We start from the raw sequence: 69346 nt of genomic DNA, 5'->3' as shown, positions 1-69346 counted from the left end.
AAAGTCCACTGCCCGGTCGCAAGTGCTGTGGTGTTGGTGTCCTCGATTGTTTCGGCAACAATCGATACATCCTTTCACGCGGAACGCCGTGGGTTTCCCGAACTATGCATTAATTGCTCATTTTCATCCGCGGTTGGGACATTCCGTCGAGGTTCGTTTGCATTCGTGGCGTCCGGTAATTTATCGTAGTATGGATATGTGCGCGTGGGTCGTTAATTTCACCATTTATTGTTTCATATTTGAAACAAATGGCTCTATTACAGGGCACACCGGAGTCGGGGCCTCCCGAGCCGCCGGGCCATTAATTCAAATTGCCATCGGTCGTGTGCCGTTCGAGTATCCTTTTATGTGTGTGTGTGTGAGTTAAAACCATTACTTATGACCCGCAAGGAGCGCCAACGTTGACACGCCATTCGCCATTCCGTCCACAATCACGCATAATAAACCCATTCGGCGAGGCGTCTTCGAAGGATTAAAAATCGGTCCCCTTCCGTATCCGTTCGCTTCTTGGACGAAAAACCGGGGAATGGTTTTTCCTTGTTTGGTTTTAGGCGAGCGTTTTTCCTTTCGCACCGGAGTGCTCAATCATTTGTCGGAGCTAAATCCGGACGTCATCGCAGGACAGAAAGGACCTCCTTTGGGGCGAAGGGAAGGAAATTACTTATGCATTCCATGACCATTCCGAAACCCAACTCCGATGTTGTTTTAGCTGGTGCGTGTGAGCTGGTTTGTGTGCTATAATTAACATGCTTCTGGCAGTACGGAAGAAAAAGGGGTTTGCTAAACTCGGCCCCACGAATGATTTTCTAACCCTCTGGTCTTCATCATTGTCGTCTGGTTTTTCTTCGCCCAAAAGGTGCATCGATATCGTCAACCCGAAGGGAAAGGTCATTGTTTGCACTCACATATGGCAGGACCGGGACTGGGGATATCGCATAACGCTGCACGCCACTTCGTGCGTTCCCGTAACGCAAACGATGACGACGCACGGAAGCGTGGTTTTCTTTGCTTGCTTTTTCCCTCCTGGAGATTCATGTGTTTATTAAAAGAAAAATACCGCCAGGGGTGGGTGGGTAATTTTTACATGCCACAGAAATAACCCGGAATCGCCCGGGTTATTTGAGGGAACCTTCTTGGAAAAGGGACGACAGAGAAAATAAAAAACCAACAAACAAGTAATGAAATCGTCCAACCCATGCGGACAACGCCTACTGCGAATGTCGCATAGGAGTTCGTTTTCTATTCGAGGATCGCAAATCGTCTCGCCACCCCTTTCTATCGGGACAGGAAATAGCATAAGGTGTTTATATGCACGTTATGCTGGCAAACATTTCATTTTAGTAGCTCCCTGCGCGTGTGTTAGTGTGTGTCACCGGCAACTAGTTTCCTTGTATTTTACGAGTTTATTTTTAGTCTACCTCCGGACAGTGGGAGCTGCGTAGGATGAAAAACCAATTTATTTTCTTTTGTCAGTAGAATGAAAGGTATGTATTAAAGATAATGAAAATTGTGTTTTATTTGATCATGTTGTATTCTAGTGACTTAAACATTGAAATCGGTTTCGAAACGTTTTTCCAGTGATTAGTTTATTATTTTAGAAATTTTGTAATTATTTTTTTATTTTTCTTTGTTTCATTAACCCCTCTACAGTTTTGCCCGAGCCTGGCTTGGTCAGTTTTTGTCTCCTGTTTTGCTTCTATTTTCGTTGTGCAACGTTGATTCTAAGTGCACCTGCTTCAAAACAACGTAATTACATGTTTGTACATTTTAACTCGTTTATACTAATCGATTGAATTGAATAAATTTTTTTTATTCAGAGTATTGATCTAAATCACAAAAAATCTCAAAAACACTGAAACTGTGAAGGGGTTAAAATTAACATGAGCAATCTTTGTTTGGACAGTTCACATTTGAATTATTGACAATTGATTGCTGCTATTTGCGGTGATAATTCAAACCAGACCACCCTCGAACATTTAATAATTAAAGGGCATTCGATATTCGGGTCAAGGGCCATCTATGCTTTGTTTATGTTTTGTAATTTGTTAAAAGTTCCCGTTTTTTAAGCTAACAGCTATTATTTTGTTGTGTATAGTTTAAAATACAAAAACTACGCCAAATAATCACAGAATTTCGATAAATTTACGATTAAAGCGCGATGGAATGAATGATTGTTTACGTTCTGATAAGATTACGCATGCGATTATAGAGTAGGAAAGCAAAATTATTTTTGACAGATCGAGCAGCGAATTCACACGATTACGCTAGCGATTTCACTTCGTTTCCCGTGCCCTTAATAAAAATTTGTAATATTGAATAATAGGTAGACTAGGCCTAAAGTTGCGAAACAATGGAATTCTTCTATATTTGTACACTAAACTCACACTGTGCAGTACAACTGTGAACCAAAATAAGCATCGGTTTCAGTTCCTTGCCTGGCTAGTGTTCCAAATTCGGAAAAGGAAATACCTCCGGTGGACGGAAGGTAGGCAAAACAGAACCGACATTAAAATGAGAGAGTAATTTATGTATTTGTTTTCGCTTGCGGCCAACAATCGACGTTTAGATTGCTCAAAACGGAAGAGGACGCCGGAGGCTTCGGTCATGACATTGGCGGACGGTGGTTCCGGTGGGAACGACTCTTGGCTTGGGGTCCCGCGGTGGAAGTAACTCATTTTTAGCTCAACACCGGGCGGGAAAGGGACGCTTTCGTCCCTTTCGGCGAAGGTGTAGCAGGGCTGTCGGGTTTGCGCCCTTCGGTCTCGCCATAAATAACAAATGACCGAGGGGATCGGTAGGTGTGCTGTTGTGTGCGTTTGCGAATGGATTTCTTTGGCCACTCGAAGAAAGTCGCCCGACGAAGGGCTTACTCGCTGTGTGGAGTGGTTTTTATTTATTGTCCCCGACAGGAAGGGCTATGTCGAATGTTCCGCAATGCCCATAATCAGTCCAGACGGCGTCCAGAACGGTGTTTGCGGGGTGATTGTTGGTGCAGGCCGGTGGGTGAGGGGAAAAGAAAAATAATTGGCCAACACTATGCGCCATCGAAAATCGCAAAAGGCAGGTTGCCAATGCTCCAAAGGCCGGTAAACAAACGAAAATAAACTAAGACAAACAACCGCAATGGAGTAAAACACAAAACAAAAGGAAACAGCAGTACCAACATGGAAAAACCCTATTTGCAAAAGCTTATTAATTCCAGCGCCGGTAGGAAACTGAGAGACACGCCAAGCGATAAGCGACAGGGAAAAATCATTAAACGCGACCAAAATTAACTAATGGTGTTTTTCACGAACGAAATTCGGAGCCTTTTCCTTCCATTCTTATGTTTGTTTGCACGAGGGCACGACAGGTTACATGGGATCGCCATTTCGGGCGGAAAAACGTGGTGGTTCGAAAATCGAAAATAAAATCAAACTTTTTATGGTGCGGTGGAATTTCCATTCGCTTTCCAGTGGAGACTTAGAGCCGGACCTGATTTTTCCTTGGCAAACACACTCTCCACCCAGACAGACCGGGGGGGAAAAACCGGCCACCATTAAACTGTTCGATAAGATCGGGGTTTTGTGTGCAAATTTAAGTCCCAAGCTCCAATGAGCCAAACAAAAAGGGACACCGTGCCCCGACAAAGGAGCTGTAAAGTGTGTTAGTTTGTTGTAGAAAAATAGACTACGGCCCGTAATGAAGGGGCTTTCGGTATTCAAATGCAAACGATTTGCAAAACGATTGTCAAAAGCGAAGCGGGTATCGAGGTCCTTAGGAATCCCTTTGCGCGGGATGTTGTCGGGGGCACCGGAAGGGACGCCCACAATGGTCACATAATGGGGCAGTGTATGGGTGTGTTTCGGTGCCGAGGCTGAGTCGAGAGTCCTTTTGCCCGGCTTTTTGAAGAAATGAACGTCGTAAGAACGGTAGAACAATTTCTGTGCGTTCTGGTATTTTTTTGTTTGTTGTTTTGCATGTGAAGGTGAAAAGAAATCTTCTAACTTCACCTCGACCGTTCTAGTGGCCTTCCTATTTCCAAACTAAATATTTACCAACCGTTTCCTTTCTTCACAAAACGGAGGACGCCCGGGTTTGGATCTTTCGAGGAGTGGCTAATGGAAGGAAACCCGTTTGTGTTTGCGACGTTTACGGAAGGAAAGTCAGGGAAATCAGTTACCGCTTGTAGGGATGCTGGAAACGAACCAGGCGGGAGTAGAATTCAGAACAAGTCCCCATCCATTCCGTGTTACAAATTGCTCACAGCATTTATATCCCTTCTCATTTGCCAAAGCCTTCATAGGCTATCCTTTTTTTTCGAATAGAGCTAAAGACACCCACGAGGGTGAATAAAGAAAGGGCGCTTTGCCGGGAAGACGATTTGCTAAATAATTTCTGGCATTCTGTAGGAAAATGTATGTGTTTAAAAATTCAACTGTAAACCATGTTTACAACCGACTTGTGGAAGGATTTTAGTTTCACTGGAATGTCCTTGTACAACTCAGGTTCCATTGAATGTTATTTACCTCGGTTTCCCTGGTTTCATTTCACCATTGGACATTCGTATTTTACTCTCACAAGGCTTTTTTCCACTGTTTTCGTTGGTCCCAAGCTGAAATGGTTCATATTTTCCGTTCCCGCTGACGTAACTTTAGTTTTGACGTTTTGAATTTGTTTACATTTCATCTGACCCAAGGTTAAGGCTGTGCGGAATCGGATGTCTTCTCGGGACAAAGTCTCCATTGAACTGGAAAATATAACGGAGCCTTGGAAAAATCCGTTTTGATAGCAGAGTTTTCATCTCTTGTCGAGTAGTTTTGTTTGTCTAAACTTTTAACGTCACCCACGCGCTAGCACGCTCATTCTCTGTCGGCTTCCGAAGGCGCCTAAACAAATAGATGATGCTGTTAATAATTTGTTGACACACTTGAAAATTATACGCCACTCTCACATATGTCACTCGTTTTCCCTAAGGTTTGTGCGTGAAAATACGTTTTGCCGTCCGGAGTGTGACGTAAACAAAGTGCTTCCAGGTTTGAGTTGTCAAAGTGTTGAGGAATCCTTTCGTCAAAATTATGGTCTGCTCGAGACGGTTTAACAAAGTAAAGGATTCGAGGAGTCTGGTATGTCATAGAACTTAGCCTATTCCAAAGATAGCTTAGTCTGCTTCATGAAGCTGACTGCGTGAATTGAATGGAAACTCTCGGGAAGTTATTTATTCCATGTTATCTTTGAAATTGAAACACAACAAGGATACTCAAATATCCGTTGAAGCTGTGATAAACTCCCTCGAGGTGCTATAAAGAGGTTATGTACAATGAATTCATAATGTCCTCTACGCCACATGGCTGGTTACATCGTGGTTACACAATAAATAACATCGGCACATTGTAAATTTAGCCTCGAAGAGTCATACACAAACATTGTAATTCACTATTTTGACATTCTCATAAGCAATAGTAATAACGAAATATTATTAAAATTAACGAAACTAAACTTACCGAGTAAATTTATATCGATTGGGTAGGAAAAAGAATAGTCCCACCGTTCGTCGTCCGTTTCGCGGAGACTTGAAGAAAGCGAGAAAAAGGCTTAAATCACTTCACCATCATCATCGTCATCGAAGTCATCATCGTCTTCATCGTCGTCGCGTTCGCCGATATCGGCATGCGGCGTCCGGATGCGCAACCGTCTCGACGGGGAAAACTTTCCGTCTGTCTGCCGCGTTGTTTGTGTTTTGTTTTTCATTTCGTAGCCGTTGCCAGCTTCCGGGTTTCTCTCCACCGGAAGGCAGGAAAGCTGGAAGAAGAAAAAATGAAAACCCGATTGAAGGCGATCCGGAAGACTGACTCTCGAAAACCTCGATAACCGGGTGGGGGTGGGATTTTTCACTTGCTCTGGCGAAATTTTCCTCTAAACTTTTCTGTGGTACTCCTATGTTCGGAATGGATGGAAAAGAAAACATTTTCCCTCCATTCTTCATCCGTTCGCTTCCGGTCGACGTGTTTCGATCTCTTGCCTTTCGAGTTTTCTTCCATTTCGCATCTGTTTCGCGTTTGGATAGAACTTTTCTTCGATTGTTTTTCGTTTCCACACTTTATCCTTTCCCATCCTTTTCCGGCCAGCCAGAAAGGTTCGTCGCCGGGTGTATTAAAACTTTTGAGACCTGTCAAAATTGTTCGCTGTAATGAAAAGTATTAGAATTTGTTGGTTTTTATTGTTATTGTTATTATTTGTGATTGGTGAGGTTCTTCCGGAGGGATTTTCTTTCCCGACTCCCGTCCCGAAACGAGGCCATTGAAGCTGAATTTCGTGTTTTATTTCCGCTCCAGATATTCAATCAACGATATTTCTTCTTTTTTCCTCTTGGTTTTCTTCCATATTTACTCGACGAATATGAGAAACTTTGTTATAAGGACATAAATGAAATCTATTTTTATATTTTAAACGTCACTTAGCTCAAAAACATTGTTTCGGCCAAAACGAAAGGGAAAGTTTTAGTTTTTAATGGAGCTTTATATAAATTCAATTTAAAAAAAGATGAAGAAGAGACAAAAGATAGAAATAAAGAAGAAATTCACTTCAAACACTCTTGGGAGGGAATATTCCATAAGGAAGAAGAAATATTTTTTAACTTCAAGCATTCCTCCAGAAAAAATAATGGAAAACAAAAAAAGAAAACTGAGCAAACCAGACCAGATAAAACCCAAAACGTATCTTGCAAGTAGTTTGTTTTCTAACAGGCAGCAAAGCTGACGCAAAGGATGAAAAATAGCCTCCAAACTAATTGTGGAGTGTGGAATGAAAAAAAATTGATAAGCTGGATCCCTAGAGAATTTAAATTTGGTTTAAAGTAAGTAGTTTCACCTTTTTCAATAAGTATACTTTGAAGCAAGGAAAATATAGTTCTCCACGTGATGTGTTTTGCAATTTTCACCTACGAAAGATTATTTCGCACCCCTCGTCGATGGTTTCTGAAATCATAATTTGATTGGACGAAAGAATGAATTATAACCGTCTCCCGGTGTGCGGATTGTAACAATAATTCACAGCATGCAGTTGCAGACAATTTCCCGGCGGAAAACAAACCTCAAACAAATCATCGCAGATTCTGCCACGAGTTTTTGGAGAAAGGCCCAAACCTTCCCTGGACTGGTGCCAAAACGTAGGAGGACGGTGTTTGCGATGGGGATACGAAAACTTGCCATAATGGATCCCCAACAGAGCACAAAACTTTACCCTTCGTTAGCAAAGGCGTTCAATATCGATTTGGCGTCGATTGTCTTCACGAAATGCATGGATTGTTGATGGAGAGTATTGTTGTTTTGGCTTTGGATTATGTTCTACACAAATTATAATGCATTCGGAGATATTAGAAAATACCATTTCTACAAAGAGCATAAGCACTTTGAACTGTGGAATTTAATTTGTTAATGCACTTTACGAGGAAAATTAAATTGCTCCAACGAACTGAAGTGACACGCATTTCCACCTCAGTTTTTCATGTCTATTTGGATTCGGTCGTAAAATTCCGCATTCCACACTGTTTTCCTAGGGTTTGTTTGTGCCGATTTCCGGGATCGTGTCGAACTCGCCCACAAGAAACGCATGAATGAGTAATAATAACATGTTCGGGGCAGCTTCACTTTATGGCCGCTGATGGCACTGAGGGGGTAAGGAATCCTTTATCGTCCTCCGGCACACCTTCCACACAACACATCCGAAAGAGTTCGGCAGCAAACGGGAGGAATGCATTAACCAACGGCGGAGTCAATGCCCGAGGGTTTGTTCGTATCCCCTCTTTTCACTTAGGCCGGATGTTCGGCAATGTGCGTCTTAAAGGGAGTATCGTCATTCGATTGACTGACATGCCCCGAACTTTCTGTTTCCCAAATGTGGTGTGAGAGTTTTCCCCGTTCAGGCATAGGAGTTTCTTTCTACCCTCAACGCAAACAAGAACTCCACCCTTTGCATCGGCGACTTTAAGAAGTTCCGAAGAATGAAAATGGCTTCCTTTTAGGCGCAAGAAAAGGATTCACTGCGAGTCAAGACATGGTGCGAAGGGTGAAAACTTTCTTCCCGGTGCCCGGAAAAACTCCTTCGCCCTCGAAGCCATGCACGCGACGCATACGCAGCCACATTCGAACGCACGCACGCTCTTCGCAGGTGTTTTGCGGCTCTAATGCGATTATGATGAGATTTAATGATGATGATCGAATTTGAAAGGTTTTTGGATCGGTTTCGGGATGCGCACGTGGAGAAGGGAAAAATATAATACCACGATGAAGGTTTGGTTTGGAGGAGAAACTGCAACCGAACGCAGTTTTCCGTTGCGGCCAAAATTGGCTTCTTATGGCAGCTTCCGATAGTCGTAGTCGGAGAGGGATTGAAATTGATTTTTCTTCGTTAAATAACGCTCGGGTTTGGGGGTTCGGTCGGTGATACTTTCCCAGATAAAAAGGAATCCTTTGCAAAGGTGTTGAAAATAGGGGGAATAGCAACCGATTCCTCCCTTTAGTGGTGGGTTGGCAAAATTGATAAGCCTTGAATTTGTGATAAAATTTTGAAAAATGAATTCATCTACCTTTCGTTTTCAGCATATCAGTATCGACAATCTCAAGCCGACGAAGGGTGCCATTGAACGAATTTGTGGAAAACTGACGAAAGCAGTCGTCCAAACCAAAACCCGATGAGGGCTCAGTATTGATGTTGTTCTATTTGTTTCATCCTCGGTTTGTGTAGCTAGAGGTTCGGTCAGGTTCACCGGAACCGGAAGGAAAATTGCCTCCCGAGTGGAAGTACCTGAGATAAGGTGAATCATTTTTCTTCGCCCCAAACGTTGGGAAAATGGGGCCATGTGTTTTGGGTGAGTAAGAGTGCGGAGTGGCGTTGATGAAGTATGCGATGGAAAGGTGAAGAACACGTCATCAATTCGAAAGAAGATTGCGATGGAGAAATTGCAAATTTTCCGATTGCTTATCAGGAAGTGGGAGGCAATTTTCCTTTTCCAGCTTTTTCAAAAATTGGATTCAACATTTTGATTTTCGATATTTAATTTATTTTCCGAATAATTGTTTGATTTCCAGGGTATTTTATAGTTGAACTACATGAAAACCTAATCCAAAGTCGTCACAAAAGATTGAATTTGATCGTTTTCCCCCCCTGCATGGCCCCTTTTCGACTCATTAAAACTTTGTCCTCGAAGCCGGCTTCAATTACTTGGCAAACATGTGCAATCGAGCAAACCATCAAAGTTAATTGGTCACTTCGTAAATCGGCATTCTTTCGGTGTGCAAAGAACCTCTCTTTTACCGAAAGAAAAATTACAATTCCACAACAAACCACCACCACCGTGTCGTGCATACATACACAGCTTAATCCCAGTTCAGCCTTACAATTATGAGTTTCCGGTGACGCGTTGCATCGTGCCAGAAAAGAGGGAAAAGTTTGTCCCTTCTTATCGATCCATGCGACATAGAACTTTTCCTTTTGGAAAAGTTGACGGTTCAGTTCAATGAAGGTAGGAGCAACATTTCTCATGTCCCATTATCGTCACCCTCGCTGTGGAGATGGATGAATGTTCATCAATTTTTCCCACCGGTACGGAAAAAGGGAATGAACTTGGAATGGAAGCAGGGCGGACCTGAAGAATGCGTTACATTTGTCGTTGCTTTATTTGTCTTGCGTACGAACGCATATTCGAGCGATTTTCCGTGACAGATTTGGTTTTTCTTCTACCTTTATTCCGCGCCGGAAAGTAGATGGTTTGAAAGGGGACGCATGGTGATTCATTTTCACCTCATTCGAAGGAAATCCTTTTCGCGGACCAACACCACACCAATTCATCCCCGTTGCGCTTCCGTGAGACAATTTCCACACCCGTGTCGGTCCGTTTTTCCAGCTCCATTTTTCGTTCGCTAATCAACCTTTTCCTACGCAGGATAGGAAAAACAGGGAACGATTCACCCTTCTCGCCGGAACCAACATTGAATCAGGCAACACACATTTTCCAGCCATAACGAACTTTCATTATCCGTAACATGAATTAGCTTTTATGCGGGTTTTGGGCCTGGTGGGTTCTTCTCGCTTCTTGCGGTGGAGTTTTAGAATTTTATGACTTCCATTAGATAAATGGTTCCGTAATAAAGTTTCAATTAAAATCATTCCTCCCGCTTTTCCGGCCAAAATGTGTTGGATTCACCCACGGCCAGTTTTCCCGAGCTAGCGATGGGGTTTTAGTTTTTTTTTTTTTTGGTGTGGTAAGTTTTCCGTGCAAAGCCAAGCCGGACAATGGCCTTGGAAGAGGGTGAAACTATTACGAGTGACTAGTTTCTTCATCCCATCTTCCATTCTCATCGCTTCTTTGTGCTAAAGGTTTCCTCCGTCTTGCTCCAAGAATCCTCTTTTCGAGAGGATGTTCTTAACGAATAGATTTTCCTCAAGATTCATATTGTTTCATTAAAGCGTCCCACCGGACCATAAGAAGGTTTCAGAACTGAATCCTTGCAGTAAATTGCCCGAAAATGCCTCCCGAAGACTTTACCTTTGTCATCTAGCCTTTCGCTTTTGCGGAGAACAAACGGGGCAACAAAGCGAAATTCTTTTGTGACTCCTACAACAATTGGTCGAAAGAAGGAACAAGGTTTTCTTCTCCTCGAGTCGCCCGAGAAACGGTGGATAAGATGTCCCCCCGCCCGCCCGCCACCGGATTGCGGTTTGAATGAACATGAAATCTGACCTTTTCGGAGAAGAATCCCAATAAATTACGTCCCTTCTCGTGTTCTGGTTGCGGATGTTTTGAATATTTCGATGTCCCCGCGAGCGGTTTTCGGGCGGGGGAAATGTAATTTTCAAAAGCTTGACGCCATGGCTTTGCCCGGTGCGTTTCGGTGCTGTCATAAATAGTATCAGATTACGGGGCTTTCGTGCGGATTGCTCCCTTCGGTTCACTCAATAAATCTTTGTAATGGGCATTTGATGAAATATGAGCGAATTCCACCGGATTTCTGTGGACTTTCTCTTTTTTATATTTAAATGATGTTTAACATGACGTTGTGATGTTTCTGCTTATTGGCGAATAATAAGTTTGCTTGTCGCATGAAATGTAACAAATGCCTTAAGCCTGCAACATGAAACGGAAATGGGGAACCGAACTCAAACTCCCAACTGATCCGTTCCATTTTCCTGGGATTTGGCCGGGTTCGGGGACCTGAGTGATCCGGGATGGGAGATAAACAACTCCCCGGGACGTTGGGGCATCATATTCTTTTATGTCCTTTTACTACCCCACCCTAGGGGGAATACCGTCCCCATGGAGGGCCCATTAACTAGGGGATCTCCCCTTCTCTCAGGTTACTCAGGTTCACTGAAGGCCACTACAAAACATTCGCCCATTCCGCCGGACGCAAACATTCGAATGGCTGTTTTATCGCACATACGTATACGTCATAACAATCACTTCCGCGTGATGTCACCCGGGAAGGCACGTGAGTTCCGTCTCATCGGGGGAATCGAAATCCGGGAACGGTGGCTTTTTACGATGGCGGCGGCTCCATTACCCCCCCAAATACGGTATTGAATGTGATGACAAATACGGTGCGGTTTTATCGACTTCTCGGTCACGCTCGGGTTTCCCCGAACGACGAGGAAAAACCTGTAAAACTTCTACTTGCCCACACCACACACTTTCGGGTCGGTTTGGGAGGAAGTTTTAGTTTCGTTTTTGGATATGGCAGTAAATTCAGTGATTCTCAAGCTGAATTCTTCTCGATCTCGAAATTTTCTTCTCGATCTGTCATTGATGTTTCTCAATTTTTATTTTTTTATTTAATATTACAAAGTAAGGATTACCCGGAATTAACAACAATTATAAAAAGGGTCAAACACTACGTTATGAACAGCGTCAACTAAAATATCCAAAATAAATACAAACCAAACAAAAATTAACTGTGAACTAGAGTTGTGTAAATCTGATTCAGATTCATGAATCTGAATGGATCCCTGCCTTATAAGGAAATCATGAATCTTTCGTCGAGAGATTAATGAATCCTGAAGACACACCAGCTGATGAAAAGTCACCTGCCAAAACTGGGTTGAGGGACCCCTTTTTTTGTCGTATTCTCCACGCCTATGAAAGAATCGGGGAGATTCGTGGCAGATCCATGAAAGATTCATGAAGATTCATGAAGGTTTCGAAAGATTCATTAAGCTTTGAAGATTCAAATCCCCAAAGAATCATGAATCCATCTGAATGAATCTTACGTGAAAGATTCATATGAATGAATCTCGCCGAAAGATTCATTAAGCACAACACTACTGTGAACTCATCTTCTTTAAATAATAAATATTTAAAGATTTTACAAAAGTTTGAGAATCCCTGCCCGGGAGCTGGGAGTATTTTTCCTCGAGCAACATCGTTCAACAGGATGTGCAAGAATTCTCCTGGTTCTCGGAATATATTGGGAACACAAAATTGACTAATTTGCCAAAAGTGCTCACCGTTCCCGGGAGGAACGAGGTGGGATGTTGTGAGGCACTGTTACGTGTGTGTGCGTATTTTCCCCTGCCAATTTAAATGAAAGGTGTGCCAAAAGTAGCAAGCAAAAAACAAAATAGGAACACCACCTCACATCCCAACAAACACCAACGAAAAGTCATCCTTCTCCGAGCGACGGACAACAATAAATCTGTAATTGAACTACTTTCGGGTGTTTGTTCGCTGGAAGGTTTCCCGGAAAACCGGATCTTCCCAGCACCAAGTTCCGAGGACTTCCGTTTCCCCACTCCAGGAACCTTGACAAACGCCAAACGGGGAGGAGTTTGACCAAATTTTCTGGCTCATTTTGTGTTCGGAGCGAGAGTATCCCCAAAACGAAAGATGATAAAAGCCGGTTCACCCCTTGGATGGGGAAAAGGGAGCGGTGGGGGGGGGGGGGAGGGAAAAGTGCAAACATAAACATATTAAATTTGAATAAATTTTCGGTTTTCCCATTTCTACCCCTCGTCAGCGGTGAAGAATATTCGATATTCGGTGGAAGCAGACGAGGTCGGAAAATGGAGCAAGCTGCGATTGGGAAAGAATGGCGGGAAAATGGACCCCGTAAGGCCAGTGGGGGTGGGCGGAAAACTTTTAATTCGATTTCGCCCGTACTCATCAACGAATGAACAGGAATTTGATTGTGGATGGAAACCGGAACCCGGCTGGAAGGTGGAAAATGCACCCCCTTCTTCCCTCAAAAACCTCCGAGACGGTTCCAGATCTGAACCGGGAAAGAGATAAGCTTGTGGTAAACAAAGGCGAATTGATGCCGGTGGCGAAAATGAGAATTTATGCTGTTTCTTTGTACATGCCGCTCACCTACTTGCAGTTGAAGGGAATCTCGGAGGAAACGGGAAACTCTTCGGAGGATGGTGAAAATTGTACGTTCTCAATTTTGTGCTTCGCGAGCTTCCGGTTTCGCAACTTTTGCGTTTGCAGAAGGAGAACTTCTCGTCGCGGGAAAATTTCGCCCTTTTCCGAGTGTGTACGTGCTGCCAAGAACCATGCCATCCCGAATCGGGGACCATTCGGTGGAAATGGCGGAGGAAAATCGGGCCGTGGTTGCGATTAATTTGACATCATTTGTTTGCGGTTCGGTGATATATTGTTTATTACATTCAGCTGGTTTTTCAAAATGTCGATGGCTGGGAGGGTGGTGGGCCAAAGCCGAATGCGGGGTTCGGAAGGGTATTTTCTCGCCCGTGGAACTCATTAGAACTTTTCGCCCGAAATGAAACAAAATGGTGTGCAAGTGGTAAATGAGTATGTTTGCAGGCCCGCGTGTATCGCCTCGCGGTTCCACTTCCACGACCATGTTTTTGGTTTTGGGAAAATCCGTTTCCATAGCGTTCCGATTGCTCAGAGCTGCGGAGCTTTTCCGAGAGAACTTGGTAAATTATTTAGCACAACTCGCTGGGGGGAGGGGGAAAATGAGCAGAATGTTGATCCAACTGATTAAGATACTTGTTACTTTTGCCAACGGAAAACTTCTGCCCGGCTGTAAAACAATTCCTTCAACCGATGCCTTTGTCTTTCAGGCGTGATTGGTTTGGATTCTGTTGAATCTACATTCATTGTGTTGACTCAGGCGTAATTTTTCTTTGGGATTTTTAATCTTTTTCGAAATAATTACATTTTCAAAATAATTCAGACACATTTTTTTAATGCTTTGGAATAGTTTTATAAAATTTTGTTTTCCGATGAGTTTTAAAGATACGATAGAAGCACTTATTTTTGTAAACAATAAAATAGTTAAACTGTTTCAAAACTTTCTTAGTTTGGCTACCACGATTTTGTTTGAACTTAAAACAAAAATGCAATATAAATTGGTTAAAATTTTTGGCTGGCTTAAACAACACATTCAAAATAGACCCGGAACAAAATAATCAAATTAAAACCAGGCAAATGAAAATGTCTTGCTTTAAAACAGCCCGGAAGACATGAAATTAGTTGTGTGCTTAATATTTCCCGTGTATTAAAACATAGCTTAACCGAACCGTATTGTCGACAATTTAATATGATTAGCAAAAACGGACCCTCTTATTCCTCCCGGGGGACTTTGTGAGTTTGTCGGAGTGTATGAGGTATCCTTAAAAATTAATGCCATCTTGAGAACCTTTTTGAAGGTCACCGACGGGGGAACACACGGGCCAAACTTCAAAGCCAGTTTTGGTCCCCGACGGCACGGGAGCAATCTGATATTCTGCCAGCTCTCTCACATACACACGCACTCCCATACGTGCAGGCGCAGGTTGGGTCCCGGTGGGTCCCGTCTTAATTATGATCTAATCCGAAAGCGGAAAAGTTTGTTGACCTTTTTTCCACCGCTGCTCCGTTGCTCGTAGAAGCATCCACTCCCGGACGGTCTCGTGGTGTGGAGAAAAGGTTGCTGGGAGGTATGAAAAGCTCATGGGCGACCTTAGGTGACTTACGGTGGCACATTGTCAGCCTAACACCTGAGCGAAAAAGGAACACGAGGGAAACCGAATGGAAAGTTCTCCACCGGGATTGCAATGAGACTTCCAAAAACTTTACGATCCAACCAGCCATGTGTGTGTGTATATATGAGAACAAGATAATGAGATGAGAGTGAAAGGGACGGGATCTGGTGATAAAATCACGGGAAAATTCCGCTCAATAATAATTCGACATGCGAAATGGTATGACACACCGTTCCGCGGGGAAATTCGCGGAGTAGCTTGAACTCCCGTCGAGTGGCAGGGAAAATCGTGCTTTTTCCAAACTCCAAGGTCCCGCATGTGGGACGCGAAAAACGGTGTTCCCGAGCGCTAGACGGGCTTTTTTAATTAAACCAACCGACGCACAAGGTGCACAAAGTTGCTCCTTTGCGCTGGGTTTCCTCTGGAGATGCACAAAACTTCCACGCAGCATTCTCATCATCGTCGTGCGGAGAAATTAGGAATTAAATTTTAATAAACTGCCTTCAACCATAACGATGATGTTTCCGGGAGCTAACGTTCACCCTAGTAGTCTTGGAGCATAAATGCACCAGATGCACGGGTTCTGGCTTGTAGGTCAGGACTAACTGAATTACGATTATTGAAGCTTAGTTCTACTTTAACATGAAAGCGCAAAGTAAAAGCTTCCTCCAAATTTACGTTATATCCTAAACTAACTTTATTATACATTCAAAACAGTACACATGAGCTCTCATTAGGTCCAACAAATACTTTCACGCTAATTTGTTATTTTAAAACCTCTATTAATAAAACAAAAGATAAGTTGTTGCATCATATTTTAGCTAGAAGTTTGAAGTTCAAATCAAAGTATTTCGTTCTTGCTTATGTCACGTAAAGCTTTATGAACCGTTTTTCACAAGACCAATGGTGCCTCGTCCACGAATACTAATGTCTTTAAATTCATGCTTCGTCAGTTTAGTCAGCTCCTGGTCGATTTACGAGCGGCCTTCTTTTTAGAGCATTCATTCCACGCTTAAAGAATCCTGCCCTTGGTGCGTTCTAAAGCGGAGGACATTTCCCATCGATGGTCCGACGAGGTAACACAATTTTCGGGATTTATCCCGAGCCGGTCGTACAATTTATGACCGATAACTATAAAATGTGTGACAAATTTACTCGCTGACTGCGCGAATGATTTAGAACCTCCCGTCGGGAGGGTGTGGGAAGGTACGGGGCATTGTGCCCTCATTTCGGTGTTGGGCGACAGTGTCTTTGGTGCGCAGTTTTTTTTTACCCCCCAAACGGGAAAATCGTTAAAAAGCGACACCAAGGGATTGAAGGAAGGCGAGGTGCTATTGTTCGCACCACACGTCCCGGGAGTTAGTGAAATTGAGAGGAAAATCAGATCCGATGGAACGGGGGCCGGGTTTGGACTTAGTGTCTACTAAAATATTCGATGACCGTTCCAAAGGGAACTTCCTTCCCCGGGACGTGCCCATAAATCGGACGGGAAAACTCGTCCTCGGACCGGATCGGCGTCTTACGAGCGCGTTTACGGCGCCTCTTTTCCGGGGGAGAGGAACCGGAACTGGGACTCTGTCTAAACGATGTAAACGTTAAAATTTATCATCGTGTTACCCATTTCCGAATCTACATTGCACGTCGGACCGGGAAAAAACGTGAGTCTTTTTGGAGGGGGTAAAATATAAAACAAAAGAAACATAAAGCCACCCACGGGCGAAGGGGGTGCAGTTTTGAGGGAAATTTAGGTCCCCACCCGAAATGATCGAGTGCGTTTAATGTGCTGATAAATTTTTGCCTGAAATACTCGTCCGTTCGTCGGTCGGAGAAACGGATAGAATCATTGACCGGGTTTTATGATGCAAACAGTGCATTGGTATATTGACAACCGAGGCGCTCTGGAGGAAATGTACTCGAGCCCACGAAGCACGAACGTGCCTTCTGAGTCGTAAAGAAAGCGGCACTCTTGTGTAAAGGTTCGTTTGGGGTTAATTGAAAAATGTTACCACCGATTCCTTTGCACCGGAGATGTTTAACAAAGTTTATGTTGCTTTGAACGTACGTATTTCCGATGCCCGAAGCATGTCAAACGTGCTATTCAAAGTCATTAGCCTCCGTTTGGTGGTAAAAGTGTAATTTTGCAAGCATGTTTTACGACGGTTCTAACTTACAAATGGTTTATTGAACAATGTAAACAAAAGTAGTGAGATACTCACATCGTAAACAAAGGTTTATATTGGAGAAAACTGATTTCTTCATCACCTTCAGTAAAGAGTTTTATGGGAGAATTATCTTTACATTTGAATGAAGGTCATTGAAAGCCTCTAGCGGAAAATCACCAGTTGATCTTGACTCAAAGTGAATCACAAGTCTGGTTGAAGGCGGTAGAAAATCGCACGATCCAATGCTAATACGAACCAACAAAGAGCTGTTTTGTTACAAACACTCCCTCATCGACTCATTAAAAATGTGTGAATTATTGATCGGCATTTCCGATCCGCTTATCGACATCGGTTTTTACCGTAAATCCGCTTCTTTTCGCCCTTCGCGTGATCGGCTTAATTTATCTCATTAGGTCGCAGCACAAACAGCTTCCAATCCCACGGTGCTTTCTGTTGGAGGAAATTCACACGATTCACTTGTCATTCGTTGGGAAATTTATTAACAAATCACAAATCGCCGCTCAATCACGGTTCGGACACACACACACATAAATACGGAGCACTCGAGCGGATAGGGAAATTACCCATAATTGTTACGTGGAAATTGCACTGCACTAATGAACTGTGCGCTTCCGGCTGAGGGTTTCCAGCTTCCGTTCCTTAGAAAAGACCCGCCTTGTTCTGGAAGTAACATTCGGTCACCTTGTAGGCCGTTTCGCAAGCGTCCGGCTCTTGGAAGTTACAGTTTTTCACCAACGCATCGATGCGGTCTTTCGTCGTGAACAGGGACAGCTGTTCGGTGATAACGTCCTCCTGCAGCTTCCCTTCCTTATCCATGAAGCCCGTTTTCTCGAAGAAACACTTCAACAGGCACTATTGTGGAGGAGGAAAATGGTTTCATTGGTCTGCGAACGGAAGAGTGCTTTGCTCACCTTCAATTGGCTGTTTGGCGTATCCAAATCGCTGCTAGTAGCCAACGACGCAAGCGAATCCAGCTTAATTCCACTCTCGATTAGACACTCCAATGCAAACGTTTCACCGTTGGCAATTTTTCCAACATCTTCCAATGTGGATATAGTCTAGAATTTACACAAAAGTATCGTTTTTATGGGATTAAAAAAAACACACACAAACCTCTGACTTACTGATGTCTCTGCTTTCGGAGTGGAAGCTGCACTCAGCACAACAATCGCAAACACTAAGAACTTCATGACGACTGTGTGTACTCGCCGGTTTGCGATCAGGTGTTGGACTATCGGTCGGTGAAGTTTCTCCCACGGGCTTTTATACTTAAACCTTCGGTAGCAGGGCTTGAGAGAAGGGGGAGATTTCTCACAGCTCTAAGGGCGGGCAAAGACAAACAACGATAAAGGGAGATAAAGTACACCTTGTTCTACAGGTATGTGTGAGACAATCGGAAGATGCAGTCGAGTTCCGAGATTGGTACATTTGCATCGGAACCGCGCAAACTGATCGGGGTGATTCGGAATCGACAGGAGGTCGATTAAAATTATTCAAATATTCTACTTTCAAGTTACCTCCTCAAACAAATGCTCAAATGCTCAATTAAATTGTTTACAGTATTCGGTTTACCTTATCGTTTTCTTAGTTAAGACAACATAGTCGTGTTTTATCTATTCGTTACGTAGTACGGTTTCAATCATTCGACATCAAAGTTCACAAACTGCTGTTATATTCAAACAACCAGACGAAGAAAAAGCGGTTAGATTGAACTTATAGCAAATATCTGGTAACAGCGAATTATTCTTGTAACAGTTCCCCTCCAAGATTCGTAGCGATCGGACGAGAGCACCTCAACTATCGTGTCAATCCGGATGAGGCAAGCCCACTTCCTACACATACGAGTGAAGGACCAGAGCCTTGCTCTTTGAACGACGAGAATAAATTCCTAATTCCGACCTCTATGGTCGACAATTCTATGGTCATCAAAATCCAGGACCTGTCCGAGGATATCAATGACAAGTACATTGTGGAATTCTTCTCGAAATTGTGGAAACTTGTGGCACCGAAAGCGAACATCAGTCGCTCAGAGGCTGTCGTACGCTTCGGCGGTGCAGAACGGCGCCGAAACACCTGCTCCAGCAAGAGTCCCTCGGGTGATCACACCGACCGTCCGCGCACCGATCGTCCCGGCGAGCACAATGATCGTCACGGCGCGCACACCGACCGTCTCGGAGAGCCCACCGACAGTCCCGGTGAGAACCGTCCGGCGCACCGAGTAAAACAATAGACGCACCAGTTCCGAACAATCTGGTGCAGGTCGCTAGGGTTTCTGGTAGTATGCGGCAGGTCCGGTAGCAGCATCCTTCATCCGGGCAAATGTGTTGATTGTAGCGGCCGCATCGACCAGCAACAAAATGGACATCTTTGGACTTCAGGCGGACGCCTATACCTCATCAATGTTTATAGCTCCTCGAGTACCTTCCCCTTTCCCTACACCTTCCCTTTCCCGGCAAACAGTTACAGGTAAGGTAATGAAGAACGATCATACGGACAGTAACGCTACCAGTGGAGGAAGTCAGAGCCTTACTTTGCAAATCGTTGTGGATGGATTAGTTTTGTGTAACAGGTGGGAGGCCTTCAGAGTAAACTATGTTGAGCTCTCTCATATCACACGTGGTTCCAGTTCACATATCACTCGCATTTACATCTCCAGACTATGAACGACCACCTGAAATCCTTAATGCAATTCAAAAATCGAAACATCTGAAGTCACCTGGTCCGGATGGAATCCCAATAGACAGCCTTCAATGGTCATATTCCGAAAAGTTTGGAGGGGAAGAGATCTCTCTAGTTAACACGGATTATATGCTCCACTCGAGGATAATGAAGCTACGACTTGGAAGATTTATGGATAATTAGGGACTTTCTGTTTGAATCGATGGACTTCTTGTATTTGAATCCTGATCATGTTTGCCTTTTGAGCAAAATTGGGGAACAGTCCTCTTCTCGTATCCCTGTGAACGGCTCTTTATCTTCTTCCTTTCCTATCCAACGTTCCGTGTAACAAGGGGATCCCTTATCAAAGCACTTATTTATCATTCACCTTCATCCCGTCATCACTAGAATACATGACCTGTCAAATCAGGAATGACGATGGTAGCGATCGATCTAGCTGTCGTTAAATGTACATTGTCCTTGTGATATTATTGTTAAGATCATGTTTGCAAACCTAAACTAAACTATTAAACAAAACTGTAAACTGTTTGATAATAGACAGCTTCCAATCCAATGGAGCTTTCTGTTCGAGGAAAGTCACACGTTTCACTTATCATTCGTTGGGAAATTTATTTATTTATTTATTGTCGTCAAACAAGTAGACCATGTACAAACTTAGAGATAACTTATTTCTAGTTTAAATTAAAACAGTTAAACAAAAAATAAAAACAAAACTAACAACAAAAATTACCGGTGATTGGATTTAAAATAATTTTTAAGCATTGGCTTTGACATTGTTAGATCAATAGATTCAGAATGTTTGTTATAACTTGCCATCATTTGATTAAGAGGTCCGAATCTAGCATAATCGGTACGGTATTGGTTCGTTGCAAATAGTTCTCTGTTTCGTAATTGTCGGGATGGTACGTATATATTTAGCTTAGACAAAATTTCTGGTGCATCAATGCGTTGAGAGACCAAATCGTTAACAAAAGATACCTTAGCAAATTCGCGGCGTTCTTTTAATGTTTGCATGTCTATTAGCTTGCAACGGGCCTCGTAGGACGGAAGGGGATATTGTGTCCAGCCTAATTTTCGAAGGGCGAATAATAAAAATTGCTTTTGGACCGATTCAATCAAGTTTTGTCGAGAGGAAGCGAACGGTGACCAAACCACACTGCAGTATTCAAGGATGGATCGGACATAGGCATTGTATAACGTTTTTAATGTATATGGATCTTGAAAATTTAGACTAAAACGTTTGATGAACCCTAACATGCTCCTAGCTCTTCCTATTATAAAGTTGTTATGTGGAATAAATGTGAGCTTGGAGTCTATGATGACCCCCAAGTCTCTTACATTCTCGCACCTACCGACTACTTGGGATCCTAAGTATATTGAACTTGTAGGGGTGTTACGCTTCCTGCTTACAGTGAGAGAGTGGCATTTTCCAATATTCAATTGTAACAGGCTTTTGTTACACCAGATGTAGAATTTATTGATTTCTTCCTGAAATAGTTCGATATCGTTAACTTCTTTGATCTCCAGAAAGAGTTTCATATCATCTGCATACATAAGAATTTTTACATTCTGGAGTACAAATGAAATATCATTAACAAACATGATGAAAAGAAGTGGGCCGAGATGCGAGCCTTGGGGGACTCCAGAAGTGACTGATATGGGATCGCCTTGTTTCCCATTGAATCTAACAATTTGTTTACGACCAGTTAGATAAGACTCCAGCCATTTTAGAAAGATAGGTTTAACTCCAAATTTTTGCAATTTAAACAATAACAGAGGTATATCAATGCGATCGAAAGCTTTACTAAAATCTGTGTAAAGAGTTTCTACATAGTTACCATTGTCCATTGCTGTCAAAGAATAATCAACAAACTCGAGAAGATTTGTAGCGGTTGAGCGTCCTTTGAAAAATCCGTGCTGCATAGTGGTTAATTTGTGTTTGGTTTGATCAAAAAGTTTTTTGTTAATGATGGATTCAAAAAGTTTAGGGATGCATGACATTATTGCGATGCCGCGGTAATTACAGATATCAGATTTCTTGCCACTTTTAAAGATTGGAATTAGGAAAGACTTTTTCCACGGTGTTGGGAATACACCAGATGCAAGTGACAAATTAAAAATAAAAAGTAAGGGTATAACAATCTCTTCTTTAACATTAATTAGGAAGATCGGTGGGATCCCATCAGGGCCAGAACTTTTAGAGGCATCCAATTTGTTTATAGCTTCTAGTATATCCTGTTTGTTTACTGCACTCACATTGACGTCTACAGCAAAGTCGGGATAGAAATCAAAATATTCGCGATCGCGATCTATGTCAGAGAATGTTGTATATATTGTTTCGAAGAAAAGAGAGAACAGTTTGCAGATGTCGAACGAGTTTTCACCGATTGATTCGTTAAAGTGCATTTTGGATGGAAAGTTGTTAGATTTAAGTTTGGTTCTGACAAATTTGAAGAATGACTTGGGTCGTGTTCTTATTTCTGACTCTGTTTTTGAGTTGTATTCTTCGTATGCAAATTGAATTGCACGATTGAGTTGGTTGCAAATATTAAGGTAATTTGTAAGGTTCCTATCGTTCATATTTTGTTTATAAAATTTATGTGCTTTTTGCTTCCGATTCTTTAGATGTTTTATATCCTTATTGAACCAAACTGGTTGGCCTATTCTGCAGTTTCGCCTAACAGATTTAGATGGTACATGTTCAACTACAACATCATCAAGTATTTTATAAAATTCTTGAACTGCAGTTTCAACAGATTCTGCGGATGCTGAAAGTATCTGCCAGTTTATCATTTTAAGTTTATGCCTAATTTCTGAGTAGTTTGCGAGATGATATTGGTATACGAGTTCGAATTCACATTCAGAAGGCCGTTGATTGCTATGTATAAATAACGAAAACTCTATGGCAGTGTGAAATGCTTCGTTCTTCCAAAGAGGGGATAAGCATTGAGTAACGTAAAAGTCTTCATAGATGTTAGTGAGGAAAAAATCTAGGTAACAATTTTGCGTATTTTTAACATGATTTATCTGATTTAGACCTAAATTAGCAGTTTTTTCAAAGATATACTGATGTGTTTCATTTTCACCAATCAGTGGAATCAGAATACATTCGTTATCTGAATCTGGAATGAAATCAATGGTGCGCTGGTTAAAGTCACCATATATATGAACTTTGACCGCAGGAAGCAAACTGGACATTATATCGTCTGCGGTGTTGAAGAAAAGTTCATAAGCCTCTTTTCGGGCATTGTGTGGGGGAAAATATACTGAGACGAATACGTGTGTTTCACCCAGGAGATTCACCTTAACCCAAACATGTTCAAATTCAGCAAATTTCCTAGCGGGGATGAGCTCAGAATTGAATTTCATTAATATTGCTATAAGTACTCCTCCACCCGACTTCTTTTCTGAATGCAGACAATCGCGGTCGTCGCGAAATACGTTGTAAATATTTCCAAATACTTCTTCACTTTTGACACTCTCATCCCAACTAGTTTCGTTTGCTAAAATAATGGAGTAAGAAGAACTTTGCACATTGTTATGAATTTCACGAATCTTAGTGGCACTTTTCATACGATTAAAATTTTGACAGTAAATAAGAATTTCAGTGCCTGTGTTGTTTGGTTGTGTATATATACGTTCAACAACCTGGGGAGGTGTCGATTGCTCAAGATCAGCGATTTTCCGTTTACTGGCCTTATCAACTTTTTTTTCCTGCGCAACACGTCGTTGTTTACATATATCAGGCTCAGATCGATTTTCTGGTATCGATTTTAACTCATCGAGTTTGTTTTGACAGAAAAAATCTGTCCAAAGTCAGCTGTTGGGCCGAAGCAGGCCTGTTTGGTATGCGGGAAGATGTATTGTTGGTGACACCAGGGAGAGAGGCCGGGGACACAAGAGTGGCGTTGGCGCTCGCATCGCATGGCGAATCAGCTGAGTTAGGAATGCCGGATTGTTGGTATGGACGGGTATTGGTGTGCGGTAACCGTTGACGGTTATATGGATGATCGATGAAAGGTCTAACACGCAGACCATCGGGCCAAATGTCAGGATTAAAGGCCGCCTCACGAAATGATACCGGTATCCTCACTTTAAATGATAAAGAACGTTGAGAAGAAGCTTCAACTCCTTTCTTCAGAAGGACGAAGGACAACACGTCATCCGTATTTAAACGTCGTTCTATTGATGTAGACACTTGATCGGCTGTTGTTGTGTTTGGAAGGCCTGATAGATGAATCCAGCAGTGACGTACTACAGATGCTAATGTTGGAGATGACGATGTATTTGTACCCGTAATATATTCATGGCGGGCGTGACGACTGGTTGGGTTGTTTTGCATCAGATTGGGCGTCTCGGTATTGGTAACAGCAGGCACGGGCGTTTGAGGTTCAAGGACCTCGGCAAAAGTTCTGCGTCGTTTGGGGACAGGAAACATTGGGCGATCCACACCGGCCGCTCGGCTGCTAACTGGACTGGAGTGTTGGGCCAACAATGCATTGCGAATCTCCGACTTCAATGGCTCAAGAATTACTGCCTTCATGGATTCCACTGTTGACGAAAGAGCCGCTTGAAAGCCGACAAGGAGACCGGCTTCTTTTACCGCCCGTGATCGGGGATTTTTAAGTACAGCAGTACAACCGGCGCAGCTCCAATGCAAGTCAATGCGCTGGTTCACTTCATTTAAGAGCGCATCAGGTAAATGGATGCACTTGAAGTGAAAGGGAGCCTCACAGTAGCAGCAACTGATCATAGCATCACAGGGTTCCATCTCGGACGCACACGACGAGCAGACAGCCACCATTTTGAGTACACTGGCGTTCTGAAGCGCACAACAATCCACTCAGAAAACAGACAACAGCAACCGAAATACAACGATTAGGCAACACACCACAGTTGAGAGTCAGACGCGTGAAGTTAATTATGCCTTTGAACACAAAAAGATACGTAAACAGCACCGAAAACACGGTTAATTTTAAGAAAAAATCAGCACCGATACGGGAATAAACCAGCTCTGTTGACGACCTGTCAATCCAAAATTTATTAACAAATCACAAATCGCCCCTCAATCACGATTCGGCCAATAACATAAACATGGAGCACTAGAGCAGATATGGAAATTGGCACACTGATAACTGTACTCTTCCGGCTGAGGGTTTCCAGCTTACGTTCCTTAGAAAAGACCCGCCTTGTTCTGGAAGTAGCATTGGGTCACCTTGTTGGCCGTATCGCACGCGTCCGGCTCTTGGAAGAAGCAGTTTTGCACCAGCGTATCGATGTGCTCCTGCGTCGTAAACTGCAACAGCTGGTCGATGATAGCGTCCTGCTGCAGATTTCCATCACTATCCATGAAGCCCTTTTTCACGTAGAAACACTTCAACACGCACTGTTGTGGAGGAGGAAAATGGTGGTTGCTTTCATTGGTCTGTGAAAGGAGCAGCGCTTTACTTACCTGCAATTCACTCTCTGGCACATTCCAATCGCTGCTAGTAGCCAACGACGCAACCGAATCCTCGTCGACTCCACCCTCGACTAAACACTCCGCCATAATCATTTCACCGTCGGTGATTTTGAGAAAATCTTCCAATGTTGAGGGAGTCTAAAATTTACACAAAAGTATCGTTTTTATGGGATTAAAGAAAACACACAAACTGACACACGAAAACCTCTGACTTACTGTAAAGTCTGCTCTCAGAGTGGAAGCTGCACTCAGCACAACAATTGCAAACACTAAGAACTTCATGACGACTGTGTGTACTCGCCGGATCGCGATCTGGTGTTGGAGTATCGTTCGGTGAAGTTTCTCTCGCGGGCTTTTATACTTAAGCCTTTCCTAGTTAGCTTTGAGGTAAGGGGCAGATTTTCTTTCTCACAGCTGTAAGGGCGGACAAGAACACACAACGGGTGTTTGTTCAATAAAATTGTTTACAGTATACGATTTACCATAGCGTTTTCTTAGTTAATACAACCTAATCGTGTTTTATCGATTCGTTACGAAAGTATAAATTCAACCATTAAGCATTAAGGCTCTCAAAGTGCTGTTACATTTATCGGACAAGACGAAAAAAAGTTGTTACATTTTTTTTGTAGGGAAAATCAGCTTTCGGCAAGCATGATTTCAATTTCCAGGTAGGTGAAACTTGACAACAATATAGTATAACATAGAACGGAATGAAAGTTCAATCCTTTCATTGGTAAATTACACAATCCTAAAAAGAATATGTTAAATTTGATTTGGTACATATTTAAAGAACTTGTTAACGAAACTTATGAAGCAAAATTGGTGAGCAACATATTCTAATTCGAAGCAAATTTTATGAAATTCGGTTAACCCACCGGCACTTTGGTTGTTGGTAGGGAAATCATTTTCGGAAATGAGGTACATATTGTTATGCCGGTCGAGACTATCTACCCAGATCAAACAAGGGTTCGATTTCCTACACTTTTCCGCCTATCGTTCCAACCTCACGGCATAAACAAATCCTCTTAAAAGGTTCGTTGAGAACATTTAAATATTTAACAAACTCCTGATACCAACCGCGCGGTTAATGTATCTCCCTCTCTGTACATCATCCACACAGCTGACCTCTGGCCATCCAACCCTTCTCTATGTGTCAACACCAAACCTGTAGAGCTCCGAAGCTGAGTGGTGTCAGTTTTGGACAGAAAGGGGACGCACGAGCCGACAAACTTTGTGGACTTTCGAGATGACTCGCATCCTTCACTCACCTTCCAGTTGATGGAAGCCCATTTCGAGATTGTGTTTGACATTTTCCATCCTTCCCAGCCGTCAGCACATTCACTCGTTCGGGTTGATATTCACTCAACATCTGGCGAAGGATCGCGTTCATATATCGTCCTATCGCGTTTCGAGTTAAGCGCTTTTATCTTGATGGAATTATACATGTATCGAGCTCGCTCCATCCGCAAACCGGCTGGGGCGGCCGTTTAATGTGAGTCACTTGGAGGTCTCGTCCGGGAAAAGGTTCACCTCGTCTAGGCCATGGGGAGATAGGCGGGAATCGGGGAAAGAAAATGGCATAATTAATCTATTCAGGCAAAGGTAAATTAAACGAAACACGACAAGTCTAATTCAATCTGGTCTTTCCTGGGTTCGCTTCGGTTCGAGGCTCATCAATCGGTTACTTGTATCTTCATCACAACCATTCCTGGCAACGTCGCTCGGGTCTACCACATCTGCCACCCGGTGAGGACATCGGTCGATGGTTGTAGTAGTCCAAAGTCGAGCCGTCGTTAGCTGCTGTTGCCTCTAAACCGTCCAGAACTTCTGCCTGTAGGAGGAATGGAGGTGCTGGTGGTCGTTGGCCCGTGATGATCGCTCCCGGGTCTCGTGAACGGTGGCGACATCTGATGACAAATGATGTGCCGCTTACAAATTGCCTCGGATGGAATTAATTTTGCAATTTTCCAACGACCACCGAGCGCAAAACCACAGCGCGAGACGTTTCCCCTCGGAGCGGATGTGATCGATGAGGTTTGATTGGAAGGTTATTTAGCTGGCGCATGTGTTTTTGTGTGTGGGTGTTTGTGTCGAGAGAAAGGAAGCTGAGGAACATTACTGATAATAGAGCCAGATGGTTGATGGCCAACGCCCCGGATGTAGGTTGATTTCCGGTCGAGTTTTGCACCGTTTTCCGAAGCAATAGCTTCCCGAACGACTTGTCCGGATGTTACCGGATGTCGGGATTTTGTGGTTGCTTCCGGTTGCTTGGTATTAGTTGCCATTTGTACCTTAAAGAAAAAATTAGGCAGATCCTGACAGTGTTCTAGCGCTTTAAAGATGGTGGATAAAATAGTTTAAATTGCAAATTGTTGCATTAATTACACCGAAATTAGTTTATAATCCCATAATTTTAGTAGTCTCTAATCTTAGTATCTGAATAAAGTCTATGTTTTATAATATTTACGTAGCTAGAACTTGATATAGTATACAGTTAAAATCCATTCAGAATTTCCAAATTCCATAAATTTAATTATATCTTTTTGTTTAACCTTATACCAGAAATCGTCTATTTTTGAAAGCCAGGAAATTCACTGGACTAATATGGAACTGACTTTTTCAAAGAAACAAACAAAAAGGAAATCATGACCAACGCACATCCAGATTCGATGTAAAACCATATGTCCGCTGTTCACTACCGGAACAGTTTTGATTTTTACTTTTCTTTTGCCTCAACCCGAACGAACGTCCAATACTTTGACAATCTGCCGCCTGCCAAACCGGACATGGACATCGACCGTCTGTCAGACGACACACAGAAACATCGAGAGGTCCTGGAAGGGCAACATTCAGATCACCAGATGGAACGAAACACGGATCGGTCGGTCGGTCGGTTGATTAGTTTCTTATCGGGTACCGCGTTGTCACGGCAACATTGTTCAAATGTCCTACCGTTGATTGATGGAATGGTCCACGAAGGAGAAACATCCGGCCGCAAATTGGGGATTTGAGGTTGTGGGGAATGTTTTGTGAATATTCACGTTCCAATGTAACCATTCTCAAACAAAAACGAACCGATGAGGCTGGAGGGGCTGATGATTGAAGGCTGCTCGGTGTGGAATCAAAAGAGACAGAGACGAGTTTTCGGTATTCGATTGGGATGCCCTTTTCGGGTTGGAAGTTAGAATTTTCTTTTTTCGGTAATGCTAATTAAGGACATCGATGTGGAATGATGAGTTTTTGAGGGAAGGAAATCGGTTACCAATTTGCGGTGAACAGGACTGTTCCTGTTCGAACACGAGTTCCTGGAATAGGCGGCTAACCCTTTTTCCCAAATTGGCTTTTGATGAATGTTTTGATTAGTTTTGGCCGTTTCCTGTACTGTCATCATCTTTACCCCAAAGGAAAAACAAAGGAAACTTTGTTAAGATATCACAAAAGGGTGGGGACTGTGTTTTTTTTAATAAATAAATAATCAACAAACAGTTTAGCAACCAATAAGAGTCGAACTAGTTCCTCCGGAGTGGACTTAGGCGACGGCACTATTGGCCGGGTAGATGCACTGGTACGCCTTGAAGGCCGTCTCGCACGGGTTGGCCTCCTTGTGGTTGCACTTCTTGACCAGCGCCTCCACCTTCGACTTGTCGTGGTCGACCGACAGCTTCTCGATGACCGTCTTCTCGTCGATTTCGCCGGCGCTCGTCATGAAGCCGGCCTTCTCCAGGAAGCACTTGGCGAAGCACTTGGTTTTCTCGTCGGCTCCGGCAAAGTCGCCGCCCTTCAGCTTGGCCGCCGTCTCCGGCGGAACTCCCGTCGACTTCACGCACTCGGCCGCGTACCCTTCGGCCTTCTTCTTCTGGTCGACCGTCAGAGCCTGTAACGAAACGAAAAGATGTCAAACATACATCCCTCAGGACCCGGTTCGTTTCTTCGACTTACGAAAGTTCCAGCGATCAGCGCAACGACGGCGATGGCGACGAAAGTCTTCATGATGACGTGGGGAATCGGTTTTTGTTTACCGGTTGACTGATTAGACGACTGCAGGCGATTGACTGATGCTGGATCGAAGACACACGGGCGCTTTATATACAACCCAGGTTCTAGTCCCCTTCCAGTGGCGATTCCAGTGATTAGTGCGCTCTAGAACGATGTTGAAGCTCGTGTTCTAACGCGCTACCCAGCGCGGGTTCGATCTCTAGTAGCCGTCAAGGTGGGCTAGCAGAGTCAATGGCCTCGGTGTCAGTCACCGGAGCTTGACAGCCTGAGTTACGGCGGAAGGTTGATGCATTTGCACTATGCACTTCCTCGGCGCACTCGCTATACCTTGATGACAAACGGAAGCCGGTTGAGACGTCAAACATCTCCACGATAAATTGAGCTAAGATGAAAATAAAAAAAGGGCGAAACAAAAATTACATAACACACACACACATTGTTTAAAACTACATTAAAAAACAAAACCAAAACTAAAACAAGCGGCACAAATCGTGTAGCGAACAAAACATCGCATACGATAAAAGATAATTAACCTATCAAAGTGCAAAACCAGATAAGGCACTCGGACCTTGAACTTGAACTAGTAAAAACAATGTATCGCTCGCCGCCTCGCTTGGCCAGGTCGGTCACGCTGGTCACGCCATTCGCGTGATTGGTGCGGTTAGCCGCGAAATTCACTTTTATCACGCCTTCCTACACCATTTTGTTTCGTGCTCTCCGTCTCGTGTCCCGCGGCAGCTTGCCTGCCTCCGCCGGCGGGTGATTAGTCGGGTGATCGGCGTCTGTGGTGGGTCGGTCGCGGCGATAGCTGGTTCTGGTTAACCTACATCCTGGTTACAAGGTAATGAATCAGGTCGGAGGAGATGAAGCGCGAAATGGAAATGATTAATTCGCCGAGAACAAGTCGTCTTGGAAGACACGGTAGAGTGCACATTTCCGTCAAATGACGCATTAAATCGATTTCTATGTATTTATTTCAAGTTGTCTAAGAATGTTTGAAAATAGAAAAAATTATACTATAAGTAGTTTAGAAACTGTAATGCTTAGTTAATTCTGACATGATCTAGTTCAAATAAAATATTTGAAGGAAAAACCTAAATTCACAAATTAATGAGTAAAAGTTTTAAATTAGATTTATTAATAACACCTTATATTATTTAAATAAATAAAATATGTAAAACGATTTAACTTTACTTCGTGGCTAGTTTTGATTAAAATTCAATTTGGTAACATTTCATTTTGATTACATTTCATTTAAGTGTTATGCGATTCATTTGTCCTCAACTTGTAATTAATTTATGTGTAAATGTAACAAACATTTCATAAAAAAGCTTAACTTCCTCCAAAATGTTTGGGCTGGAATTTATTAGGGAAACTATTCAGAAACTGTTTGAGTTTTTCCAGTAATATTGTCTAGTGGGTTCAACCCCGATGAAGGCAATAACAAACTGGTTTTAATTAGAGAAAACAATTCAAAAAAACAAGCGCAATGAGTGAAAACCCATCCATCTAAACACCAAATAAACAAAGAGGACAACGTATGAATGTTTGGGCGGAAGTTCCGGACTTTATTACCATGGACAGGCATTCGCCCTCCATTGACATTACAAAACTGAAAAAAGCGACGACCGCGAGTGGCGTAACAACACTACACTGATCGGTTTGGGGCATCAATTATTGTCGCGCTGGATAATTGCACAAATTATGCACGACAATAAATGGCACACGGGGTTGTTTCTGCGCTAGCGTTTGGGGGAGGAAGTGCGTGGAAAAGGGGTGGAACCAGTACACACGTGATGCATATGAGCAATGCTTCGTTTGCACACGAAAACCTCAAACCCTCCCGATAGCGATCGATTGTGCGGACTAGCGTGAAAATGAGTTCCAAATTATTTACAGCCCAAATTCCAACCCTCCCAAATAAGTGGAGGAGGGGTGGGGGGTATGTAAGTGGTGGCTGCACCCGCCCCTTCGTTTCTCCTACGTACCGAATATTAATTGCACTAGGTTGCACTGTCAAAAATATCATAACCCACTTTTCAGAGTAATAAAAACTACCCTAAAAGTATTGGACATGATCACGATCACCTACAAAATGACAGAACGTGTATGGGAGCTAATTAACCCTCCCTCCCTCGAGGGTGCATCGAGTTTACGTTTACATTCCGATAGTTATAACGTTTTTCTAGCCTGAAGCATCTACTCGCCGCGAGGTGGAATGTAAATTTTCCATCATCTGGTGCTAAATTAACTCCTTAACTGGACATCCCCCCGCTCTGGGCTGTTTGGATCAGGGATGACAAACTCATGATGAAATTGTTTGGTTTTCTTGATTAAAAGTGAGATTTTATTGTGATCGTTAGTTCACAAGTTAAGCAAAAATATGTTTACGAACTATTTCATTAGAAAAATAATGCTGAAAGGATCATTTTTACTATGTAAAACTATTTTTAAAACCTCAACAAGTCAAGCATTCTTGAGAGAGATTCGATAGCTCTTTTATTGAGCAATAACTTTCAGAAAAAATGTAAACAAAACAGGTATCCAAATATAAACATATTTGTAAACAAAAAAATGCAAACAAAATAGGAATTGAAATATAAACAAATTTCATTGAAAATAGTATGCACCTTAAGATTATAATTCAATAAGTTACAATAAATGTATAACTTGTAAGTATAACTTAATGTAAAGTGTGCAATTTGCCTTCACTGGGCCTTGATAACAATTTAGATTAAAACAGCTGATGAACAGCTGTTCTCTCCAAATGTAAGTTCGATGTATGCCTCACCTCCACGGACATTTCTATTTGTATCAATTCTATGAGTGCCTGTGTGTTAATTACTTAACAACAACTCATCCCAGAAACAGTATTCTAGTTGCACTTTTAACAATTGTGCTTAGTGCCATTTGCCATTTTAATTCGGTTTTAATTATCTTCACCCATCCGGGAGCCAGGGTAAGGTGGATAATTTTCACCGGAAAAGCTCTTTTAATTACGGCATTTGCCGTTCCGCTGTTCTAATCAACTGTCGACACGGGATGGAGAACCTTCTTTCTTCAAAGCCTCACTCAATCCAATCTCCCAAAAGGGATGGTGGAGGGATGCTTTCACTAATCGCGTGGGTGAAAGACGAACTAGATCCGACACATACACACGCTTTTTCCGTTCCCGTGGGTTCTTGGAGTGGGTTCCACCTCCACCACCGCAATGATTGTATTTAATTGCCACACATTTTAATAGCGCCTATTGGTATCATTTAACGGGCAATTTCGTTCGACATTGAATTGAATTGTCGATTGAATTGCGGTTGTCGCGCGGAACAAGAGAATGGTGAAGTTTGGGATGCATGAGAGGTATGTTGTGGGTGAGAGGGAAAGTCTTCCTGTCGTAATTGCAGGACATTTATGATCATAAAATATGTTAGATCGATATTGGTTTATGCGAATCTCTTTACAACTGGCATAAACTGTTACTGTTCAAGCTTTCTTTGGTGTAATAGAACATACTTAATCCCATTTATAACAAAGTAAACATGTTGAGTTTTAAAATAAGAAAAGTTATTCGGGTGATTTAAATAATCCTCTTCAATTTTCCCTTCAAGATCAATAAATACTCAGTAATAAAAACGCCAAACAAACAATTTAAAGAAAATGAAAATTCAATTAAAGCCAGTATAAATTTGCCTGTGAAGAAAGGTGCTAGAAGCAATTCTAATGAGTTTCTTATCTCTATGACTGTCACATTAAGGGCACGGCAGTGCTGACAGGGGTGGTAATAATAAATTTTCATTTAACATTCGTTTAATATCCAACCTCATGCTTTTTGATAAGAAAATGATTGCATGCAACTAATCATGTTGCTTTATGACACTATAAAAGAAGCCTACCCGGAGTCTAGGGAAGTCATAAGTCAGCTAGACAAACCTAACCTCACAATACCAACAATGAAGACCTTCGGTACTCTAGTCATCGCCAGTGCTCTGATTGCCTGCGCCGTTGTGAGTTTGCTTTAGTGATGCATCTTACAATGTCTTGCAGTTCGGATATTTGTTATAACTCTCTCTCTCTCTCTATTTCGTTAGGCCCTCATCACCGACGAACAGCGTGAAGCGGCCCGCCAGCTGGCCGGTAAGTGTATGCAGCAGACCGGCGCCTCGGAGGAGGAGGTGAACCGTCTCCGCTCGGGGGACACCGAGAACACGGACCGTGACACGCGCTGCTTCGTGCAGTGCTTCTTCCACGGAGCCGGTTTCGTCGACGCCGACGGCAACGTGCAGAAGGCGGAGCTGACAGAGAAGCTGGCGTCCGAGTACGGCCAGGAGAAGGCGGAAGAGATGGTCGCCCGGTGCGGTGACAACGCCGGTCCGGATGCCTGCGAACGGTCGTTCCGTCTGCTGGAATGCTACCTGGCGAACCGCGCCACGCTGATGTTCTAAGACCGCCTGGAACCTTCCCTTTTTCCCCATGATGACGGCGAACGCTCCCTACGAAAGTTTCCCCAAACAAACCCTCAGTCAGGCGATGCCCCAGCACCGGAACCGACGTAGACGGTGTGATAAAAACAATAAAAATATGCTCCCCCAAAACGAAGGAGAAAGTTGCCCGTGTCAGTTGTCTTTGGCCCTCCGATCGGAACGTCTAGCTGAAGAAAAGATGCTTTCATTTCGGGTCCGGTTTTGGGCTTTTGACTTTTCGGTGGTAGACCTCCCAAATTCCCCTTTCTCGCATCAGTTTTAATTTGACTATCGGATGGTGAATATGGCGCGGTTCGATCTGCTTTCGGTGCTCGCGATCGCACTGACCACCATTAGCCTATTAGCACCGAGCTGCGTAAGTGATCGCTCCAGAACGCCTGCTTCAGGAGAAACCTGCCTTAGTCGCTCTGCCACCCGCTGACCCAATTCTTAAATCGCGTGTGTCAACAAACAACTTCTTCTCCCTCCCCGCAGCATGGCCAAGACATTCTCGGCTCGTACTTTCGGTGCCGCAACGAGTTCGACATCGAGCCGAGCGTGTTCGATGCCCTGCGTGCGGGCAACTTTTCCGTGCGCAACTCGTTCGTCGAGGTACTGGATAGACACCCCTCATGGTCAAGGGTTTCCTTGCATGCCTCTTTATAACGTTTCCCTCTGCTTGCAGTGCTTCGGAGAGTGCTTCGTCAAACGGGCCGGGTTCATGAATGACGACTTCACCTTCAACCGTGACACGATCACGCGCTTCACCAACCGCTTCGTGTCGAAGGAAAACTCCGAGCTGGTGTACGAGCGGTGCACGGCGGACGTCACGCCGACCTTCTGCGTGACCGCGTTCGATGTGTATCAGTGCATCTACGAGCATATCTACGAGAAGTGGAACACCAGGAAGTAGCGTACGATAAGAGGCTGATACGAAATAAAAAGAACGGTCCTTCTTGGGAAATGAACAAACCTGTTCGGTGGTGTGTTATGCAGATTGCATCTTTGTTTTTGGGAGCAATCCGAAAGACTTCAAACGGTTTGTGGCGCCACCTTAGAGATCTAACCTGGGGTGGAATATTGAATTCCAGTCCCGTCCGGAGTTATCGATCGATTGGGAGCATCGCGATCGGGGCAACCAGAACCGTTATGTTCCCTACATTTCGCTTCCGTCGGAGCGTCGGACTACGAGAAAGCGGCCTGTGAGGGGAGGGAGTCTAAGTGCCAAACAGAGAGCGAATGTAAACCGGTAGCGGACTGCTTGGACTGCTTGGACTGGACAGACGCAGAACGTTGTGTGCATACACCGAAATAACATGCGGCCTCTCCTTTCGACGCCTCACGTATCGCAACTCTTGGGTGGCGAAAGAAAGCAGGAAGACAAGACACGCGAGTCATCTTGGTCGAACTCCCAAGGTTCGACGGCCAGCAGGTGTCTGGACCGGCAGCGCAAGACGCAGTCGGCCTCGGACCATCGATCGATGCTGGACGGCAAATTGCGTGCGTGAGTGAGTGAAGTCTTTCAACAACAACCTAAAGCAGGTCAAGTGCGCGCTTCCGTCGGTGACAATCGCTGTTTTCGAAGGGGTGATAAACCACACGCTTCGGTTCTGTTTGCGCAAAGAGAAAGTGTTAAACAATGAGGTGCTCCGAGAGGTACTTTGGTTTGTTGCTGATCGTTGCGCTTGTTCTTGTCCTTCCCGAGAGTGGCTGCGTAAGTAGAACCTTCCATTGGAGGCGCTAACCCGATTCCCCGGGATTGATTGTGGTGTTGCTAATGGTTCTTTCCGTGTTGTGACAGTTGGCGCAAGACTTCAAGGGAGCGATCGATCACTGCACGAAAGACTTCGACCTGGATATGGACATAGTGGTGTCACTCAAATATGGTGACTTTACCGAGCGTGATCCAATGATTGAGGTATGCTCAGATATTACTCCCGGTGTCATATGTAAGCAACGACCTCTTCTTCTTTCGACTTGCAGTGCTTCACTGAGTGTTTGATGAAAAAGTCCGGCTTCATGTACGACGACTACACCTACAACAAGACGCTCATCATCGGCTTCGCCGGACGCTATCTCGAACCGGAGGGGGTACGTCCTAAATTACAGTGATTTACTTGCTGCGTTTGTAACGTTTCTCAAACGATCGGACCTTGTGGTGGTTTCTTTCTACTTCCCTCACACACCTCTAGGCTCAATCCGTCTACGATAACTGTATCGATCGCTTCGGGCAGACGGTGTGCGTCACCGGGTTCGAGATGTACCAGTGCATCCACGAGACGGCCGTGTCCGAGTGGGTCTCGAGCAACTTCTAGCGAAAGGGAGTGTGTGGTGTCATCGTGACGGGCTCCGAATTTTTAGAAGATCATGGCCGTGCCAAGGAATCTGCAATGCAAAGGAAAGAGAGAAGTCTGCTTCCGGCACGAAAATGCATCTCCGAAGTCGATGGTGGAAGTCGATTACCGTGTAGTTTTAAGCTAATCTATAAGAGTTTGTGGAACCGTGTGTGTGAGTGTGCATATCATTGTCGTATGTCCAAACCCCCTCTAGCTTTAAGTGCAACGCAAAACCAAAAACGAATGACTTTTGACTATTCCAACGTTAAATAAAAGCCTCTTCGATAGTGCGAATGGATAGGGGTTCTTGAAAGCGCTCTCGAAGAAACTCAATCCAAACTTGAAGATCTCTTCGGTTCTAGGCTCTTCTCGCTCACCCACCTGCGTCACGCTCGAGCACATCGAAAAGATGGATTTAGAAAAATCATTCTCAAAATAATAGCATCAACCATGGCAGATCTCCATAACCGACCGGGTCGCTGAAGGTCGACCCGCGATTTGATGCGCAGATAGTAATTATTTGACCATCATTTGCGTGCGATTACCCGACACACCGTCCGGCCGAAGTGGGATGAGACTTCTATTTTGATTTTTCGGTGGACGGCCTATAAAAGAGCTTCGACAGGCGTCGATGGAGCGTCAGTTGGTTTTGGAAGTTTTCGCAAAGATGAAGTTGCTGCTGATTCCCGTGTTGTGCGTTGTGGCGATCGCCGCTGGACAGGTACGGCCATCGAGCGTGCTGGTTTGGAAGGTTTTGTGAGTAGAGGTGTTTGACCGTGTTGCGCTTGTCCCACACAGCCCCTCACCGAGGGTCAGATGAAGAAGGCGGAAGGCTTCGCGCTCGGGTGTCTCGAGCAGCACAAGAGCCTCAACAAGGAACATCTGCTGCTGCTGAAGGACGGTGACTTCTCGAAGGTGGACGCCGAGACGAAGTGTTTCCTGCGCTGCTTCCTGCAGGAGGCCAAGTTTATGGACGCCTCCGGCAAGCTGCTGAGCGACTACGCCATCGAGCGGCTTTCGCTGAGCCGGGAAAAGTCCAAAGTGGAGGAGCTGGTGAAGAAGTGCAGCGTCGCGGAGGGCGAGGATAGTTGCGAGACGGCGTTCAAGGCGGTCGAGTGCTACCACCGGGAGAAGGCATCGCTCCTGTGAATTCGCTGGCGCAAGAATGATCGCCAGCTAAAGTCTGAAACCTGAACCTTGAGCAAATTAAATGTGATCGTTTTCCAGAAACAAACATTAAAATGTGTGTGTTTTTCCCCACAAGTCCGCTCGAATATAATTCCTAAAGCATTCTTCCCGCAGGGAAGTGACCGGAAACGGGCTTGTTCCATTTTATTGCTGTCCCTCAGGGTCCAAAACTGTCGCTAGACTTGTGTACTGCAAAACGAAAAACAAGTCCACAGCCATTTCCGTCGGTTAATTTCAATCTTTTCCACCATGTTCCGAGCCGGAACACACACAGCCCCTCACCGAGGGTCAGATGAAGAAGGCGGAAGGCTTCGCGCTCGGGTGTCTCGAGCAGCACAAGAGCCTCAACAAGGAACATCTGCTGCTGCTGAAGGACGGTGACTTCTCGAAGGTGGACGCCGAGACGAAGTGTTTCCTGCGCTGCTTCCTGCAGGAGGCCAAGTTTATGGACGCCTCCGGCAAGCTGCTGAGCGACTACGCCATCGAGCGGCTTTCGCTGAGCCGGGAAAAGTCCAAAGTGGAGGAGCTGGTGAAGAAGTGCAGCGTCGCGGAGGGCGAGGATAGTTGCGAGACGGCGTTCAAGGCGGTCGAGTGCTACCACCGGGAGAAGGCATCGCTCCTGTGAATTCGCTGGCGCAAGAATGATCGCCAGCTAAAGTCTGAAACCTGAACCTTGAGCAAATTAAATGTGATCGTTTTCCAGAAACAAACATTAAAATGTGTGTGTTTTTCCCCACAAGTCCGCTCGAATATAATTCCTAAAGCATTCTTCCCGCAGGGAAGTGACCGGAAACGGGCTTGTTCCATTTTATTGCTGTCCCTCAGGGTCCAAAACTGTCGCTAGACTTGTGTACTGCAAAACGAAAAACAAGTCCACAGCCATTTCCGTCGGTTAATTTCAATCTTTTCCACCATGTTCCGAGCCGGAACACGCCAAAGCTCCAGGAAACGCCCCGAGCAGGCCATTCACCAGAAGATGAGTCTACTGTGCAAATGATAAACACAAGAACCGGCTGGATACCGCAAACCATCGGTGGAACACAATCGTTCACAAAAGGCGGACCACAACTGTGGGCGTCTTTCGGACATCAAAGAGGACTTTTCACTGTGCGTTTGTTTCCATTTGTCCAGCTCCAAAGTGCATCCTGTGGTTTGAAAGCATTGTCACTAATGTTGGCCTCAAGAACCGGCACGCAAACAAAGCAAACATCATCAGGAGGAGGTACAGATAGATGTAGCAGAAAAATAAGCGGCCATCCTAAGTAAGTTATCAATTACTGCTGGAAGATTTCCTTCTCGCAAATCCATCTCTTGCGCTGCGAGCGGCGGCTTTTTGCTGCGGTCAAGGTTTTTTTTGAATGACTCGTCCTTCAGCCTCCGGTTTCTTGAACTCAAAGTAAAAAAGAATTGTTTTTTCCGGCTTCTACGCCAAACACAACGATAGCCCACTGTGGCGCGAAATATGGTTGTCATTTTTCTTACGCCTACTTTGTCGACGACGCTTGCTTGATCTTTCTAACCGTGTTTTTTCCGGCTTTTCTTTATTTCTTTCTCTTCCCCACTCGCTGGTGCCCGTTTCATTTACTTTTGCCCCACACGCGTCCACGACTTACTAGCAAATCATTTTCCGGAAACAATTTTTCCTCGCTAAGCAGGGTGCCAGGAAATAAGGCACACACAAAAATGGGGCAACGCAACGAAGCACTTGCCGAGAAAACCGGAGCGGCCGGACAATGGGCATTCAATTTTCCACCCACATGACGGAGTAATTGCGAAACGTTTCCTCCGGGTTTTCCTGCACTTACACTTCCTGCCTCTTTTTTCTCTTCTTTCGGACGTTTCTGGGAACCTGTTTTTCCAACGCGTCGTCGAGTGATTACGCTTCCTGTTGGCGTGTAATCTGAAACTGACCGTGAAGATGATGATGAAGTAGAATTTAGATCGATACTCGGTTTGTTTATGGTATAAAACGAATTTTCCAAGAATAACTTGCTAAGTTTTAAAAGAAAGAAGGTATTTATTGTGAAACATTGGAAGAAAATGGTGTTCATACTAAATAAAACCAGCATCCCTCAAGTATCCAAGATGGCATGCGATAAATCAGTCCTCCAACCAACCGGTACACAATCTAACAAAGCCGGAACCGGGCTGCCGGTCGTTTGACGTTAGTAATTGGATAGTTGCAAGAATGAAAAAGAAAAACGAAATAATAATGACGGCAAGAGGATGAAAAAAAAAATTGGTGGTAAATACGGAAGCATAATCCCAAGAAACAAATTAAAACAGAAGCGGTATCTGGTACGTGCACTTGTGCCGGTCGTCCATTGACGCCGAGGCCGGGTTTGCAGCCGTCGTCTACTTCCGGACCGGTTTTCGGGAACCTGGTTGACCTGTGTGTCTTGAGGGAGTTGTCATCGGCCGAAAGTAATTTCACGGTCAGTGCATTTCTAATCTATTTACATTTTCCCGAGCAAGCGTGGAGGCAAGCTGGCCAGCTCCACGAACCCAAGGGAAGCATAGTCTTGAGTCATTCGATTTGCGACTAATCTACGCCCGGAGATTAGAAATAGTCCGTCAAAGGCCATTGCTAAAGGGTCTTGAGAGAATAGGATTTCTAACGCGTTTGAAAGGTAGAAAGTGAAGGGCAACAATGTAACAGCTTAGAAAGCATGCTCAGGTATTTGCGGAGAATCTTATCGGATTGCAGCCGATGCTCGAAGGCGATGCAGATAATGTCTGATTGGCTTGCACCAACCACCCGGAGGTATCTACGAGGTTCAGAATTATACGAATAATCAAGCACATTCTTAAGCCCGTTACGTACCGTTACCATTCCGGAACGATGAGTCGTAGAAATGGTACGTTAAATCAGTGCTGAACGACTTTGCACCGGTTCCCACGTCCTTCGGGAGGACTTATCACTGCAGGATGGCAGAAGAATGATCCATCCACCGGTCGTGACTTTCCCTTCCTTTGCCTTGGAGGACTTTCGCCAGACAAAGCTCCAGTTCCAGGAATGATCGGTTGAAGTTCTACCACTCCGGTCACTGCGAAGACCAGCAAGCGCCTCTCGCACACACGAAGCAAAATCAAGAAATCCTATTGCTGCAATTGCAGCGTCCGAACCCATACAACCGTTCGGGATTATGGAGTAGAAATGGACTCATCAGGGAAGGATCTCTCCGTAGCACACAATTCCGAGCGTTAGTGCACCGTCAGGGCAAAATAAATCACACTCCAACACGGTGTGCTTGGCTCGTGTATTTTGCTCTATTTTCCCCTCATTCTATATCTCTTTTCCACCCTCTACAGGTTATGAAAAAGTACGGTGCAAGGACTCATCGTGCTGTGCTTTATTAAATTTTGATAAATCGATTGTACAACGAGCGGGAGCGAGATAGAACCTTTGCAGAAAACGGTGTCCTACTCCGGGGCTCCAACTCATGCAGTTGCAAATCTGATTCACAAAGCGTTTCACCGGCTGCAAATGGCCGGAATCGGGGCAACATATGAGCTCGATACAGCTCAATCTGTATCCCCACTCTCGGTACTCCAATACACCGGATAGCCGGAGCAATATAAGGTGCTTAACCTTTTGCCAATAAATGTGTTTCCTGCTTGGTTTGCATCGTTGTAACGATGCCGGTCGGGCTTCCGGCTCAATTGCATCGAGCATGAAAAGTCGTCCAATGTATTTTAGGTGCAATCGGGTAGGAAGGTGTCGGTATGATTTCGGTTGAAATTTGGCATCGATCGGGCGAAATTGGAACGTATAACCAATATCTGGGAAGGGAAGTAGACGATTTGAGGTGTCATGAACTAATGTAAGCCACAGATGGCGCAGTTCGACACTGCGGACAAGGAGGTTAGTATGTCGTAAGTCAAGAGGTATTGATCAGTTTTATTGGATTCTGTTTTACCTTCAATGCATATCATTGTTTTACATGTAGAATTTGTAATTTTCACCATCTTTCATTGCTTACTTTTGTTTTATTGCGTTTGCTTATGGTTTTGTAGTTTTTTGTTTTAAGTTATTCGTTAATTTTTGTTTATTTTAAAATATTAAATAAGTTTGTAGATCTGTATTTGATCTAAGTTCTGGTTGAGTATAGAGAAAATTCAAGAAATCCGTCAAAGAATATAATCGATCCAGAATTTGTTTCATCTTGGTTTTGTAGTTTTTTATTTTAAAATATTCGTTAATAAGCAGTTAAGTTTGTTGATCTGTTTTTGATTTACTTTGTGGTTGAGTATCAAGAAAATTAAAGAAAACCGCCAAAGAATATATTCGATCCTGAATTGGTTTAGTCTTGAAGATATAAGAATAAGTTATTACTAATATTTTGAGAATGTTTTCTCTCGATTTAGTTTTTGTTGTTTATCAAAACACTTCATGCTAATATGTTTTATGTTATATAAAACGTTTTACAATTTTTATCTTTATGACAAAAAAGGGTACAGTTCATAAAAATAGAAAAGTCCACTTTTTAACGACATTTCATTGGAAGATAAAAACTTCAGCTTCGAGCATGGTATCACAACAGCACATCCGCTAGGCTGAACCGGAAGTTTTTAATTGATTTCCTGTTTTTCGCTGGGATCCAATTCCATCCCTTGCAGCCTTTGTTAAACTCTTTTCTGGTAAGCTTTGCGATACCGAGGCAGTACCGAGTTTTGGTAACCTTTTTTCTATGAGGCCGGTAGAATTGAGACCAATTTCATGGGATTGGGAGGATTGGAGGATCCTCTCCCTACGTACGCTTTTCATTAGTTTACTGATAAACTTTTTACCCCTCCCTCCCCGCGTTGGATCTCACTTTCTGCATGCAAACAATCTATTGTATTGTTAGCCTCGTAGTTTAGTTTCATTTCATTACCGGACACCGGCCCAACGCTCTGTGGGTGCAGTGGAAAAGTTTGGCATTGGCAGGAAAAAGCTACAACTGCCGAAAAATTACAAAACCCTCCCAAACAGAGAGGCATTTTTGAGGTTTTACATTCTAATTCGCACCGGTGAGGCAAAGTGTTGTTCTAATTTTCGTGAAACACTACACGAGACGTAGCGGAGACGGGGTTTTCTAAGAGTGTGGTCTATGAAAGTAGAATTGGCCAGAATTTCCCCACACTCGGTGGTCGCATTCTGGAGGTTTCCCTCAGGCCCGTTCGGAAGCGGATGCTTTCCCGCATCCGGAAAGGCATCCAGTGTCAACTCCTGCTCTGTTTTTGTACAATTGTTATGCATGCTTATCGTGTTGTGTGCCTCGGGTTTTTGGGGATAAAGTTCGCACACCAAACAACTGCAAACTGCAACTGCAACATACAGCCGGAAAATGATACAGGATAGCGCCGGTTTTGATAACGTTGTTGTCGTGGTGCTTTGAATATCACGTCTGAAAAGTTTGTCTCCTTTGGGGGATGGAAAAGCTTACATTACGTTGGTTGGTTTCAGTTGTACGATTTCATGAAATAATTGTTGTGCCACTGCTTCCTACTCCCGGTCTACGGTTGTAAGTTTAATCTTTACCCGAAACTATTTCGGTTGTATTTCGGTGACATGTGATTGTGGGGATTTCCATTGGAGACTGTTCTGGTTGTGGTAATTGCATCTTTATTTTATACCTTTTAATATAAATTTTTAATTTTAAATAAAATGTAATGCAATGTCATCAAAGTAGGACAATTTTCCGCTCTCTTTAAGAATCTATAACGTCGCACACACATTAATATTTGTTGCGTTTGATACAGGTTGAAGAAAATCCGAAAGCGTTAGGTGCACGCTTCCACTTTCTACCGGTTACGTGCCGACCAGCGCTGGGGAAATAAATCCTGTCCAGAGCACTTTCCCCCTCCGTTCACCTCCGGCCAGCATCATAAATCACCCGCTACGTGCGGGTTGGTGTGAGTGAAGCGGGAAAAATTCTCCCCGCACCAAAGGACGACACGTTACGCCACGCCGATTTTCGGTCACGAAATTGAATCCATTGTCTGGCATGTTCGGATTGTCCGAAGTGAAAATGGGGTCCAGGATAAATCTCCGGCAACGTGTTGGCGGAAGGAATAGGAAATAATCGTACCCTCGCGATGCCAAAGACGCTGGCCAAAGAGTTTCCCGGTCCCGAGAAAGGAGTTCGCGTGAAAAACAAACGCGCACGCCTTTCGGCACGATTGTGACAATTTTTCTTCGGTCGTTCCATTAGCGTTGGGAACGACGTGGAAGTGAACGAATGGAGGGGAAGGATACTTCTATTTTTCGGTCCCGAAATCTGAGGTTTTCCCTCCCCCCGGAAGGAAGCGTACGCGGTGACAGTCACATGTGACGCGCTCGGTTCACCCTGAAAGAAGCTGTCATTTATCTTAAATTGTGCACAAAATTAGTTGCTCTTTCACTTTCGCCTCACGCCACGAAGTGGAAGGAGTTCGGTTTTTTTCTACGCTCTTTTGTCCGTCTGGAAATTTTCCTCGGGGGGTGGGGTGGAAAATCTGACAGTTACCGTTCGTCCTCCTGCGTGCAGGGAGGCCCCGGGTGAAGTGAAATCAATTTTCCTTATGAAAACGCGGCGAGGAAAGCCTCGTGTTCCACTGGGGACCTTTTCTCCCTCTCTGTGTGAGTTGTTTTTCCAAACCACCCGTAGATGACGGCCTGTGTGTGTATGTTTTTCCTATCAACCTCGAAAGAGTGTCGCTCGAGATCAGCGAATTCATTTGTCGTATTTTTCAATCACTTAACAACAGTTCCCGCACCGCAACATACCCCTCCGACGTGCAAGGGTGGAAAAATCGTAGGAAATCGGACTAGTGAAAGTTTTTCCTACCAAAAGTTCAATTCATCAAGCCGGTTTTCGGGAGTCGGTAAATGGCCACTTGATTGAACTCTCCGTCCGAAACGAAGGGCGAGTGACCGATTTGGGGGGATTGATTACTTTGGAAGTCATCGGAGTGGCGTTTGACGAAAAGTGACGTGACCGTGGGACCGTATTTTTCCTGGCTTGTTTTGTTTTCCCGTGGTTGTGGTCAAAGCGGGGGTTTTTTCCCTTTTTTCCCAATTTTCAACGTTCGGTTTTCCCCGGTGGACCGGTTTCGACGGAAGGAAGGCAGCGAATCAAAACCAGAATGAAGGGCTTTCCACGGGCGTGCAGACCCTTCCAAGGGGGGGAGGAAATTGGAAACCTTTTGCCTCACCGTGTGCTCGTTTGTGGTCCATTTTTCAACGGACAGTTCGAACCTTGTGATGACAGTTTTTGTTTGCTGTTCCTCTTGGGAAACGTATGCGTGTGCTCGAAACATGCGGAGATTATGAAGAAGCAAAAAAGATATAAAGTGAAAACGGCGCTTCAAAACCCCCCAATCGTCAGCACAATGAGTGTAGTTATTTGGCTGGTTGGGAAAACAAGCCTCGTTTGAAAACAGCAGGAAAGCGGTGTCGCAAACGGAGCGCACTTGTGTCCGTTTCGAAGGGTCTGCCACGCGGGATGAACTTTCGAAGCCATTTGATGCCTCGAACAGCGCTTCGAGCATTTTCCACCGCGGGTGGGCTCCACCTCCGTGCGGTCAGACGACTTTTCCCGACTGTTTGGAAACTCCAAAAAGTCGAAAAACCAGTTCAATCGTCTCGAATGGATGGCGAAGAGGGTTCAAAAATCGAGGTCACCCGAAAGTGGGTGGTAGTCAAGGTAATGAACTCCTCTTCGGACAAAATAAAATAAATAAAATTGACGATAGCAGACCCCATCGTCGTTCGCTTAATGAACCTTCCTTCGGCGGTATCCTTCCGACTGGCAAACCGGGGCTTTAATTATCAGTTGATAGCATTTTCCATTTCCTTTCGGCCCTGCAGAAAAACCCTTCGTTAATTCATTAGTTCAGCTGTACTACCGGGAAATATGGACAGGATTTTCCCATGATAATAAGCTTGTCATAATAAGGCTCCCCTCTCCCCTCACTCTCTTCCAAAGCTCGTAGAAAATATGGTGGAAACAAAACTCGGAACCACATTTTCTACAGCTACTAAGAATTATTGAGACCGTTGAATGCGTTGTCGGATCGTTAGAGCGTTTGTAATTTTATCCCTTTCGCGGAATCTTCTACCGTGGTAAGCAGTGGAGGTCAAAGTTCTCCTATTTTCACCCTTTCCAAAGGCTTCCATGCCTTTGACTTGCAATCAAGGGAAAACAACCAAACCCGGGGAGGAGAGAAAAAAATCACGTCCTGTATCCATCACCAACTTTTCCGCACCAGACAAAAGCCTTTTCCTCCTTCAAAAGATGGTTACCAAAGAGGGAAACGAGGGGTGGGGTGTTAGAGGAAGCTTTTCTCGACGTTGAAATGAAAACTGGTAACAAATTTTCACCATCACAAACAACATTATGATTTGTGGAGTTTTCTTTCGCTTTTCGGTGCTTTCGGGTGAGGATGTCTGTGAATTTTCCTTCCGAAATCCTTCATTCCTAACAATCCGTTCCATTGGGTGTTGTGATTGGTTGAAACAGGAAAGGAACCGTGGAAAAGAGGGGGGGGGTGGGGTTGAAACAGAATTCCGGAATTCTGACGTCTGTAACGTTTTTGAAAGGATACTTTGTAACTCTCGGCTTCGGCGGAAAAGGCGAAGTATTTGTATTACGTTCGCTTCAGTCAACCGGCTTCGTCGCGGGGGTGGGTGGTGAGTTTCCCAATCCCAAAATGTATCCCAATTCCTAGCCCAGACAGGATGGCGCGCGCGAACGATTTGAATGCAAAACCGGGAAAAGGAAAGAAGACGGCATCTTTGGGCCGATGGGGAAGACGCAAAGTTAAGTTAATTATCAGATGATAAATTAATGAAAATCTAGCACCGCTTTAGCATGTTTTCCCGGCTTCGGAATGAATGGACTTTGGGTGGAAAAGTAGCACGACAGGACCAGCGGTTCGCAGGGTTTTTCCTTGCTGCCGGAGGGCATCGTTACTTCGGCGTAACAATTTGTTAAATGTGGCGTCTTTATGGAGTTCGCCGTGCAATGCCACGCGCCGAGGACGCGATAATTACGCCCAAGCTGGGAAGGAGAAAATGTGGCACTTTAAGGAAATGCCCATCTTATGAAGGGAATTCCTGGTGATTTAACAAAAACACATTCCAGACAGAAAATTTCCTTCGCGGCAAAAGCGAAAAGAGGAAACGAAAAAGGACATGATTCGATAAAGAAAGAGCGAAAAGTAGGCAACGATTGGACATGAATGAAGCAAAGCCTCATCCCCAGAAGTCTTTAGTGTTGCTTGGATGTTTTTTTTAAATTTTTGTTGCGTTCTCCCAAAAATTTTCCGGCCCACGAGCCCCCGGGCGCTTCAATGGAGTCGCTGCGTGTTGTGTAAATGGTGGAATTTGTTTTGCTGCAGTTCATTAAAATTCTGCACCGTGGTACATTTTGTACTTCGTTCGTTGATGTATTGTGTGAGTTGAATGCTGTGTTTGTACGTTGTTTGCGCTTCCCATTGTATATTGTTTGTGCTTTGGAAAAAACGATAGCGTCAATATTTGAGGAATGTTGGCAATAAGTGCCAGACATATTTTTAACGGAATAGGAATTTACTAGATCACAGCACATTTTTCATGATTTTAAGCCAGCGTGCTTGAATCATAAATAGACTGAATGTTTTTTTATTGTTGATTATTTCTTTTAACAAGATTTACACAAAGGATTAATAGAATACAAATCAAAAAACACTTTTTGTAATAAATGTCAAATGAAATTTTCTCGAAAACAATGAAATAATAGAAGAATAAAGTAGAATTAATTAAATAAAAGGAGAGATCAAAAGAACAAATGGGATAAAACATGGTAGAATTGACAACGTTACTCAAAACATCTCTACAAACATCATTTGATTAACCTTTAAAGGAAATGTATCGGCGTTAATTGCTGTCAGTATCAGATCGTTCCTCAACGGTCGGACAATTTTCCTAACACCAGAGCTTCACTAACAGACACTGCCAATCAGTAACACACCTCAAGCACAAAGGAAAGTAGGATACCTTAATCGGTTTCCACTTATTGGCAGAGTATAAAATAAACATTTCGTCTCACAAAATCCCAATTTTGTGCACCTCGGAAAAGTGGTAGGTTTCGATTGCAGATTCTCAGGCAGTTAAACAAACCGTTTACGAAAGATCCCGATGTGACCAATCTTACCCTTTCGGAGGTGAAAAGGGGGAAGAACCGTATGTGTCTCCTACAGAAGTCTGAAACCATCGATACCGGTGTGGAAAAAGGGGTGGAGAAAAAGAAAGTACTCCCTATGCAAAATGCTTTCGATTTTCCATCGTTAAACTGTGAAGGCAAGGGAAATTTGATGTACTATCAGCAAGCATTTTCCAACTGCAGCACTTTCCCTAGCATTAAACCATCGGGTTGAGTTGGTAGGTTCGTCTGAGGGAAATCTATCGGATGAAAATGCACCCAAATGGGAATGTGTCGTTTGCAGGCCGGAGATGGTAACTGCTGATTTCCGGTGAGTTTCCGTCTGGCCCGTTACGGTGTGTTGAGAATGAAAATCAATACCTCTGCTTCCCATTTTCCCTTTACATTCTTCGACATTTCCAGGACCAATGTGGAGGGCGTGAGGGAAAGATCGTTTGTCGTACGCTGCAGAATAACGATATCGGGCTTGGTCCTTGCTCGGTGCATTGTGAAGAATTTTCCCTAGGAACAACGAACTCGCCGGTGCTGGTGAGTCACGCAATGCCGAACCCGACGATAATCCAAACCCGGGTCGGTGATGATGGGCGTGAAAGTTTTCCCAACCCTTTCCGAGCGGGGGGTTTCATGCAGACGTGCTTCAGGAATGATTCGTGTTGCCATTCTTTAACAAAAAATCTGGCATGGGTTCTGCAACACGTCTTAAACAACACTCGAGCCTTTTTTTCAAGTGAACCGATGTGTACACACTGAAGAGGGTTTCCTTTTTCCTTCCGTATTTTCCCTCGGCCACTTCCTTCCAGGCCGACTGGCATTGACGACTGCTTCTCCCGCTTTTTCCCCACTTTTTTTTAAACTTTCCTCTTCCAGCCGGTCGAAACAGAAGTTGATTAAAATATGCATCTTTCATGATATTTACATTGGGCACCAGGTAGGGTACAGCGACTCGCTGGTGGCACGTAGATTTTCCACCGACCACGACGTTGAACCCGGGTTTTTTATCGGGGAGCGAGCGCACGCCCTGCACACATTGAACTGCCTCCTGCACTTTTGCCGGCGGTTCACCCGAAAGCCCAACACAACATCAACACTTGGCAAATGTGAACTCATTTGTATTACTAATGGGTTTGAGAGGTTCCTACTTACGTGCGCCGTCGGTGGATGTCTGTTCCGTTGCTCCGGTGGCTTCCTTTACGGCAAATATTGGATTTTTCTTCGTTGAGGTGGCGTTCGCGTGTCTTTCGAGTTTAACCCTTGATAGTTGAGGATAAATTAAACGTTTTGCATGTAGGTGTGATGTTGTATTCATTAAGAAAATTTCGATTGTTATTTGGCAAAATATTCATCCCAAAATATAACATACTTTTGAAGTTCAAAACGTTTTTGAAATTTGTCAGTTGGTTGAGTTTAATTAATACAGATATTGTTTATTTGTGAGTTGTTTTAGTTTTAAATGACACAAATAAAAATGAGGAATTTTTCTTCATTCTCTTTTCTTCTTTTTCTTCTTCTTCTTCTCCTTCTTCCTCTTCTTCTTTATATTTACTGTGCTTTATTTATTTCCTCCATCGCGGGTGTAAGAAGAAATTCTTCATATCAGTTTGTTCTAAAATTCACATTTTTTTCATTCTCTCTCTGAATGTAGACTTAGCTGGAAGGGTTAACGACCTTCACCCCAAGGACTGCAATAGGAAACCACCGTTGCATGCGTCGTTGGACCTAGGCTTGGTTTTCCCCAAATCCTCGAACGAAAGTCGTCCCCTCGCCAAGGTTCAGCCTTTGCTTGGTGATATTTGTGATGAATATTTGCTAAAAATAATTTGGGGCTGCATCCATTTCAGCTGCTGCACTTGAGTTGCCACGATGCAGGAATAGGCCCGATGGGTTAGTACGTGCCCCGAATATGGAATAAGGGACCGGGCATTGCATTGCATTGAAAACATCCCTTTTCCCGGATAAAGGATTTCTTTTTCGCACGTGAGCCCGAAATGCGTGGTTTCCTTTCGGGGGTTTTCCACATCCACGGCAAGGCCTCGTTCGGTCACGGGGCTTTTGTTCGGAAGGGTTGAAATATGAAAATTAGAGTATCATACAGACGATTGCAGTTGAAATCGGCGATGTGTTTCTTCCACACCCCAAACTCAAGCGAACCTTGCATTTTTCTGGGAGTGCCTCCCTTTTTTCATCGCCGAAGTTATAAATTGGACCACGTGGCCCGGGGGGGTAGGTTTTTGCAAGATTTATGCGAACCCCGAGGTGGTGATGGACTTGAGATTCGCTGCACTTGCACGCCCTTTCCCAGCGGGTAGGGGAAGTGTTTGGAAAAATCCATCAAGCATCGCTTTCTTCGTGGTGTAATGTTTACCCGACCCGAAGTGAGAGGCCTTCGATGGACAAAGAAAAAACACACACACATAGAAACACACAATTTTATGTTCGCACGTATCGTAGGAAAAAAAGGGGTGGATTAACATTGTGCCATAAGTGCCTGTTCGGCATTGAATAAATCATGGAAGTAGGATAAAAAAAAAGATAAGTTGAAAAACCAAATAGAAAAATGTTAAAGGGTTAAAGGGAAAAATATAATATCCCTCCAAACGCACATTATTACGCATGAAAAGGATTTCGATGCGATGTGCGTATCGCGATTAGCGCGAATAAAATGCGCCGTTCTCTTTGATCTTCTCAAAAGCGCGATGACGAACAAAGGACAAAGAACGAAGAGGAAAAATGTGTAGCAGGGTTGAAATACAAGAATCAAGTGTGAAAGAGACACATACACGTTCACATTCACACACAAATCTCTCGTATGAAAGGGTTACTCCACTTGAGAGGAACGGGATTTGTTTGGAGACCAACCGAAACCGACGACAGGATCATTGCCATAGGATTTTCCAAGTAGGCAGCGAAGCGAAACGGATTCAAAAGTACTTTAAACCCGCGCAAGAAAATCCCTTAACCCGTGAGTGTGTGTGGGTGTGCGTATATGAGCAAGAAAGGGGTTTCCTTTTCGGATATCCCGGTGCGTCATTAAAAGGGTGTATTGTCTTTTTGTTTTCCACCATCCCGGCATTTTTCGCGAACACATTCCCATCGTAATTAAACTGCAGTCGTTATTTTTCGCCTCCACGCTTTGGTTTGGCATTTCGATTGTTGATTTCACAATTAGGTCGGATTATTAGTGCGACACGCCCGGCGGGAAATCCGTGCCTCATTAGCATTATGGCGTGAAAGGGTTTGGAAAATCGGAACGGAACACCCGGGCATCCGATAGAATTGATTTGTAGGGTGGCTTTTAGTCTGCTTATTTTTTTATTTGTAGGTTGCCGCATCGTGAGCACTTTTTTGTGACGCTTTTGTGTCATACAAAAAGATGGGAGCTGAGAGATATAAAACTGATATGCACGAACACATTTTGAAATGGTTGTGGTTCAATAAAAAAGAGTAAATTCATGGACTTTATTTGTGAAAAAAACCATTCACATGCATCACATATTTCTGTGCATACAAAATAAATCCTCAACTTTCCTGCATCATAATTCTATTTTTGTATCATAAAACTTTTCTTTTCTAATAAAAAAATATACGTTCATATGCGATCAGAAGCACAACAACCATGGAATCAACGGAAGCATTATTTTGACAACCGAATGCGATCAGATTTATCAGCGGCGAATAACAAGTGACCCTTTCCATCTATACCACCCATTTTCCAGTCTACCAAAAAACAAAAAATCCTCCAAATTGGCTTCTATTCGTTTAGAACATTCACGCTTTTACACGAGAAAAAAAGCTGACGGAAAAAAACCCGGGGTAATGCAATCGTAAAAGGACGAATAAGTGGAAAACAAAATGCCAGCAAAACATATCTTCAAAAGCGCCGGGCAGAAAACAACCGGTCGTGCTCGTTATTTTCACGTAGCTGTTAACTGAAAGCGCCTCGCCTGGTTAGAGGGAAGGACGAGAGGGAAAGCGAGAAAAACCTAAACAAAAAAAAAAAAGATATAAAAACACACACATACAGCTAAGAGAAAAGAGTTGGAGAAAAACCCGCCGGAAGCAGGGCAGGCACACATTTAGGCCTCTGATGGTGGTTATTTGGTTCGACTTTTACGCGTTTTCCTTCCTGTTTTTCCAACCCCTCCCCTTTCCCAACGAACCCTTAAGGGCAGCCTCCGATATGGGGATGTTTGTTGTTTTTACTTCTGTTCGCTTGCTTTTGCGAGATCAACCCGCTGCAATTCACCCGTTAACAACACTTTCCTCGCGGCGGAAAGAAGGAGAAGTGCAAAAACAAGGGAACCGCAACGCGCCACCCCCAAAGTACTCCCCCCCCCCCCCCTCTGCGCTAACAGGGTGGAAAATAAAAAAGCACGAACGAGCTAAAAAGGCAAATCGTCAGCCATCATCAACCGACCGTTTTGGGGGGGCGAGGGCGCATCAAATTTATCCAATTTATTTTTATCTCCCCGGCCCAAAACCCGCCACGCTTGTTTTCGGCTTTGCCGGTTTTTCCGCACACGGGAAGGGATGATCTCCGGCTTGCGGCCAGCGGGAAAATAAAAGCGTAAAAAGTATGCGGATGCTCGTCAACGTAGCAAAGCCGTGTGTAACAAGTTGTGTCCTTTGTTGGAAACTGCGAGCTTTCCGACGGGTTAGGGGGGCAAAACAAAAGCGGAAACCTTTCAAGATCAGCACAAATCGTTGGGGGCGGGAGAAAACATGAAAACCAACCCCTCGTTTCGTGCTGGGGACAGAAGAAAAAAAAAAAGGTTCACAAGATGATGAGGTCGGCCTTCCCGATTGATATGATTTATGAAACTGATATATATATTTTCTGCCGGTTGCATCACCGTGCGGGTGTCCCTTGGATTTTCCTTCCTGGGGCTCCTTCTCGTCTTGCAAACCGAAGGATTTCCCCCTTTTTGAACAACGGTGATGATTTGGACGCCAACGCACGATCTTGTTGCTCCACTCGTTAGAAAAACAGACCCAGTGAAAAGGGGTTGTTTTCCTTTCCCCAATGTAGGGAGGAAAGCGGAAAATCTCTAAGAGAAACTTCGCAACGGATGAGAATGAAAATCATATTATGTCTTCATTAAAATGAATCAAAATAGCGTTCCCCGTCGCGTCGTAAATAATAATAGATGCAATGGAACGGTGGAATGAGTTGATTTTTCGTTCGTTCGAGGGAAAAGAGGAAAGTAGCTGATAAGTTGCTGCAAAGGAAAACGAGGGGACTTTTCTGCGTGGAGGTATACATCTTTTTTTCATATGATTTGGAGACTAAGGAGCATGGAAGGCAATAGACGACAATGAGCTTTGCAAAGTTGTATAAATTAAAGAAACGTTTTTGTTCGTTGAAAACATTTTCGTTGTATGGAAAATAATTCATGCAATTGAAACATTATAAAAAGTTGTAAAAATACTAAAATTCAAACAAACAGTTTAGGAGTTTATGTTTTTTTAATAAATATGTCGGTAGATAAAATTTGAACAATTGTGGAAAACAAAAACAAATCTTGTTTAAAAATAGTATGTATTGAATTTCAATGCAGATATGGACCAGAGTTTTAAACAGATTCAATCAAATGAACGGGGATTTAATGTTTGCTCGCTGGTGGTATGCGTCGGTGTTTTGTGGTCGGAAATATGTGGAGTTGAGTTTTAACCTCCACATCATCATCATCCTTTTTTTGTATTCCGTGCTCCTTTAATACCACAAACCACTCCAACGGCGTAATCAAATCATGGTGAATACTTCCTCAATGAAAAGCGCAGACGAGGAGAAACTCATAACTCTGCTCTTCCATCAATCTAACGGTTTTTTAATTTGCTAATGAATCGGTTGAAGCGCACAAAAGCGAATGTTTCACCCACGGCTGGGTGGTTTGGTGGTTGATGTTTTTCATTTTTCCGGTTCCATACAAGCACTGTGGAGTGATTTGTTCGTGTCTGTACGCGAAGGAAGGTTCGGTTTTTATCTGTCTATACAGGTAGCGAGTAATATTTTATTCAAATGACTTTCTCGGGATGCTGCGGTGTGTTTTTGAAAAATATCTAGATAGTGGCCATATTGATGCTATCCTTTCAAATCAACTCATCGTAAATTATTTTCAAGAGCTCATTCATTCCAGTGGATGAATTTGAGCAAATTAAAATCCCCCCCCAAAAAAAAGGTAACATCGCAAGAGTTAGACACTTTGAAAATAGCAGCATTATTTATTAATTTATTTATCAAGGATTATTTCAACACCACCTTAAATTTGTTGGATATCAATGTGTTTTTAAAAAAAAAAATCTTTAAACGAAAATTTATTTCAAATGGGTTTTGTTAAATGTAACTTTTGTTAATTGGATAATGACAGGGCAACTTTTCCTATAACCCAATTTCTGAAATTTGCCTTAACACGATGACTGCCATGGCTATCATTTTTGATAGCCAGCTGTCATTAGTTCGTAAAAGTTTTTGCCCCATAAATGAATGAAATTGCAACATAAAAATTATAGCAATATTTAATATCAATTTTTTATGAAGCTAAGTTTTCGCTTAACCTTCAAAAATCGTTGGTTTCATTAATGTTGTAAATGAACTTTATTAACACGTTGACTGCCATGTCACCCAAAAGTGGGTGACAGCAGAAATCAGTTCTAAAAGTTTATGACCCATAAATGAATGAAAATGCAACATAAAAATTATAGTAATATTTAATATCAATTCTTTGAGATGCTAAGTTTTTGCTAGCCTTCAAAAATCGTTGGTTTAATAAATGTTTTAAACAAATTTTATTAAAAAAGATTGTACTAAAAAAGTGTGCTAAAAACGCTTGGCAGCCAACGTGTTAAAAAAGATTATACTAAAAAAGTGTGCTAAAAACGCTTGGCAGTCGTGTTAAAGCTGATAGAAACTAGGTTTCGATGGAACGATCGAAATGGCTGTCAATTTTCCTCCACTCATACAAACGTGCACACACAGATTCGCTCATCATGGAGAAGATCCCGTGCCCGTTTTCGTATGCGGGAAGATAATTCGTGCTCTCCATCGTGGCGACGGTAACGTGGCGAGCGTGACACCGCTTCCGAGGTGACTCTAATGGGAATATAACGTTTTACCCGAGCGACTTCTGCCAAAAGCTAATTAGCCACGACGACGACGACGCCACGATAATCAAGCGTCAACCATCAGGCGCCTCCATCGGCAGAGAAAGATGGCGGGCGCATTCCTCGTTCCTCGAGATGGCCTGCGTGCCGCACGCAGATGGGGGGAATCTGGCGTTGTGTGTGCCCTGTTTTTCCGGCGGCCCCAAAAGTAGGCTAAAAGAGTAGTAACTTCCTGGTGTTGGTATGAACTGCGCCGCGTAGTGGTAATAGTAACATCAGTAGCAGCAGCAGCAGTAGTTGGTTGGGAAATTCCTGTACATTATCAGTAAATTAATCACGAAGCAACAGCCAACCCCAAGCAGAAAGAATAGATGGTATGTTTTTCACCCGGGCCCCAAGAAAAGTGGCGCGAGCGAAAATCAAGACGCCCGAAAGAAGATCCAACGCCGTCGCCGCCTTGGAGGCTCGGGAAAGGGATTACCAAGACGGGGTAAAACTAGGACCAAAGCGCGCGGTGTAGTCATAAATATTTCAAAACGCAAACCGTGCCTCCCGGTAAGGAAGATAATTAAAATCACTTAATTAAAGATAAAGACGCCACTGCCGGGGTCCGCTGGGAAATGTCCTGTTTTCCACCGGTAGCTGGTGGGAAATGTAACCGAAACGGTGGGGGTAAAAAGGGGCGGCACTCGTTTTAAAAGTATCGGCCCTGCAACGCGGCTAGATAAGCTGCGGCAAAACGTGACACAAATTTCACGCAATCGCGAAATTAGACCATGCCTGAGCGAGGGACCACTCTCCCCTGCTCTCCAACGAGGAGTGTTGCCTGGCGTTGGCTTTCCCACCATAAATCATCGCGTGCGTTAGGGCGTGCGGAGGTTGGAGACGGGGGGAGTGGAATTTCACGGCCATACGGAAGTGGCAATTCGTGTAAATTTCTGGCACGGATGGCATTATTGGGAGGATGGGACTGCTTTACAAACTGCTCCCCTGCCCTCGTCGCGGTGAAAAGCTTCACTTTTTGTGCCTCTCTACGGCGAGGAAAAACATACACACGAACCCAGGCTTCCGTTCTTTCGAATCCATCATCTGTTTTGTGTGTCAGCGAGAGTTATTTGTGCGAAAAACCGTTCGCTCGCCATTGTTCGACGGAAAATTGGTCACATATTTCCCTTCTTCGGTGAAGTATTTTTCCCTCCTTTCGCATTCTTCGAGCGTTCGACGCAATGGAAGAGGTAGAAGTTTCTTCGTTACCAGCAGTGTGCGCTTCCTTACTTTTCGTTGTATTTTATTTTTGAACCTCGCTCATTGAATGACAATCGTGGAGAATTTCTTTTGTTGTTACAGCAAGTACATCCCTCGTTCGTTTCAGGGGGGGACGCAAACCTTTCCACCGACCGGAACATTGTTGTGCTTCCACCCCGGAAAGAGTATGTGCAGCATATTTTATGCTAATATTCACTCCCCTTTACACGCTTCTCTATCCCCATTTCAATGTTCACCAGGAGAAGCTTGATGGCGAACGGAAAACGATGTAGGATGGAAAGTCTTCGAACACCAGTGCAAGCGATGAAGATGCACATTGGTCGTAGCGAAAAGAATGGAAATAAGAAAAAAATTAAAATGATCGAGGAGAAGAAAATATGCAAGCTGCCTTGACATCACAGGTTTCCGGACACGAGAGTGAATGCAATAAAAACCAAAATGCACTTTTCAGTATGGAATTTTCCCTTAAAATGTAAAATGTGATGCTTCTTATCTGTATTTTCATTTCCTCGTACGAAGAAAAGGAAAAACTATGAGGAAAATTGTTTTATCTGCGTCGATCATTGGAATGCTTTGATGGGTCGGGGCATCGACGCAGCTACATTCAAGTGATTTCCATTGTGAGAAAAGAAAGACTTATATTTTGAACTTAATTTAACTAATTTAATCACTTAGTGATTAAATAAACATTAAATATAATATTGATTTGTAATATCTTTGTGGCAAGAAGTAAACTACGTGGAGTGGGTTTGTATTATAAACATAAAAGTTGATCGAATCTATTTTAGGAGTTGTAAAAAATTGTTTTAAATTGATTCTAGTAGGATATCAATAGCATAACAAACTTTCTTACTTTTTGATTTGATAATAATAATGGTGCAATGAATGTTACGACCACAAATGCCTTTGGTTACCTCATGCATACCAAAATGTGGTGTTCATATATCATCTAAAACCCATACGAAAACTTCCGCACGAATCAAATATTGTTTATGACCCTTTCGAGAATCAATACGGTCAAAACAAAGCCATTTCGGTGTTTATTTGCCGGAAAACATTGCGCGATTATGTTGTGCCTCCATCGCAACCTCTGAGTGTCCGGAACCACCGAGGAAATAAATAAGAAAAACAAATATGGCATTTTCACGACAGCTCCGCGAAAGAGCGGTGAGAGATTTGGGGGTTCCGGAAAAAAAGCTCTGGTTGAAAACAATTCAAATTTAATTTGCTTTTCCGTTTCGGTCCGGCAGGCATGACCCTCAACCTTCGACTTCGGATACTTTCGGCTCGATCGGTGTTTGTAAGGGTTTGCAAAACGACCGACTCCTTCGAAGTTCTTTACATTTGCCTTCTTCACTTCACTTGCAGGGTGATTTTCCACGCGGGAAAACCCCGTCCATAAAGTGGCGCACGTAAAGCGGTAAACCATTTTCGTGTCACATTTGCATGCAGTAATGTTTTCGTTCCTTGCGTTCTGCGTTCTGCTTCTTTCGGATGTCGTGGCGTCGGGGAAAAGCGAATCTCTCCTTTTTTAGGGAAAGACTTCCACCTTTCGTGCAGTACTATCGACCAAATAAAGTGCCGCTCACCCGAACGGTCATATGCATGATAGCATGGAACGTCGCCGGGGTTCTGCAGATGGACTGGAAATTTACTACCACCTTCCCGTTGAAATGAAAACCTCACGTGTGTGCCTGCTTTCCTCGCCCCCGGTTTCCGGTTACAGAAGCGATACAATTGCCATTATTTGGCGGCGGAATTTATTAGTCAAATCAATCGTCGTAACGCGCGTTTTTATATGCACATTAAAAGCGATGTGTTTTTTCACCTTTCCACACCGTCTTCGTGAGGCTTTTCGCTGTCTGCAGCGTGGAAAATGGTATCCACATGGTTTATGTTTCTTCCCACCCTCCAAAAACCTGGTTACGCCGTCCATCATCTTCTTCGAAACAGAAACCCGTTGAATGGAATATAAAAAGAATCAATTTAAGAAATGCACAATTTTGTCACCCCTGTTGGAGGTTGAAACTGTCTTTCCTTGTTTGTCATTTTCTTTCGCCAAGCATTCGATTGAAAATGTAGAACAGATAAATGGCAGACATAAATAAGCCTTCAGTATACATTTTAATAAACCTTCAAGAAGTCGATGGTTATGTCACTCAAAGTATAAGAATTATTAAGTGATAAAAGCTGGTTTAAAATGAACGATTTTTAATCGAGGAACTTTTAGCTAATGTTAGAGATAAAGTAAAATAGTACATCAATTAATTTCTATAAATGTTTTTAGTACTTCATTTTTTTAAAAAGCTAAAAGCATGTTGAACATAAGGATGACATTAAAAGGCACAATTTTTCCACAACACTTCAAGGGTTAAGGATTACATTATGCATGTTTTCCTGGTTTATTTCTTCACGTTCCGAATAAGCCCGTTTAATATGTATTTATTTCCTCATTTCGTCATCCACCAACCATTCCGGAATCCATTTCACTTGCCCTTCGCCCCCTTTTTCCTTTGGCCTACAGATGTGTCCTTTATTACATCCTTCAGTATCCGCTCCTTCGTAACGTGTGCTATCCAACCTTGTGGGGTGTTACGTTTTCGTTTTCTCTCGCCGCCAACCGCATTTCGCTCACTTCCGATATTATTTCACATTTTATTGCACCTCCACGCATGTTGATGGGGACCGTAAAATCCTGCAGTTTAATGCGTCGACTTGATGTAGTATTTATCCGGCCCTTTCCGGTCGGTGCCGGTCCGCACGGCTTGGGCTCGCGTGCGATTCTTCTGCACGGTGAAGGAATAAAAGCCCACCGACGGACTCATCTATGAGCCGAAACCGGGTTTTGCTGGGTAGTAGCAAAGGTTGGTACATACATATGGGGAAGGCGTTTTTTTTAACCGTTGCTGTTGGCTGGTGGTTTCTATCAGGAACGAAGAGGCAATGTTGGCGAATAACTTCCATTACAGGTGTCGTAAACCAGGGGTAAGAAAGTTTCATAAACGACACCAATTGAGTTCTAATCTACTACATACTTTTTTATGTACGGAGTTCTATGTACACTAAAAACTCGAAAAATATTGAACTGTAAAAGCTGAAACTTTTCACATATATAGTTTAAGCACTGCAGATGTTGTTGAAGGTTTGTTTGATCACTATTTTTCGATAAAATCATCTAAATTTTAAAATTAAGACTCAGTTTTACTAACACAAACAAAACAAGCATGTAAACAAATGTCAAGATGTATGGTTTATACATCACGGGGAAATTGAACAAATATCAAACATTTTAAATATGCCGTTATTGAAACTATTAAATTAAATCGAAATTTCAAGTAAAGAGTAAAACCATAACTCTTTTCTCAACCTCTTCTTCACCGAGTAACGCCGGGGCGTCAAGTTGGTTTCCAATAAAAATAAGGATCTCTAAGGATATAAATAGATTAGAAGTGAAAAAAAAGTTGTTTCAAATGTCTTCATTTTGAATTGCAAAGTCATTTGATTTTCATGAGAATTTTGAAAAATCATTCTCAGAATAAAACGAAAATCTCCCTTTTCCGAAACTCGTCTTTCGGGGAAATAAAAAGTTTCCGAACCCTGTTCACAACCCTCCAAAAGGTTTTCTTCTCTGTAAATCCTGCCACGGGCTTAATGTTTGCTCGAGTTTTTCGCCTTCGTAGGTTTTTCCGCTTCGGCCGATGATGCTTTGACTTCATTAATAATTCTAGCGTTGTGACCCCCGCACCTCCCGCCCGATTCAAAGGTGTTCTGCTCCAGCTTCCGCCAAAGAGTGTTCCGTTCTGTAACAAACGAGCCCACGGCATGTAGAGTTCCACGTTAAACATGCTGCAGGGAGTTGCTAGTGCTCTGATGCGGTTTACCTCGACCGATTCCCGCCTCCAGTTCGGCAAGCCATTTTTCCTCCTGTACCAAAGAAGAAGCCAGTAGGGAATCCAAACAGAAGCCACAACACGGACATGCCTAGCAAAGGACTCACCGCAAAAGCATCGACGGACAAGCATATGAGTTCCCCGCTCACCTCCGGAAGACAACTGGAGAGATGTGGAACAGGATTTTTGCATCTTATACCATCCATTGGGGCCGGGAAAACCTGCGGGAAAGCGTGGCCTCAAAGTTCCAAACTGGTTGCGCTATTTGAGCTGCAGATGGTTCGCTCCAACTCTTCAACGTGACGTCCTTTCGAACGAGTTTTGCAATTGCTAGAAGTACGCCATTGTGTGCCATAGCTCTACCCTCCTCCTTTCCCTCACCTCCCCACCAAACCATCTCTTTATCCCTCTTGTAAGCATCACACATGTAAGCATCATACATTCATCACAATTTGAGGTTAAGGAGACAAAATGTAGCAACAGTTTTAAGGGTACACAGCGGAAAACCCCGACCAACTTCTGCTCCGCGGGGTTCGTCATGGTTCGTGAGGTTATTGCTGGAAATTCTCATAATCCTCTGCGCGCTTTTCCCCCCACTCTCCCCCTTTGCCGAGGTGGATGCAAAAAAAAAGAAAGACAACCCAAACAACAAACTATAATGCACAGATGTTGGTTTTCACATGGCGCACAATGGTGGTGGTTGTCATTTTTGGGGCGGTTTTAATTCGCGAGCTGCTGATGCTGCATACATGGTGATAATTTTTGGAGCGCACGGCAAGTGGATTGTGTGTGTGTGTTTTCATTGCTGTGCGCGAGAAAATATGGAGCAGAGTTTGTCTGCAGGTGGATCGATTTCCGCGCTGTGTTAGGACACGGTTTAAAACTGCTTGGTAACCATGTTTAGGAGTTCTTTTACGTATTGTTTTGTACCAGGGTAGTAAACTGCATGATATTAGTTGTTGAGAGTGAAAGAGTCAAGAGTTATGAAATCTATTGCATAATTTCATTTCATTGATTTATTATTTCAGCTTATGTTGTTCTTACTCCCTAAGGGTTTATCGATATTTTTGAACATTGATACAAATTCATTTCTGAGAAAAGTTCTTTATTCAAAAGCAGAAACCGTTCGGCATGATAAAACAACACAAATCTAAATCCTCACAATCTTGTCCCAATTATCCAATTTGGATGAGGAAAAATACTTGGGTAGAAAAAAAACATCTCAACTTAAAAAGAGAAAGTTCATTCATTTGACGGTGAAAAGTTTCTGCTTTGAACTTGTGGTCGAACCAATTCGTTGTACGTGCGTTGCATGCGAAAGAGTGAAGAAGAAAAACAGAAGCCAGGTGGGGAAGGGGATGCTTAATTTCCCAACCAGAACGAGTCCGATCGCATATAACAGGTTGGCCAATTCTTTTTCCTCCACTTCAGTGTCGATGGTAGACCGGGTTGGAGGAAATCGAAATTAGGTTGATTAAAGTGGAAAAGGAGCAAGGTGAAAAAAAGCCTCATGGAAAGGAAAGGAAAGTCGACGTTGCTCGACTTGCTGGGAAAACGATAGAAAACAAAAAAACAAACAAAGTACACTCCTTCCACTATGTGGAATTTTTCTGTCTGACACAAGCAGGGAAAGATATTTCAGATGTATGTTTGTTTCTTCCTGTTGTGGAGTTGTTTTTTTTTTTTAATGAAGAAAATAGCAGCTTGAAACATATCGCTCAAGCGTTACCTTAACATTTCGTTCCTTCCCTTTGCCAAAAGCAGGAAGAGAATTAATTTAATCACGAAATAAAATTCAATAATGGAAAGCGAACTTTCACTCTTTGCGTTGGGAAAGGAACGAGTCAACCAGTTGAAGTAGAATGAAATGAAGAGAATAGAACAATGCTTCACATACACTGAACAGTTGTTTATCAGTGTTGTTAGAAGAGAAAATGGAGAAAAAACGATCAACGTTATTTGATTGGCATTGTCGTTAGCATCGTTGTTGTTTTTCATACCATCCAATAACATTCCTTTTTCCTTCCTAGGAAAGGTAAAAAGAAAGAGATCTCGACTACAACACATCGTCATTTGGAAGGTCTAATTCCTATTTTATTGAAATTGAACATAAAAAATCGATTTTCCTACTTATTGGCATTCACGAGCACGGGAATGTTTGTGTTTCGATTTCCGACATTTCATTCGACGACCAATCGCAACCGGAAGCTTTCCAATCCATTTTATTTTGTTTCATCTCTATATTTAATTTTACACCAGAAAAATTCGCTTGCATGTTCCGGTTGGCAGGAAAAGGGAACCCCGTTTTCCCAACCCAGCGCGACTTAAACAATGTAGGTTCGGGGGGTTTTCCTGGCGAATCCTTCCCAACGAAAGTTCAAACCATCGATCGTTCGTAAGTTCTGCTTTGGGGTGTTTCTTTTCCTGCGATGGTCTTTTGATAAATTAAGCTTTTCCAGCTGGAAGTGGTTCCGGTGCGTTTGATCTTTTTCCCTTCCCTCAATCAAAGCTTCCAAAACAATCCTGTCCCTTCAGTACCCGATGGAAACCCGATTTCCCGATCCTTTTTTTTCCCGTCCAATGGGGAAAAGGTTGGGGAAAACCCCCCACCTTTCCCGAGCAGTCAGTGTGCGTGAAGCAATTTTAATGAGTTTTCACGCTCCAAATTTTTACTTCGACTATCGACGTTTCGATCGAAAACGGTTTCGCAAAAGTTGATGCCTTTTGCTGTTGAGTCGTTGAGTTTTCGTTCGCTTTTACCTTCGCCCGGTACACTTTTACATATTCTCCCCCACGAAAGGATCGCCGGATATTTGGACAGGATTGCTAATTCGTTCAGGGTAGGGGGGGGAGGTTTGAGAAGAAAACAAAGAGAACCGGGCTCCGTCACAGGTCATTTGGAACGGTTTTCGCTAATGCTTGTTGAATTTCGATTGATTAATTTCGAGCTTGACTGGTGATGGCGTAATTTTTCATCCTCGCTGTCAATTTTTCCCATTTTGGAGTTGTTTGATGTTGAGTTTTTGAAATGTTGTGCTAGTGTAGTGTTTCTTTCGTTACGAATATTGCTGGAATAAGTTTTCTAACATCATATCACGATTTAATTTAAATTATTTAAAAATCTACCAATCTAAATCTCTCAAACTAACAGATGTTTAACATGTTTCATATTTATGATTTTTCTCTCTTCAAAACCCCTTCTCTATTCACTTCAAATGATACGGCATCAGACAAATGTCAATTTCCTCTTGCGTGCGCATATAAATTGCAGAACTCATTGCAAAGGGTGTCGCCTCATACACTAATAACCTTTCACTTGCCAGCACCGCCACCGTTTTATAAAGAACATCGCCTCGGGTTCATCGATGCTGTTAACATGTTTGACACCGGAGTGCATCCATCGGTGCGGAGTTATCTCCCAGCGGCGACCCCTTGCGGCCCATCTTCCGGCAAGGTGTCTTATAAATATTTATTAAATCAGATAATCTGTGACTAGAACATCCTGCCTAGCAGTAGGTAAGATTGGCCGCGATTGCCACCGGCGCAGAAGAAACGACCCTCCGTCGTCGGTGAGATTATTTAGAGGAAAACCGCGAAACTTATGCCGTCCGTAGCGTGGATGGAAAATCGGTTTTGGCAAGGAGGGACGCCGGGTCGAGAGATCGAGAGTCAAAGATTAAACGTCGGTTTTGGGGAGTCTAATAAGGCAAATCTGTTTCATGTGGTTGGTCTTTGGCGAGGGATGTGTTTGGTTGTAGTGCGATGCATCAGTTGCGAATGGGTAGAATGGTTGAAAGTTTACCTTGCATTTTGTTTTAAATTTTTCAAATGAAAGTTTAGTTTTATTTTGAAGTTAAATGTTGTTGAGTTGATTTCCAACTCTTTTTGTATCATTTCTTCTATTTGTATTCTTAAATGTTTTAAATATTTTTCAATGTCAACTTTTGCACTTTACTCTGTTTGATCAAAACTGAAAATTCCTAATTTAAGATTTAGTGAAAAAATACCTGTGTGAACTTTTGAGTAACTTTTTAATTCAGCCACTAGGTGAACGTCCTCTTAATGTATACATCAATTCCCCAGGTACAAGGAAATACTGTTCGCAACGCCTCCAACCCCCTCCCCCCGGAAAGTCGGAGCTGGAATCTGTCACTGATACGGGAAGCATCCTGTAGGCTGACTTTCCCCGATCCACCCCGATGTCTTTCTGCCCCATTTTCAGTCGACTTTTCCACCGCACACGGAAGCAACATCCTGTGGTTTTTCGAAGCGAGACAAAATGCCGAGTCGTCCCGCCATTTCCGAGGTTCGTTCCTTCCATTCTGCGATGCGCGATTCTTTCCTCGTGCGGGAGGGATGGAAACGCATCTTCCAACCTTGGGAAAGCGGGTACCGTCTTGTACATTTTCTCCTAGCTCGACTGGAAGATTTTGCGTGTGCGATTTAGACAAAGTATTATGTTCATTACACTTTTATGCGCCCGAGGGGGGTTTAGGCTCGAACCGGAGGCTCGGCAAAGCGGGAAGAAAAGCGTTCCCTCGGTTTCCATTAAAGGAATATCCTCCTTTGCTTGTTCGTCGACTTCGTTCCTGACTGGAGGGAGCAGGTGGATGCGCCAAGAAAGACGACGGCGAAGTTCTGGACGGAGTGTCATGTTGTTGGCTTTATGCTGCTCGGGGGCACATTACTTGTTTTTCCGCATTTCTGCGTGCTTCCTTTCGCGTCGCCATCTCGCTTCATCTTTTCCGTAGCCTTATTCGTGAGTCAGTGGACTTTGGGACGCTTTTCGCCTAATGGTAGAAGAAAAACCTGGGCATCAACCTGGAGATAGGAGCATTGGCTTGTGTGTGCGTACATTTACGTGATGCATAAATGTAATGGTTTTTGCTCTATCCTCCGGTTGACTCCCTGTCTTTCATTTTATTGCTCCTTTTTGTTCCTACTTCATCCATCCAGTAGGGTATGTTTGGTTGAAAGACACACGGAGATCATCTTTCCCCGTTTTACTTTTTGGACTGGAATAAGTTTCCGGGTGAATGCTTGATGCCTCGCGAGGATGCGATTTTGCGTCCTTCAGTCACATGTAAATCCAAAAGAAATGGTTACAGGAATTTCGCGGAATATTGTAAAGTGCACTCGAGGCGGAAATGCCTATCGGGGTCGAGCTGCGTGAGCAATGCTGATAGATGCTTTCCTTAACGTGCTGTCCTCTTTAAACGCGAGCAAATAAACGCTTTCCTTCGTTGTGCATTGAAAAGAGCAATCTACCTAGAAAGTAGGAAAGTTTCCGGGTGGAATCTGAAACAGATGATAGCAGTAAGGTTTAACCACTTTTCCGTATGGTCATTCCGGGTAGCTTGGTAATTTTATTTCATTGCTCTTTCCTGGACGGAGCTTGTGTTCCCGCGTAGGCCCGCGTACTATATTAAATGGAAGGAGGGTTTATTACCAAGCTCTTGCTATCATTCACTATTTCAAGCCAATTTTGATATTGTTTCTTTAAAACATTTTTTTTAACTAGATTACTTGATAATTTAACAGTACAACATTTTTAAATATAATATATTTTACCATCAATGTAGGCAGTTTAATAATTCTGAGACATAATTTTCTCCATCAATATTGTCACTTAAGATCCGTAAAAACAAAGTGGACACCAGAAATGGAACCCAAAACCGAAAATATTAACAACTCGATCAGCTTAAGAAGAGGTAACCGGGAACGTTTGTGGATTTATGTGCGTTTCCATTTGTTTGTACAACAACAGCTATTCTATTACTCTTGAGGATTGGATGCAATGAAAAGGATAGTATGAAAAAAACCAAACATAGAAAAGCCAGAGATTATTACTTTGCTTTTACTATTTATTTCTCATACACTCAACATGATAGAAAAGTGGTATGAAAACTCTACTTTAAATAATCGTTGAAAATTTCTTATCAAATATATGAACAAAATTAAGCGTGTTTTTAACAGCATTTAAAGTAACTTACACTGCACGTCTGTCTGTTTATTACACTGTTTCTGGTTATTGTTTCAGTTATGATTAGATAGAGCGGTACAGTTTTTTCCGCCCGGAGCGTCGGGATTGAATAAGCAGATTGTGTTCTCCGAGCAATCGCCATTGTTGAATGCACAAGGGTTGTAGGAGTATGGGCACTTGCCAGTTACGAGTGTGATACGTGCAAGTAAATCTATATATATTTTGACATTTGAAGGTATTGCGATGGATGGCTGACGTTCTCCTTCCATGTTGACGCTCTTGATTAATTTACTCCTAAGAAAACAGATTATGTTTAGAATATTTAATTATGTATAATATATAATAATTAAAGTAAACTCACCCGTCTAAAGGCACCCAGTAAAACAATGAATCGGTCGCGGTCAATGAGTGCATGGATTCGTTGGTAGTGGCTATTGTGCGATGCTTCTTTCTGTATCCATCAATGCACCATATCTGACTTGATCTGTCATTCGAATAGCAGAGCTCTCCAGTTTGCATCAAAACCGTGATAGAGCTTATATAACGCTTCAAGTCATGACCGAGTAGCGTTTCGCGGTTTGTACCATCTAAGTTGCTCCATTTGAGTAATGTTTCTCTAAAAGTATCTAATCGAATTTCCATCCAGTAGAGCTTCCCACGATGCGGGTCGACAACCATATCTTCCACATATTCCAATTGGGAAATCAGCACCGTGCGCTTGTAGGGGTCATCCAAGCTGGTCACCTCTATCGTACGTTCCCTATAATTACTCCAGTATAATCGACGTCCGATCCAGTCCACAGCCAAACGAGAGATATAATCTTCACTCCTGATAAATTCCTTCCTATCCTTACCATTGTGATCAACACTGAAAATCACGCCATGGTTCTCAATCCCATAAATGCGTCCTTCTTTGCAATCAAAAAACGCATCCCTCCCAGTTGGAAGATGCCAGTCATAATTATTTCCACTGCTAAGTGCAATGGGAAACATGCCATCAGTTCCACCCAATAACAAGAAATCCCTATCGATGCCATTATCTATCGCGTTTAAGGTGGTGAACTTTATAATCCAGGAAAGATACTTGTTGACATCGGTGAACACAGTGGCTTTTGAGTTTACACATGAACCATCATGCAGTGGGCTTGCATTGAAGGAAACTATTCCTCTCACAAACCAAGTTCCATTCCGCCTAAAAAACATCCCACCCCCGCTGTCGCCGTTGCAGGCGCTGACACCAAGCCTTCCACGAGAACAAAACATGTTACTCGTCAAGACTTGTGATACAAAACGGCGAGCATCCTCGAGACATTTGAGTCCCTCTACTACGGTAAGGTTTGCTTCTTGCAGGTATTCGGACACTGGATCATTCTCGGTCTTTCCAAAACCAACGATAGTCCCTTGTTTGCCAACGATGTAGTGCTGCGCTTCATCCTCGGTCCAAAGACACGCCGGTTGCACAAAATCGGTCATCTCAATGTTGGAGCTTAGCTTTACAATCGCTATATCGTGTGATACATTCTGCTTGCGATACTCAGGATGAGGTAGAAGTTGTACCGCTTTTAACACTTGCACAGTACCAGATGTTGTGTTCAGGTGGTCTCTACCAACATGAACTGATACTCGATCTGCTGGTAACGGTTGACTAGTAACAAATAGACAATGAGCAGCTGTCAAAAAGAAGTGCACAGATGAACACTACGCTAGGAAACCAATCATACCAATCAAACTTACCTGTTAGTATGGTATTTTTATCAACTATCGTTCCTCCACAAGCATACAAACTAACGTTGTTTAATGTGTGATAAATGGCAGCATGCCACGGCCATCTGCTTATGTCGGTAGCCACACCGCGTGTAATAGTATACTGGTAAGGAAGTTTTCGTTTTCCACAGTCGAGGAAATTGTTGATAGCATAAATTTGCGTGAACATAAAACAAAAGATCAGCACAAATGTAAAAAGCACAGTTTTAACACGGAACTTCACTAAAAATGACATTGTTGTACGAACTGTCCGGGTAACGAAACGTTTGTCCAAAGTGAAGAACCAAACACGTATGATGATTCCGCCCAGCATACATCGAGCACAGGGAGCAACTTGCCAGAACGTGGAGGGTAATTCCAAGCAATAATCGCAACTCTCTGTGGTGATAAGGCGAATGGACGTCTGAAACAAAACTTACAAATGTAAACATCGATAGCAGGCCTACAAATGGTGATAAGAAAAATGAAGACCGGAAAGAATTCTGGTTAATTGAAGTCAGAAAAACCACCATGACGTCACAGAAATTAAGAATCGACCACCAAACATCCTAGACTCTACGGCGATATGAGGGTACCGCGTGGCATCTCTACCGCAAGTAATGTCCATTATCAACTGTTAATTTCAGATGAAAAGCAAAGCGGAAGAAATTGGGGAAGTACTGGAGTTTAGAACCGAAAGCATAAATCAATATGGTGGTTATTTATTAAATGACTTCATTTCATTAGATTTGTGTTTGATTTGATTTTCTCAACCCATAAAAATAAAATGCGATGAAAGTCCAGTAGTGCTTACGCAATTTATTCTTATTGTTGCCCTCTGTAATGTTTCTCTTCTATTGAGAACACATTGCATTTTATCTCAATTCGTTGAGTTTTAGAAAGAACGATTTCTAAAAACAATATTAAAAAAGATAAAAAATCACGACAAGCTTACTTATAGCGTCGGTGTTAGCGCCACTTGTTCTCTACGCTACAACTTGCTACTACATCTACGCTACAAGTGCGAGGTAAGATTGTGCAAGATTCCGTCGGTCAGCAACGGCTGGTTTTAATGCATGTTATCCTGCTTAACATACTCCTATCTCCAACCGGTTCCAGCTTCATCGTATGTCGTCCAGAAAAGACCAAAATTGCAAATTTGACCAATTTCGAGCGAGAACGCCAAACAGCCAGCCGTTGACCCAATTAGGGCAACGTGTTGCCCACTCAGCATTCTTGTTTTACTTTTTCTCCGTTTATTTCCGACGGCCTTATGTGTGTTGCCTAACGTGTTCTGGTACAGATTGGACACATTTATATCTCTGTCGTCTGACCACTGGCTTTCATGGACAACGAGTCATTCTTCATCTCTCGCTGTGTCACATGAGTTTTCCAGCTTATTTTCCTGCCGGGAAAACGCTGGGCAGGGCAGGTGGAAGTTAATAAGAAAGGATACTGCTGACTCAACGATGATCCAACGATAGCGATCTGTGTGTTGGCAGTGTTGGGTGAGTTTTCTTCCAAGTTGGGGATACTCCGTAGTTAACATGCGATTACTAGGAGCGAGAAGGAACATTTACATGAGAAGACATCTCAAAGCAGAACACGAAAAATACAAAAATAAGTAAAGGAGGTATTGGCAAATATTACAAATAAAAGAAACTTCATAGTGGAGGATAACTGGGATCCTTTTCCAGATAATGATAATTTAGGGAAAATTAAATCAAAATATACAGTTTTGTGAAGCTGGTCATAAGTATGAAAATACTTATTTAACTGATACTATATTATAAGAGCAATCACTTCTTTTCTAATTCTAAGAGCGAATACTGAACAAAGTCGATACTATGCGGAAAGAAACACATTACTCTTACTAATTAGTATTCAGTGGACGAGGCTTCTAAAACAGTACCGTAAGCCTTTTCTTCCGTATTTT

At 43.3% G+C, this 69346-nt stretch overlaps 8 protein-coding genes across 8 annotated transcripts; 5 read left to right on the top strand and 3 right to left on the bottom strand.

The window, feature by feature from the left end:
* Window positions 1–17697: 17697 nt before the first annotated feature.
* LOC131258661 (general odorant-binding protein 56d-like) lies at window positions 17698–18362 on the bottom strand. Its single transcript, XM_058260020.1, has 3 exons — window positions 18269–18362; window positions 18056–18202; window positions 17698–17996 (listed from the first exon to the last, which is right to left on the bottom strand). The coding sequence occupies exons 1-3, from the start codon at window positions 18332–18334 to the stop codon at window positions 17784–17786; spliced, it is 426 nt and encodes a 141-aa protein (XP_058116003.1). The 5' UTR covers window positions 18335–18362; the 3' UTR covers window positions 17698–17783.
* Window positions 18363–24996: 6634 nt separating this feature from the next.
* Window positions 24997–25566, bottom strand: LOC131269530 (uncharacterized). Its single transcript, XM_058271947.1, has 3 exons — window positions 25501–25566; window positions 25276–25422; window positions 24997–25209 (listed from the first exon to the last, which is right to left on the bottom strand). The coding sequence occupies exons 1-3, from the start codon at window positions 25564–25566 to the stop codon at window positions 24997–24999; spliced, it is 426 nt and encodes a 141-aa protein (XP_058127930.1).
* Window positions 25567–28718: 3152 nt separating this feature from the next.
* On the bottom strand, window positions 28719–29274 carry LOC131258905 (general odorant-binding protein 56d-like). The gene is made up of 2 exons (XM_058260299.1): window positions 29224–29274; window positions 28719–29158 (listed from the first exon to the last, which is right to left on the bottom strand). Exons 1-2 carry the CDS (start codon window positions 29272–29274, stop codon window positions 28814–28816), a joined length of 396 nt encoding a protein of 131 aa, XP_058116282.1. The 3' UTR covers window positions 28719–28813.
* Window positions 29275–33227: 3953 nt separating this feature from the next.
* LOC131258903 (general odorant-binding protein 56d-like) lies at window positions 33228–33719 on the top strand. Its single transcript, XM_058260296.1, has 2 exons — window positions 33228–33281; window positions 33366–33719. Exons 1-2 carry the CDS (start codon window positions 33228–33230, stop codon window positions 33717–33719), a joined length of 408 nt encoding a protein of 135 aa, XP_058116279.1.
* A 322-nt stretch (window positions 33720–34041) lies between these two features.
* Window positions 34042–34650, top strand: LOC131258902 (general odorant-binding protein 56d-like). Its single transcript, XM_058260295.1, has 3 exons — window positions 34042–34113; window positions 34233–34349; window positions 34423–34650. The coding sequence occupies exons 1-3, from the start codon at window positions 34042–34044 to the stop codon at window positions 34648–34650; spliced, it is 417 nt and encodes a 138-aa protein (XP_058116278.1).
* A 726-nt stretch (window positions 34651–35376) lies between these two features.
* Window positions 35377–36052, top strand: LOC131269522 (uncharacterized). The gene is made up of 4 exons (XM_058271935.1): window positions 35377–35451; window positions 35539–35655; window positions 35721–35828; window positions 35930–36052. Exons 1-4 carry the CDS (start codon window positions 35377–35379, stop codon window positions 36050–36052), a joined length of 423 nt encoding a protein of 140 aa, XP_058127918.1.
* A 688-nt stretch (window positions 36053–36740) lies between these two features.
* LOC131258904 (general odorant-binding protein 56d-like) lies at window positions 36741–37222 on the top strand. Its single transcript, XM_058260297.1, has 2 exons — window positions 36741–36794; window positions 36872–37222. The coding sequence occupies exons 1-2, from the start codon at window positions 36741–36743 to the stop codon at window positions 37220–37222; spliced, it is 405 nt and encodes a 134-aa protein (XP_058116280.1).
* A 92-nt stretch (window positions 37223–37314) lies between these two features.
* LOC131269516 (general odorant-binding protein 56d-like) lies at window positions 37315–37886 on the top strand. Its single transcript, XM_058271922.1, has 3 exons — window positions 37315–37336; window positions 37423–37484; window positions 37536–37886. The coding sequence occupies exons 1-3, from the start codon at window positions 37315–37317 to the stop codon at window positions 37884–37886; spliced, it is 435 nt and encodes a 144-aa protein (XP_058127905.1).
* Window positions 37887–69346: the final 31460 nt, after the last annotated feature.

This window comes from Anopheles coustani, chromosome 3, assembly GCF_943734705.1.
Source record: "Anopheles coustani chromosome 3, idAnoCousDA_361_x.2, whole genome shotgun sequence".
Taxonomy (NCBI): domain Eukaryota; kingdom Metazoa; phylum Arthropoda; class Insecta; order Diptera; family Culicidae; genus Anopheles; species Anopheles coustani.
The sequence above is the reverse complement of the archived record's forward strand: the minus strand, read 5'-3'. Positions and strand labels throughout refer to the sequence as shown.

Bases quoted from the DNA above. Each gene is read 5' to 3' on its own strand.
- LOC131258661 (XM_058260020.1), bottom strand. From the start codon at position 18,334: ATGAAGTTCTTAGTGTTTGCGATTGTTGTGCTGAGTGCAGCTTCCACT. The intron at 18,203-18,268 runs GTAAGTCAGAGG...TGTAAATTCTAG, and splicing joins CTCCGAAAGCAGAGACATCA to ACTATATCCACATTGGAAGA. The intron at 17,997-18,055 runs GTGAGCAAAGCA...CCTCCACAATAG, and splicing joins CGCCAAACAGCCAATTGAAG to TGCCTGTTGAAGTGTTTCTT.
- LOC131269530 (XM_058271947.1), bottom strand. From the start codon at position 25,566: ATGAAGTTCTTAGTGTTTGCAATTGTTGTGCTGAGTGCAGCTTCCACT. The intron at 25,423-25,500 runs GTAAGTCAGAGG...TGTAAATTTTAG, and splicing joins CTCTGAGAGCAGACTTTACA to ACTCCCTCAACATTGGAAGA. The intron at 25,210-25,275 runs GTAAGTAAAGCG...CCTCCACAACAG, and splicing joins TGCCAGAGAGTGAATTGCAG to TGCGTGTTGAAGTGTTTCTA.
- LOC131258905 (XM_058260299.1), bottom strand. From the start codon at position 29,274: ATGAAGACTTTCGTCGCCATCGCCGTCGTTGCGCTGATCGCTGGAACT. The intron at 29,159-29,223 runs GTAAGTCGAAGA...GTTTCGTTACAG, and splicing joins CGCTGATCGCTGGAACTTTC to GCTCTGACGGTCGACCAGAA.
- LOC131258903 (XM_058260296.1), top strand. From the start codon at position 33,228: ATGAAGACCTTCGGTACTCTAGTCATCGCCAGTGCTCTGATTGCCTGC. The intron at 33,282-33,365 runs GTGAGTTTGCTT...CTATTTCGTTAG, and splicing joins CTCTGATTGCCTGCGCCGTT to GCCCTCATCACCGACGAACA.
- LOC131258902 (XM_058260295.1), top strand. From the start codon at position 34,042: ATGGCGCGGTTCGATCTGCTTTCGGTGCTCGCGATCGCACTGACCACC. The intron at 34,114-34,232 runs GTAAGTGATCGC...CCCTCCCCGCAG, and splicing joins GCCTATTAGCACCGAGCTGC to CATGGCCAAGACATTCTCGG. The intron at 34,350-34,422 runs GTACTGGATAGA...CTCTGCTTGCAG, and splicing joins TGCGCAACTCGTTCGTCGAG to TGCTTCGGAGAGTGCTTCGT.
- LOC131269522 (XM_058271935.1), top strand. From the start codon at position 35,377: ATGAGGTGCTCCGAGAGGTACTTTGGTTTGTTGCTGATCGTTGCGCTT. The intron at 35,452-35,538 runs GTAAGTAGAACC...GTGTTGTGACAG, and splicing joins TCCTTCCCGAGAGTGGCTGC to TTGGCGCAAGACTTCAAGGG. The intron at 35,829-35,929 runs GTACGTCCTAAA...ACACACCTCTAG, and splicing joins GCTATCTCGAACCGGAGGGG to GCTCAATCCGTCTACGATAA.
- LOC131258904 (XM_058260297.1), top strand. From the start codon at position 36,741: ATGAAGTTGCTGCTGATTCCCGTGTTGTGCGTTGTGGCGATCGCCGCT. The intron at 36,795-36,871 runs GTACGGCCATCG...TGTCCCACACAG, and splicing joins TGGCGATCGCCGCTGGACAG to CCCCTCACCGAGGGTCAGAT.
- LOC131269516 (XM_058271922.1), top strand. From the start codon at position 37,315: ATGTGTGTGTTTTTCCCCACAA. The intron at 37,337-37,422 runs GTCCGCTCGAAT...GCTGTCCCTCAG, and splicing joins GTGTGTGTTTTTCCCCACAA to GGTCCAAAACTGTCGCTAGA. The intron at 37,485-37,535 runs GTCGGTTAATTT...GAACACACACAG, and splicing joins ACAAGTCCACAGCCATTTCC to CCCCTCACCGAGGGTCAGAT.